The sequence below is a fragment of the Frieseomelitta varia genome, unplaced genomic scaffold (genome assembly GCF_011392965.1).
Source record: "Frieseomelitta varia isolate USP_RPSP 00005682 unplaced genomic scaffold, Fvar_1.2 scaffold_262, whole genome shotgun sequence".
In the NCBI taxonomy this organism is placed as follows: Eukaryota; Metazoa; Arthropoda; class Insecta; order Hymenoptera; family Apidae; genus Frieseomelitta; species Frieseomelitta varia.
The window spans coordinates 170,507-242,595 of NW_025109993.1; the positions used below are offsets into that span (position 1 = coordinate 170,507).

Genomic DNA, 72,089 nt, shown 5'->3' on the forward strand with positions numbered 1-72,089 from the left:
GTAGTATTTATAGAACATTCCAATTGTAACGAACGATATCCAAAAAGTATAATACGTTTGGATTCGTTAATGTTTCCATTAACATCAACGTCAGCTTTGTCGACTACGTTTATTTCCAGACACGCTGGAATAATTTACAAACGTTTAATCATTATACGGTCGAGTTAACGAAAATATTGTTAGTGAAATGATTATTGGCAACCTCTCGGTAATTTAATCGACACAATAAAGCCGATTAATCGAGATTGTTAATTATACTGTATAATCTTGCACTAGAAATTTTTTAGTAATTAGTCCAAATGCAGACGCATTTTCAATTTCGATCATTTTTGTGTCATCGGAAATGTGATTTTTATTTTCGACAATTATTTCCTATACATGTACATAATTGTCCAACTCGCGAAATATTTGTATAAATGTCACTGTCAATGTCTGTACGCTGTAACAGCGAATTTTATTTAATTTTATTATAGTGATAGTGCAGAAGATTTATTACCAGTTAAACGAAAAGAATTAGAAAATATTTCTTCATTAGCAGAAAAATAGTATTTTTGATGCCTACCGTACCACAAATAACGCTGCAGAAATGGAAAATATTCAAAAATAATACTACGGAAAGTAAACTAAAATTTACGATTATTATATTATATTAATAAGTATTATATTAATATGTGAGTATTATATTAATAATACGAATATATAATATTAAAAATAATAATAATACGATTATATTACGTATAAATACATAATATAATTGTAATACATTAAAATTTATATATATATAATTATATTATATTACATATATATATATTAAAATTTAATATATATTATTATAAATATATCAAAATAGGAGATTTACATTTGCCTAATTTTATTTTCAATATAAAAAGAGTAGTTTTGCTGAAGAGAAAAGAAATTTTCAAACTATTCCTATTATTATATAAAAATTTTTATAAAAATTTTCTATTATTATATAACAATATTACTATTATATAAAAATTGTATATTACCGACGCAATCTCGACACTTGGACGTTTCTTTATAAAATATTTCGCCTATACCGCAGAGTTTCCAATAACGGCGCTAATTGGTCTTTCAATTGTTCAAAATGTCAAATTTCTACACGTATATTTAAAATAAATGCTTCGCTTTCTAAATAATGACCAATTCTTTTCAACAAAGAAATAAATTTTTTTTTTTTTTGTCGCAAAGGAATAAGATCAGAGAATTCTTTTACTCGTACGTAATTCGCATCTCGACAATCGACAGCTTCATTTATCAAATACTTGGACGGACGGGGAGGAAAAACGAAAAAGATTCACGGGCTGAAAGAGCGGCGAGCACGCCGACGAGATTTTTGGGGAACACGGAAGCTCGTATTCAAGCTTCGTATTCGGTATCCGTTTCGTCATTTGGCCGCCGGTTTGTCGTGCACGTCCGAGTTGCTGCCAAGCTTCAGCCTGAACGCTTTGTGCGGGAATGTTTCCGCTGGAAAGGGCATTCAACATTTTGTATCCCCGGCTGGCGTAGAGACTTCGGTTTGAATTATTTTTTGGCCTTTCGCGCGCGCAAGTACGCGCTCAAAATGTGCTTTCACTTCTGACCGTGTAAAATGCAAAAAATAAACGTTCCTTTTTGACGAGCCAGCGTTCTCCTCTTTCCTCGCGTTTCCTTCTCTTTTTATCAAAGATTATTGCTCTGTCATTATTGTGATATTTTCGTCAGATCGTTGTCTACGCGCCGAGTTCCTCGAGTCTTTCTCTCGAATGACACTTGTTCTCAAAATGTGTCAGTTATATTTCTTTTATGTACGTACAGGTACCGAGAAGAAATTTTCTATTTTTCTATTAAATTACTCGTAAATTTAATTTAATTCGTAAGCTACTTTTTAAATCATTTTTGTTCGCGAATCAAAAGATGTTGATTTACACTCTGTACCTTCGATGTCGTCTTCAGAACATCAAAACATTAGAATTGAAAGATTGCACTTTGAAAGACTTTTATTTAAACTTTCGAAGAAGATCTTTCGTGAAATATATAAATAAAAGTTTGTGTCGATTTTATGCTTTAAATGTTGGGAGCGTTTTAATTATTCTCTTGTTGGGGACATGTTAAAATTTCATTCGAGTATTACTTCTATGCAACATTTGTTATTCCCATTTCGTTTTGTTTATTCGTTGACAAAGAGTAGATTTTTTTATCAGGGAAAATCAATAACGTTGTAATTAAATATTTTTTAACAGAAATATTCAAGTTCCGATATGTTTCATATTACGATTATTTTATTCATCGGCTTTGCAATCATCTACGTTGCATAAAGTGCGAATTTTTATTTATTGAAAACATGCAGAAATGTATGAAGCGTCCTGTTATAATATTTAGCGGTCCAAGTCCATTTCGTTTATGGAAATACGAAAAGATCACAGTATACTGTAATCTTTATACAGTATTATATTGTAAAATATATCGTTCAGTTAAAAAAAATTAAAGATAACCTTGAACATTTTAAAACCTCTCAACACACGAAACCTTACGAAAAAATTGATACGTTATACTTTGCCTCCCCTAAGTACTTTGTATTAAATATTTTTCATTAGACGTGTAATTTAAAAGTTATTTCAATTTACGTGAATCACCCTGTATAATATTGTGTAGTATTATTAATATTATTATATTATATTGTATATAATCTAGTAATATTAATAATTAATTAATATATAATATATTAATATTATTATTATATTAGATAGACTAATATATTAATATAATATACTATATTATATAATTTATATACAATATACAATACATTATTATACATGTGTATATTACTTTTATATTAACAGAGTTATATATTAATGGATTATTAATGGATTATTAATGAACAATAAATAATATTTGTTGTAACCAAAAAAATATTAATATAATATATATTATATAATTTACATACAATGTGCAATATACTATTATACATATGTATATTACTTTTATATTAACAAAGTTATATATTATTAATAGACAATAAATAATATTTACTGTAACCAAAAAAATAATGTTTTAATAATACATTAATAATATTTTATTAATATATTATTAATGGACAATAAATAATATCTGCTTTAACAAAAAAAAAAAAAATCAACGTTGTTTCATACAACTCGACGCATTGTAACATCACCATTCCCACAATTAAATTAACGTCGCTCATCAGCAACCATGCACTACTCTAACAACTTGTTCCCCCAAAATAAACTGCATTATCACCTTCGTTCGTATCCGCTTTAAAACTCCAAGGCATCCAGCGGGCTCCGAGCTCTATAAATCCCCAACGCGAGAGAAATCTGGATTAAGTTCGTATCAATTCGTTCGCTTAACTGTGCAGTTCTCACTCTTTCCTCGCTGAAAGGACAGAAATAACCTGGCGGCTCTATTCAGCGGCTCTCTTTTCTAAGGATGAATTACTACAGCCGGTTTCAACAGGTCCTGAACCGTTCCGAGGCAACTGGTTGCCTCGGCCAGAGAGAATGTAGAAAGGGACACTGCGTTGTCTGTGCAGCCCCGCCTTTATATTCGCGTAGCACTAGCGGGGGTGCGCTGATTATTTCAGAACTCAGAGCAGGGGAAATTAGGCCAGCCGCCTAGTCACGCTGGCCAAGGATGGGCCTGCTTCGAAATTCCATTTCGGCTTAATGTCGAATTAATTTTCGGAAAGTTTTGATTGGCCGCTTCAAAAGCGAGGGTTAATACTCTCTTCTGTGAAACTTCGTCACCGGACGACACTTTCACGACACGGTGTGTAATTTTAATGACAGAGAGTCGGTTCAGAGCCCAACGAATCCGAGGGCTTGCGGCCGACTGTTGAGCTTGCTGTCCTCGAGAGTAAGCAACTTCCGGTACGGCTATTAATTGTTCACGTGGCTGTCGTGCAGTCCATCGTGAACTATGAAGGAGCTCGCAAGTTTCACATTGGCGCTCTGAAGGATAGTGATTTGATCCCAAGTAAAAGATTTTACGATATCAGATTCTGTATTTATTATTACTTGTCTTTCGTGCACAGATTTTGTGAAATTGAAGTTAAAATATCTCTAAAATAAAACTAATATAAGTAGGCTGATTGTAAGGAATAAAAAGATGCATCGATTGTTATATAAAAGAAATATAGAATTATAGGGTTTAGAAAGATTAAACCGATTTCATCAAATCGCCTCCCCGTCGGAACGTAACAAGATTTGTCTGAAACATTTTTTGAAACAACGAAGATGGTTTAGAAGATAATTCCATTTACAGATTAAAACTGGACTAAATGAGTAAATTTTATTTTTAAAAAATAGAGATATATGTTGTTCATTACACACTCTTCTTTATCAGCCTTCTCAATTTAGCAAAATAATCTTTTAAACAATGTTAATCTACTTCACGATTAAATTAAATGAAAAAAGAAATCAAGTGACCAAAAAAGGGCAATTATTATCCGAAATGTAGCGAGTTGTACACTTAGGTTTGAATATCCTTCATTTCAAACTGTGTCAAACACTAATTACCAAAATTATTGCATTTCTATGGCAAAGATTAGAAGATCAATTTAGCGAAATAATCTTTCAAACAATGTTAATCTATTTCACGATTAAATCAAATGAAAAAGGAAATCAAGTGACCAAAAAAGGGCAATTATTATCCGAAATGTAGCGAGTTGTACACTTAGGTTTGAATATCCTTCATTTCAAACTGTGTCAAACACTAATTACCAAAATTATTGCATTTCTATGGCAAAGATTAGAAGATCAATTTAGCGAAATAATCTTTCAAACAATGTTAATCTATTTCACGATTAAATCAAATGAAAAAGGAAATCAAGTGACCAAAAAAGGGCAATTATTATCCGAAATGTAGCGAGTTGTACACTTAGGTTTGAATATCCTTCATTTCAAACTATGTCAAACACTAATTACCAAAATTATTGCATTTCTATGGCAAAGATTAGAAGATGAATTTAGCGAAATAATCTTTTAAACAATGTTAATCTATTTCACAATTAAACCAAATGAAAAAGAAAATCAAGTAACAAAAAAAGGGCAATTATTATCCGAAATGTAGCGAGTTGTACACTTAGGTTTGAATATCCTTCATTTCAAACTGTGTCAAACACTAATTACCAAAATTAATGCATTTCTATGGCAAAGATTAGAAGATGAATTTAGCGAAATAATCTTTTAAACAATGTTAATCTATTTCACAATTAAACCAAATAAAAAAGAAAATCAAGTGACAAAGAAAAGGGGCAATTATTAACCAAATTGTAGCGAGTCGTACACTTAGCTTTAAATATCCTACATTTCATTCAAACTGTGGCAAGCACTAATTACATTATAATAAAAATAATGAGAGCGAATTGGCAAAAATTATAAGGATTTAAAAATTCCACATGAATATTCAAATTCAATGCGAACTTCCGCGCAACGATGCACTCGAATAATTAAACACCTCGGAAAAATTACACTTTTAAAAACTAGAACGTAACACGGCTTCCGTTTTAAGCACCGTCCCAATCGTGTGAAAATCTCTCTTTAAATCCCTTTTATTTCTCACAGACATCTACTTACTTTCTTCCGCCTTCTGAACCGGATACGGATTGAATTATAAAACCGATGTTACAGAATGGAAGGGGCCAGACCTCTGGCAAAGAATCTGCAAGAAGATCCCCGAGGTAATTAATCTTACAAAAAGTGTTCGCTTCTTCTTTAACGGTCGATCGACAGTCGATATTTCCTCGAGAGGAAGCGATACCGGTGGCTCGTTGAAGATTTCAGCGTCGATTGCCGGGAACGAGCAACCAAACAAAAAGCAGATCAAAAAGAGTCCGGGCGCAATCGAATTCCACAGCTTGGTCCAAAGAGGGGGGAGAAAAGGGTGACGGAGGATCGTGAAGGAGGATAAAAGAGGATGTGGCGAATTGATGCGAGAGGATGCAGGAAATCTTTACCACCGTTGAGAATCAATCCTTCGAAAACAATGAAATAGGTATAAACCGAGAAACGGAATGATACCGACACGACGTAATTTAGGAAATTGATAGAAATGACGAAATGGCTAGAAGATGGTTTGCACTCGTAAATTAACATTAATTGTACGTTTAACCCTTGGAATCATCAAATTTATCCAGTAAATTTCGAAAAAATGTCGATCTTTGAATTGTTATAGTTTCGTGAAACAGAATCGTAAAAAGTAAAATTAACGACGGCTCGTTCTAAAGGATGAATCCTTCATTTATCACAGTGTACCATTCATGCTTTTCTGAGATGTTTTTAAATCATGTAATGAATAGGAATACGAAGAATATCATTTTTCTGGAAGATGCTACAAATTTTCATAGTGTGTGGAAACATTGAACAACTTTTCTCGTGATTGAACCTTTCTCTTTACAACAAATCTCTTTTTTTTTTCTCTCTTTTACTGAGCATAAATGTGATACGAGTCATGTAATTTTAGTTTAGTTTCTACCAGTTTTAATTACGCGATGAAAATAAAGAGTTTTTATTGTTATTTTGTATAAAATGTTTTGCGCTTCTGTTATAAAATTAATACAAAATATACTTTTTTTTATAAATTATTAATATCGGTATATTTATTTTTTAATAATATCTAATTAATTTGCAAGCGTTCCGAATTTGATATAGATATATTTTATGTGATTCCGAAAACGTTTACCAGAATTTGATTTAAATATATAACACGGTCAAAATCATTCTCTTTTTGTTAAAGCTATACTTATTCCTCTCATTGATTATCCACACGAGTTTTGAAAGCAGTTGAAATATTTTATAAAAATATTTGTTTGACGTAACTGTCCGGGAACAAAGATATTATTTTTAAATCCAAAGGAATCGAGTGTACCTTTTTTCTTTCGAAGGGACTTACGCGCTGTCAGTATAAATACTTACTTTGTCACCTCCTTTTAGATAAAAGGATTCAACGATCTATAAAAAAGGTGTTAAAATAGAAATTTGTCCACATAGTTTTCGAAGAGAATATATTTTTAGAGCTCACCCTTTGTGTTAAACATTATAAAATTTATCAAACGTTGCGCAAAAATTGCAAGTAATAAAGTGCGCAAAAAGATTGTATCATATTACATTTATAAAGATTTATACAAATCTTTTGTTTGTTTGAAACTCTTTTTTTAATATTACAAGACACAACTTTTTCTTACGTCATATATACTTTTATATTTATATTTCCAGTTATTTGACTAATTTAAAAAAGAAGCTTAAACAAAAAATTGTTTACAAAAAAAATAAAAAATAAAAATTAATATTATCCAAGTATAATTGTAATATATTGTATATTATTTTTTCTACAAGATACTTAATAATATGTTTCATTTAATAATATCCACTCTTGTTTTATTTTTGATATTTATATTTAACGACATTTATTTTTATTTGACTTAATACATATCAAATTGCTACGAATGCACAAAGATGCAGGATTCAGTGCTTCAAGATAGAAACGTAAAAGAAACTACTGAAACTTTTGGATGAATATGATTGAACGTTCTCTACAAGTGTATGCATATGCAATTGTATTTGCATAGTTTGTTTGAACTGGATGACAAAGCATACAACATGGAAGGAAAGAGAATACACATGTAGACGTCAGATGACCAAATATATTGGCAATTTTGTACAACAGATCCGAAATAAATTTTTGACCTATGTAATACGATTTCAAGCTTGGTGTTTGTCTTAATTTTTGGACTTTAATCAACTAGTAACTCAAAAATTTTTGGCCTATAATAATATGCTGCGAAATACAATATCTCTGTGCGTGAACAAGTTAGTTTTTGACTGATCATTATACGAAGCAGAAAATTTTGTATCACGTTATTAATAAACAGAAAAAAAAGAAAAGATGCATAATGAATATTTTATAACACTGAACGTAGAACACTATTTTAAAAAGTAGCAATGAACTGACTTATGTCATTACTTCTCAGTCGGCCAAATTGTGAATAGTTTTATTTCATTTTATACTTGAATCTTTTATAATAATAAACGTAAAACAATATTTTATGAAAATTAACAATTGATTGATTTGCATCAGTGATCCTCAGTTGATCAATTACGAATAATTTTATTTTGAACTTGAATAGTTTGTAGTAACACCGCGATAATTATTTACTACATCGTTAGAAGCTGATTTGTTCACTACCTTTCAAGTTTAATAACAAACGTGTCTCATTTATTTTCGAACTAAATGCTCATAATTTTTATCGCGTGTTACCAACAAAATAATATTAACGAATGCACAAAATCTCTGTACACATTGTTGTTTTCACTATTTTGTCCCTGACTAGACTAACTACTGTAAAACTATTTACACCACTGATTCTCAGCTAGTCAATTATAAATAATTTTATTTTTCATTTAAATAATAAAACGAAACGAACAGTAGATCTGATGAAACTGATATCACTGATTCTCAATTAATTACAAATAACTTCATTTCGTACCTGAAACTCCAAACGACACAACAAATACTTATCACGAGAATCTATCAAGAATTGTCACCAAATGCAAACGTCAATTCCAAAGGCAACTCCTCGCTACCTTCGTATCACTGCGCATTCGTCTTCCCATCACATAAACACGGGACGATTGTCTCGTGAAAGAGGTGACACGAAATTTATAGACTATGCGACTCCGCGAGAGAAAGACAGAGAGAGAGAGAGAGAGAGAGAGAGAGAGAGAGAGAGAGAGAGAGAGAGAGAGGACGACGCACAGAGTTATGAATAAATTCGCGTGTAGTTGTCGCGTGTCGCGCAAGAAAGCCGAAACGTCACTGGCACGCGGCCACCGTCCCCGGGCCTTTCGTTTCCATTTCTTTACTCGATGGCAGAGCAACGTCAGCAACCGTTGCCGGTGCTTTTCATCTCGATCTGCAGAGCCGTAGCTGCAGAAAGACGATGCACTCGTGCATCATTCCACTCACTCTCTCTCTCTCTCTCTCTCTCTCTCTTTCTCTCGATTCTCTCGAATCCTCTTTGCACACAGCCTGCTGCCTGTTCCCTTTTATCTTGCCTTTCATCCTCCCTCGTGGCCACCGAACGCCTCCTGTTTCCTACCCGACGTTCCCTTTCGCACCCCATGGGAAACGCGAAGCTGCCGCGCGGGAAAGGAAACGCGAAAAGGATGACTAGCGCCCGGTGAATCGACTGTGATGCATGCACCATCCTGTTTCCTCGATCAGGGCTGTTTCGCCGGCAACGCGAGGGATCAATTCTCACCGATCTTATTTGATAGATCATTGCCACTGAGTAAGATCGTTGAGGGATGGATCGACTTCCGTCCTCCTCCACGGGGGGTGTGTTGGAAATTTGTTGGTTCTGTCGAGATCTCGAACACAAACGTAGCTACGTTCTTCTTAAATCGATACGTCGATTTCCGACCGCTTTCACCTACTACGGTTTCGTGTATTATCGGAACCGGTGCATGATTGGTTCGTTAAATTATCGTTGCTACTGTTTAATTATGGTTAAATTATTAACTGAATTAATATTTTATATATAATTTATTTATATTAAATATATATTTATATTTATATTACATTATATATATAATAAAATTGATAAAATATAATAATTATTAATTATTATATATATAGTTATTATAATTATTATTATTATATATAATTATTATAACATATAATAACTATATGTTATTATATATATAATATATAATAATTATATAATTATTATATATATTATATAATATCTATATAATAATTCTATATAATTTAATTTCTTTTCATGACTTAGCACAAGAAAAAAAATAGAATTTAATAATATAAATTAATTGAAAAGGACTCCAAATGCAATTTTCATAAATAACAACGAAACTTGAAAATTGAAGCTAGAATAAAGGAATGCTGATGAATATTCTAATGTTCATAGGATGCTTTAATAGAACGACAATTAAATTGTTAATTATTAAATGTAATTATATTGGGTCATTATAAATGAAATAATGGAATTCCTACTAAAGGTTTCAACGGTTTGATATATTAATTAAGATATGATAATTAATTGCATTTTGACCGTGATTAAATGTGTGTAATAAATGAAATAAAATTATAATTTCCTCAACGAAAATCTTTGCTCGATCATTATAACAAAATAGAAATTCCTAGATAAATTCTTGATCTCCTAAATAAAATATTTTATACCAACAATGAGGTATTTGTTTTCTTAATGTAGAGCATTTACCGCATCATCATTATTCATTCAAACTTTCTAAAAACCATAATTTTGGTACTAAAGTAGCTAGCAAATTACATATAGTTTCATTCTGTATCTATTTGGATTTAGTTATTTATTAAAGTTAAAACTCTCTCATAATCTCAACTTCCTATTCTAGAAATAGTATAATAAAAATCATATTATTTTTTTTATCATGAGCAATTACACTGCTAGCAAGAAAAATTGGAACGATCAAATATAAAATGGTACAACAATATTTTAATTAATTGCTCATAGTGAAATGTCACAAAGATACAATACCAATCAAATTTGAATTCTGTAAAAATTATATTTGTAATTAGCGAAAACTTTCTTATTTTTTAACGAAATTTTAATCAATATATTTGATTTTCAGATTTGTGCAATCTCAATTTCTAGATATGTAGTTTTTTTTGACATGCAACGTATTATTAAAAATATCAAATGCAAATATCAATTGCTGCTGTGCAATTATTGAAGCTTTAAATAAGTATTTGATTTCACGAGTTTGTTTCAACACATAATTTACCTCTTTTTAATAAAAGAATTAACAAATTGCTAATGACCTTTAGTGTCAATTGAATTTTAATGTCTTTGATTTTCAAAGTGACTAATAGATTTAAGCACTGAACTCTGAATGATTCTGCGCGTTTGTGACATCTGCTGTTTCATGTGCGATAGCCTAATATTATATTAATATAAAGATGATTAATCGATTTTCTCGCGGCACAGAACGGCTCTACATTTAAACGATGTTTAATTATGTATAGCGCATAATATGTATTTCCTTTGTACTCTGCCATTTGACGTCAAATTTCATTTTTAAAGATGTGTATTATGAATTATATGTTATAATATTCATGAGTACCGCGCACATATATATTTGAAACCTCAAAACAAAAGATTATTTAATCAATTTCTTAAATAATTGGTCGGTTTATTTAAATAATTTATTTAAATAATTTTGAAAACTGAGCCTTTCCAATTGGCGATGTTTCACTAAATTTTACTGCTACTAAACTTTCAATATTTGATTATCTATTTCATTTATGTTAATCACAGTTATCACCACTCAAAAGCATATTCGTTTCAAAATTGAAAAAATTAAATAATACTTTACACCATAAATTAATGTGTCAACAGTTGTATGAAATCATTCAAATAATTTATCAATGAAATTTAATTTGCTTAATGTACCTATTGGTTGAAAAGTTTTTATTACCCGCCATGAATATTGAATATTAAAAATAAAGAAATACAGTTTGGAGCGGAAATTTACATTGAGATACTATTTAAAAATCATACAAAACCACTTTATCAAATATCGATCAAAGTTACACTGCCTTTTATTAAACAAACGTAATCTTAACAGGCGGGAACAATTTATTTAATTGCCATTTGCATTTCCGACGGAATTTGAGAACAAAGCTAGAAGAAACCGACTACACCTTTCGCCTTTCTCTCATTGTCGACTGATCAATGCATCAAGCGCACCTTGAGCAGAAAAACTGCAAGAAAATCTGCGGGCGAGCACTCGATGCGAAAAGAACTGACACTCTCAGTCCACAATCGTCGTTTCCGCTTCATAGGTGGCCTGCCTGACGAACGCAGCGTAAATGAAAAATCGATTCTATCAATCGACAACATTTTTTTTTTTTTCGCTATCTACTTGGAACGAGAACCTCCAAGCCGGTTCGATTAAAATGGAGATGATATTCCACGCGCGTTGCCCCGGCCCCCGGTGACGCGCTTTCATATTTTAACGGAATTGAAATTTCGATTCGACGTGACACCAGTCGTATGAAATTACACGTGATTGATCAGGATACGATCACCCGCACGTGGGACACACGTGGAAAATAAATTTCCTTGATTATCCCTGAACGTGGACGACGATGATTATTTATCGCTGGAAGCAGTTTTGCATTGTCTGAGAATCAGGACAGTATAAAATTGCGAGAGGATAAGTTCCGGAAGAAAGTAACCTTTTGGCAAAATTCTAAATGTTTTAAAATGGTAATTGAACTAGTTAAATTTGATATTAAACGGCAATTTTTGTCTATCAAATTTATATGTTGAAGTGGTACTAGAGAAAAGAGATTTCCTCTCCACTATCGACAATTACGAAACATTTACAAAAGAAATCGAACTGTAGGTAACTGCAAATTTCGAGTGCAGAATTTGGGAGCTGATAAGATATTATATAGATTTTTTTATAGATTTTTACATATACATTTTCATAGATTTTATAGACATTATAAGATATTTATATTAGGTATTTAAGTTTGGAATAATAAAATAGAGATAAAATAACTGAAAATATGAAATTTTTTCTGTACAGAAAATCATCGACGATTAAAATATATAATTTGTATCAAAGAGATTAGAATGCAACGAAAAGGAAAAAGTTTATAATAAAATAAAAAGCACGATTTTTTATTTGTACACTTTACAAAAAAAGGTCATTCAAATCTATGGAAATGCACCATCCTAAATATATAAAATTTTTATCAAAAATTTTTTAGTTCCATTTTGAACTAAAATTTAAATTATAATTATACGTACTTGTGATTCGTTAATATTAATAACTAAGTGATTATTTCATAATTCATTTATTCTAACATAAAGATAATAATTAATGATCGTTGATATTATCAATATTTTTAGTTCTATTAAGAAATGCAAAAAAAAGGACCACGAAAATATAATCTAGTACATTTTTAAGTCAAATAATTATCTGAGAGAAAAATGGGAAAAGTTTACAACTTACCTAGCCCCCATGTCATACTTGTACGAACTAATTTCCCTAACAACTATCCACATTTTAAACAAAAACGATTTCCGAACGAGCTATCAAGGAACTTCCGAAAACCTCATAAAATTTCACGAACTTTTCGAAGATGCTCTCTACTGGGCGAGCATAGATGATAAAAGTGCCAAGAGAGCGTACAAACGAGCACATCCGAGAGTAATTAGCCTAGCTAACCGTTTCATCGTTCTTTCTTTTCGTACTTTTGCACCCGTTCTTTAGACCATCTCGATGGAAATGAGAGAATAGCAACTGTGATAGGTGAGTGTTAGTTGCGAGTATACTGATTTTCTGTAAGTGAACGAGATAGCACGGCCTTTTTTTTCTTTTTACTACGAATCCCATTATGGGTGAGTGTCAAATTGTTTCTCTGGTAATATAATAACTTTAAGACAGTTGTTCGAGGCCCTTATCTTTGTGTTACATTAACACATTCAGACGACTGTCTCTAACCTTGAAGAAGCTTAAAGAAAGAGATTTCTCTCACATTTTTTTAATGTCGACGTCTTGTCAAAGAATTTTGAATTATTTACGCCTAATTTGAATGATTTGTGTCTAGTACGTGTATGAGATCATACATGGTGAAAAAGTATAAGACTGATTAATGTTTAAATATTTCCATTTTTATCGAATGTTGTAACTAACAGAAAACTTAAATGTTCCTAATATATATATTTTTTAGGCGTTAACTTCAAGCGTCAATAAAATTTTTACTAATCATTCCATATATTTATAACACGAGAAAATCAAGATAAATTTGATTTTCTGATGTTTGCATTGTATTAATCGTACAGAAAAAAATAAATAATAATAACTTATTCAATCTAAAACTTGATATGTCATAAAAAACACAATTTAGCTACACAAGTAGCTAATCAGTAATTTTAGAATGTTCAAAAAAATCATGAAAATCACACACGACCCAATTTTAAAGTCAAATAAAAGAGCTTTGATAAGTGAGGAATTATGACAATTGATATTATGAGATTAATAAAATACTTTGAATTTAAGAATTCATAAAGTGCTTTGCTAGTTAGCCTGCACACATTCGTACAAACATATGTTTAATCACTTACCAGTTTGAGCCACGCGTTCGTCGTCAATATTTGATTCTTCTCATCCTGGAAAATTAAAAAAAAAAAAACACTGAGTTAGCACTTGAACTGGAATGGTTTCATATAAATAAAAAGCATATTATTATTATTATTATTTTTCAAATTGCACAAGAGTTTCACAGTCGTTAAGCACATAGGTACATGTATAGTTTAGTTCAAAACAAAATTTTCGCTTTTACATCTCATTATTAATATGAAAAAGATAATTTTTATAGTAGAAACATCATACAGGTGTTATAATGTATTTCAACTACGTCGTACTATAGAAGAATAAATATCATTATTCGCTCGTCATGAGAAAATGCGGTTGATAAAATGTATGCGTACGACGAGCGTGAAAGAGAAAGCGAAAAGCTAAGGCCAGCTAAATCGTAAAATTCACGCCCAAAAACTACAGGGAGCCAATAACCACAAATTGCTGCTGCGAAATCGTTCGTTTTCCAAGTGCTCTGTAGGGAACCGCACTCGACCGCAAGCCCATCAAAACTTCAAAGTGATTTATAAAACGGCTGCACTTCAACGATACTGTCAACAGACAGACCACTTGGTAAACGATCGTGCCCGACAAATTAGTCGTTGATCAGTACTACTTGTCACGACGCTCTCGTCCCCACGATTTCAAGCTTTTGTAACGAAACCCGATATAGACCTTTGAATCTACTCTCTCTCGAATAATATTCAATTTTGTCGAATGCAGTGGCGATACTGTTCGTTCGATGGATCTGTTGGGCCGATTACGATCGCAATGAAGCAATGAATAGATCTCGAATCTGTCTGCGTTTAAAGACGCAGAAATTCGGAGGATGCAATGTGCAAAAAAAAAAAAATATATATATATATATAAAATATCAGAAATAAAATATTTGTTACAAGAAGAAACGAATTTCTTTTATCTTAAGTTCTATTTTTCTATTTCTGCTCATAGAAATATGAAACTGCATAAAAATCGACAGTCAAACGATGAGGTATCGACGCAATTTTCACAGAATTGATAATAAGCAAGTAATATTTATTACCAAAAAATAATTAAATTATCATTATTATTATATTATCATTATATATATTATATATCATTATTATTATATTATATATCAATATTATTAGATCATCATTATATTATATTATATTATTATCATTTACTGATTATGAAAAATATTTATGATAGGAATTACTAATAATTTTAAGATCGTTTGATGTACCAACATCTTGTATTTCAGAAAGTAATAATTAAAATTTATGTAATAATCTAAACTAATTCAGAATCTATAATTAAAAATATTATTTAATCGTATAAAAACGAAGGTATATAGGTAAATACATGTTTAACAATTAAAGAGAATAGAAAAGCTAAATTGATTGAATTAAATTCTGTAAAACAATAAACTTTCACATGAGGCATGAAATAGATATCTCTATATCACTTTATAATTGAAAATTTAAGAACCGAATTTCATTTGTCATTTTTCTCAAACAGTGTGCATTAGCAAATTATATATATATATATATATATTTTTTTTTATATATAAATACTTTCACAATTCATATAATATTTAGTCATAGCTCTGCCTTCCATTTAGATTTTACAACTTTATGGAAAAGAAATCCAAACGACGATAGTTTACAATGTTAAGGAAAATTCATCAGTTGGTCTTTAATTAAATCAGAATAACTCAGCAACTGCAAAAATATGATGAATGTCTTCCATGCATTTGCCATCTGGTAAATTCGCATACAGGGCACTGAGTAATAACTTCGATTCAAAGGAATGAAATACATATTTATGTTTTACTGCCTTGAGCTTCTACCGTTTTAATATCATTAAGTGACAAAAAAATTATGTCCGACGCCCCATTTTTAGAGAATCACTTTGTACAGAAGCTCTGCAGTTCGAAAATTATTTCCGCGAATGAAATAAATCTGTAAGGCGTGCCCGGTGAAAAGAAATTAGATTTGCATGTCAATGCGAGGGCGCAGCCCGGAAAGGTGGTGCACAGGATGCTTGCGACCGGCGCAACAAGTATGAAACGATTTAAGCTTAACGATTCGTGACGAGAATGGTCTGTTAATCTCGTAGAACTTGGCTAAAAGCGGGAAAGAATGTTATTAATGGACAGCGTGAGAGCTAAGGGAACATATTATTTCAATTTTAAGCACGGAACGACCGCGATCCGGCCACATAACTTCCATTATTATCTCAGAAGTTAAAAGTTCATTATTCATAGATAGGCACACGCCATTTAAAATTCAATTCAATTGATTTACAACTGCCAACAAAATTAATTTTTTCTTCGTATGTATTTCTTTACAATACGATGAAACGATACGAAACATCGATGGGTTATATTTACTATTTTTTTTATAAGAAAAGTAATTTCGTAGTAAAACAATCTCGTCATTTGCTCCTGACACTAATAGTGTATCGTTGAACATTTAAGAAACATTAACAACGCCAGTTATGCAGAATTATTTAAGTGAAAAAGTAGCAATTAATATTATTCGATATTATTCGATTGTATTTGTTATAAATTTTCAGAAAGTTTATACGCTTGAATCTGGGTTACTTTTTTTCTTCAACTATTCTTCACTGAAACGCATATTTTTTCAACATATACCTTTCTTTTCGTCGTGTTTTTCAATGTTTTTCGTTGTGTCATTCAATTCAGAATATTTTTTCAATACTTTTCTTTATTCTCTTTCTCTCTAACCAAACATTCGTTTATTGTTTCTCGCGATCAACGTATTGAAAAAGAAAAAAATTTATCTTGTTTTGTTCGAAATAACAGAATGAAGAAAATTTTTGTCGAAAAAAATATAAGAAAGAAATTCGAAATAAAATTATTTAATATTTCGTTTAATGAGTCATTTAATTATTAAGAATAAATGTTGAACTCGAAACTTCTTTTCAAAGTTTTCGTTTTACACCGTAATTAGCATGCGCGATGAGTTCCAGCATGCGTAGAACGCTAATATACATTCATTTTATTATGAAAATAATTCCGCGGTTGACGCGGCCATGATTAATCGTTGTTTAATATGTTTCGTAACCAGGAGAGACCGGTAGGGTTATCGGAAATCAATAAGCGATCAAATTATCGAATCAATCATCGTGGAAACAAACCGCGCTGGAGACGTTCGCGCTGACCGAACCGGTTAGTAGATTATTAGAAGTCTTTCCTAATCAAAAAATATCAACGACGTTAATTCGTGATATATGTATACCTTTTTAATTTACTTATTTCAAGTCGATTTACGCGAATGAAAGCCACTGTAATCGGCTTACTATATTTACCTTAAGCTTTGTTTTGTTCGCAGTTGTGAACATGAACTACATAGTTACGTAGTTACACATAATTACTATATCACAAATTATTTTATTTTATTTTATTATTATACATTTTATATTATATATTATTTATTATATTTATTTTATTATTGTACATTTTATTTTGTTACTATTCATATATATATATATATGTTTTATTTTATTTTGTTTCTTAGAATTATTTTTAATCTACAGTTTGTTAATTTACTTACAAATAATTATGTTCTTAATGAATTCGTTCAATTTATATCCTTAATGAGCTTGGTTCGTTTGAGGAAGCTAATTACGATTTTTACTCGTTTTTCCAGTCATTTAAATTACTTTCTATTGTTAATTAGGGAGAGTTTTTTAATTACTGTTACTTGGGAAGAATTTTCTCTTAAAATCGTTAAAATTGGCGAGTCGTTCCTCGATTATGTGATTCATTGATAACAGCAATTTGTTATCAAGTATTGTCGAGTCCGTTCAATGTATTCAATTCCTAATCTTGTTAATAAATTTAAAGACAGTCTCGTTGATAATTTGTTCCTTTCTTCGAGTCAATGGATTTTTATATCAATGGATTTTATATCAATTTGGAGTAATTATTGTTATCTAATCCCATTTATTCCAAATTATTTCTGAGAATTATTTTTTGCACATTTTTGCAACTACTTCTCTAGCACAATTTGTTACAATTACACTACTTGTTTAGAATAAGTGCTAATTATATTAGGACGTTGGAACAGTTCGTCGTTCGCATTATTTCTGTAACACGAATTTCGTTTTCACGTCTAATGTGTTTGCAGTTACGGGCAGGGAATTTACTTTACCATCAGTCTCGATTGTTTAAAAAAAAAGAATCGAAGCGTTTAAATTCAATGAATGCATGCATGTGTAGAAACAACTTTCGTAAAAGAAAAAAGGACAGAGTTGAAAAGCGTGAGAGTTGAAAATTAGTTTGCACAGAGCTTTACATTCAATCTCGCTAAATACACACGTTTAATTTTCCGTGAAACGATGCAGATACGTTGGAATTATAATCTAATTTGGTTATTTATTCTTTGTTATGTGCACATCGGATCAGATTTATTTAGTTACGTTGTTTCATACGCGATCTTATAATGCATATAATATAATTTACAGTACAAATTACAATGTGTTTACGATGTATTGTAACTCAGAATTTAGAACTCTACAAAATAATTTCGTGACGTTGCAAAATTTTCTGATGTACCTCGGAAAATTTGTCAATCGTTCTTTTCAGAATATCTGTAATTAAGCAACGACTCGCGCTGTACAAAATTTCATTATCCAAGACAAAGAACGTTATCAGAATTCTTTTCATATCGCTTTCACTATCTGCGAATCTATTTCTTTGGAGACGCAGCCATTCTACTAAAAGTTGATACACTATACTGTACTACCTACTTTAAAATGTAAATTCAAGAAAATGATATTAGAGAGGAAAATAGAATACTCTTTCATTTTGTCTACTTTGCGCGGCACTTTCCATTTTTGCGAGAAATGAATGCAAAGAGGGGGAAAATATCTGTATGGAAACAAAAATTCCGAGGCATGTATATCCCGTAATCCGAAGAAATCACAGATTCAGTTTGTTTTCAACACTTCGTATACTATGAAACTTCACACAATATAAAATACACGTTGACTATAAAATACATATTTCTCACGGAGATAATATCCAAATGTTTGACGCATGTTGGCTGAAAATTTACTATGAATATATCTTTGTTTATTTTTCGATGAAAATGGTCGTTAAGTATTTCCAGCTTTTTATATAGATAGATAGTCTAGAACACTACTATTATCTTTCAACTTAAAATGAAACATTGACAGTAACAAGGTATAAAAAGGAAAGTTTATAATGCAGTAATGAACATAAATCTTTCGCAAAAAGTTTCCAAAAATGTACCATTGTAAGTGTAAAAAATTTCTATGAACAATTGCGGATTGCTTATTTTAACTGCTTTGGTTTTCATTTAAAAATATTTTACAATTATTATAAATAAAATTTATATTCCTGCCAACGGGAGTAATTGTTTCAACACATTTAAAAAAAGCAACTGATTCTAAGATTATTAGAAACAAATATAAAAAGAAAGATAAAAATTTAAAAAACGATTAATTCAGTAAGAGTATTAGAAACAAATATAAATTTAGAAAAAATACAAATTTACAAACATAAATTTAGAGAATTAGAAACAAATGTAAGAAAATTAGAAAAATTAGAGATAAATAAGCAATAATCTTTCAGACACCGTGATATCCAAATATTAAGAGCCGTTATATTAAAATATTGTGAATATATAACAGAGTAACCAATTTATTTTTCTATGTTCAAAAATTTGAAGCGTTTGACTCTAATCAAATGTCTGTAGATCAATGTTAACAAATGTACAAAAAAAGAGCAATTAAATAAAATTCGAGAAACGCGACAGTTTGTGTGCAGGTAAGCTACTGATAAATAATGTTGTAAATTCGCGAAGTACGAGAAACGTTAGTATAGTTTGTTTACGGAACAATCCTGTCACTGTTTGACGGAAACGTGTGTACAACAGCCGGAGCGCAGGTGTCGAAACTAATCGAAATTGTTGACAACGCCTTTGGTCACGGTCTACGCACAACTCCCTCGTAATCTGCACCCCTATTCGCTTCAAAGCGGGCACAAATCGAAGGTCGATTCAAGCAGGTCAACTCTTCGCGTGAAAATTTCCCTTTTGAAACACATTACACACGAGACTTTTGTCGAAAATAACAATTAGCTCGACGTACATGTGTACGTAGATTCGAAATCAGTTGACCTTTAACCCTAAGCGCTTGATCCGTATTGTAATATGTGTACAGATAATCTTACGATCAATAATGAAATAACTGGTTTACTTCATTAGAGGTTCCAGAAGGATAATATGCTATAATTCGTTGAATAAATGTGTAATTTGTTATATTCTGGTCATTTTAACCACTCGAGGGTTGGAGATATATATAAATGTCGAATTCTTAAATTTAAATTTAAATTTGCTTTTGATTAAGTCATATATTTTTTGTGAATCGTATAAATTAAAAAATGTACGCGTATCGTCGGCTACTTTTATGAAAGTATAAATGTTTAACTAATATTATTATACTAAAAGAAAGACACTAATAATCTTTATACAAAATAATAACTTTCAGATAAAATTTGTTTCTGATATTACATGTCATCTTTTAAATAATATATCATGGACTATTTTTATAGTGAATTAAATAAATACTAAACTTTATTTCTTTAGAATTGCAAAGTTTGGACGATATTCTTTGTACAGTATAGTAGTAGGCGTACAATAGTATATTCTATGAAGAATTATAACAGTACATCACATTTTCAATACAGCAATGCAGTGACTGTGAATAATAAACGATCAGATCACTAAACTTTCATGAGTTCGGAATACACGTTCATAAATATACATAAATGTAAGATGGAATAACGCTTGCAAAGTCTCATTTAAATATTTAAAGTCACCTGTTCATAAATATAAATCGATAAAAAGTCACATTATACCAGGTTATTAGTATGACCAAATATACTTTGGACAATGAAGTGTGGTGATAAATGACAGTGCATGAACGACAACGATGTAAAGGCTGTAACTATATAGTTTACATAGTCTAGCTGTCAATCACTGGCCAATGAATATTGGATCTGGAGACTATTTGGATTCAGTCTTCTTTGTAACTGTTATCTCAAATTACCTGATGTAAATATAGACTGTAATTTTTCATACTGTGTTAGTAATTTTTATTTTGTATATTAAATCACGTGAATTTCTCAAATATATTATTGATAAATATGATATATAATACGTCTTTGAAAATAATTGTACAATCTACATAGTTTATTAATTCTTGGCCGATGAAGTTATCAATTAATTCTAGCCTACGCCAATTTGTTAATTCTCTGTAACTATAATTCTCAAAGTACAGACTGTATTTTCTTATACTGTTCGTTTCAATAATTTTTATTTTAATTTTCTATGTTTTATATTATTAGTGATAAAATAAAGGTTTTCTCAATGTTACGAAAATTGGACTTTATAACAAAATAAGAACAAAATTCAGCTTTTGATTGTAAAGAATTAAGGAGATGATATAATTTAAAAGAAAATTAATTCACCTACTATTTTTTTCAACAGTAAATTAATATCAAATAATAATCGAGTGTTATTATTTACCAACAATATAAAAATTGCTACAAATTGCTACAAGAAGCAAGTATAATTATAACTTGCTATTTTTATAATATACTCATTTCTCCTAATCTTGGATCATTCGTCTCAGTTGGAGGGCTCATTTACATTATTTCTAATTTTCGTTCCAACTTTTTAATGAAGCATTTAAGAGCCCTTATTTATATCACAATTTCTTCTTAAATTTGTTTATCGATAATTGAAAAAGAAATTCTGCAGCGTTGTTTCCTCCCGTGCTACAAATACGTATTATGGAAACGCGAGTTTTTATTCAAGAAAAAAAAAAAACTTGGCAAATTAACTTCGTAGGAAATTACACGTAGGAACATTCGTCAAAAATAAGACCGTAACTATTTTTCAGAAACGGGAAACCGAATACACATTTCCCACGATGATTAATTTTCACGCAGCGGCATAAAATGGGAGAACGTACACAAGGTGATATAAAAAGGAAAAAGAAACGCCGTGATACGATTCATCATATTCGCCTTTATGCATTCGTTTAGCAAGAATTGAGCTTGGAACTGTTGAATTTCGAACAATTTAACTCTTTCACGGACGATAACCTGTATGCGGTTCGGCGAGAGAGATAAAAATTACAGGAACACGGAAATGAGCTGCGAAGGGGAACTACGTGCGAGTAAAAAGAGATTAGATTGGAAAAATCCCCGTGATCGCGAGAATGTAACGAAGGAAACTTTAGAAGAAACTTGGGTGAAGAATTTCTTCGCAGCATGGACGATGACACTAATTTTATAATGGTAAGAGGTTTAAGTAAAAGAATATTGTATTTATACGTTTACACTGGTATTCAGAGGCTATCTTAACCGTACGAATTATTATAAATTTTAAGAAACTATATAAATCGTCGCAAATTAAATAAAAAAACACAATCAAATTAAGAATGAGAAAATAATCATCGCCATAAGAATAAATATCAATATTTCGATGGAATCGCACGATAGTGTATAATTATTCCTCGATTTGAGGCACTTGTTTTTTCACATTGCAACAAAGAACTTAAAACAGGACAACAGCAGGACCAGAAAAATGAGAGGACTGTTTCGAAGAGTAAGCCAGAGGATCGTTGGTTCTGCTAAATCGTTTTGGTATGCAGTGTGCACTTTCTCGCCTGAATACATGGGCTAAGAGCCAACCAGTAGTGTAACTCAGGATTTGGGCAAACGTGGAGAAGAAACGCGGAAACCACGGAAGTTTACGGACAAACGTGGTTCATGTTTACGTGAAAAATTATGATCACCAGTTCTTTTTCTCGTAAAAAATACATTATCTAACATCTACCTCCATGAACCTTTATTTTATTTGTTTTCTTCTTGTAACCAATTTCGGAAATTTTGTACAAAATAAAATATTGTCGTTATACATTGTTATTAAAACATTCTTATATCTTCGGAGTATGTCTGGAGTATCTTTGATAATTAATAAGAATGTTCATTAAATATTAATATCATAATATTTAATAATAATGAGAAATTTTTAATAAGATTTAATGAGATTTAGTAAAATTTAATACTGATAATTTTTGATATTTAATAATAACAAAAAGTTTTCAGTAAGATTGAATAGCGAGATTTAATACTGGAATATAATAATATTATTATATATTATAATAATAATAATATTAATTATATATTAATGTCTTAATATTTAGTGATAATGAAAAATTTTCAATCCAATGTTAATTACAATAGAACTTCTTATATTTATTTTTCTTATTGAACTGTTCTAAAAGTATGATTCTATAATTGGTAAGAAAACAATTATTTTCACAGCTAAACAAAAATTCGGTCGTGCAGAGATTAAGAATAGTTCAAGTGAATATAATAATCATCATATATAATAATTCGTTATAACAAATTACGCGACAAAATGCAATTAGAATTATTATCGTTATATCAAAACTTACAAGCAAAAAACATTAACGCGTTCAGATAAACGTTCAGTCAATAACCGAGAAACGAGGATACTCTCTCTTCCTCACCACTGAATATTTATTAATGTATAAAAAATTCGAAAATTTCTAATACTGACATTTGTATTTATCTACTGAAATAGACTAGAATTTCTAGTGAATTTCTAAAAAAAGTTATTCTTTTAAATTATTTGTAAATTATTATGAAAATTATTGTAAATTATTATGAAAAGTTACAATATACTTTCTTCTTAAATGTAAAAAAAATCGTTGAATAATCACTAAATTGCGAATTTTTATATAAATTCATATTTTTGAGAATATGAAAAAGATATCTACCATAGAAAATTGTTTTACCCGCGAAATTATTGAACCTATTATATCATCTATTACTTATTATAGATATTTCGATATTTTATATATTTTTTCGTATTATGAACATTAATCAATTTCGCGTTTTAAAATTTGCTATAAATGCATAAAAATCCATGATCCAGTCTAATAATCACACGATGATTTATTTCTTCCCCGCGTTTCAAGACAATGAGACAGCTTATCAGAATTTCCACCATTCCCAAGTCCTCCGTCATTTCAGTAACTAAATGTGCCTTCTCGTTTAAAATATGTTATCTCTGAACGTAGTTAAAGATAATTGGAAATGTCATCAAAATATAATCATTCCTGACAGGTCAGGAAATTGTCTTGAAAATAAAGGACAAAATGATTTTGAAAATGAACCTAGGTAAACTCTTGACCGATTTTTCTACGAAATAGTAACCAGCAACAATAATTTAATTTTATCAAACTTTAACTCATGATATATAGCATACATAAGTAACATCGTAGCAATTTACATTATGTTACAAAAATATTTTAATTACATAATTCTACTTTGTATCTTTCTGATGGAAATTAGTAATAAACAGTAATAAATTTAATATAATAAGTAATAAATATTATTCTACTATGTTACTCTATAATATTATATTTTAATATTACTAACTATAGTAATATTTAGAGTAATATTATAATTATATTTAATTACTGTAATTAATAATTAGTAATAAATAGTAATAAACTAAATTTCAAAATCGAGCAACATAAAGCACAAATTTTTACGTCCTCGAATATCCAATTATACGAATCAAAGATTAATTTTATCGCCTAATGTGTACCAATATCACTGTTTGGGAACTTTGAGTGGTGCCCTGATTTATGGCACGGTCTCACGCTATTTTCTAAGAGAAAACTCAGCCATTAAAACTGGGGAGTCGGGTTATCCGAAAGTTATATTCGTGCTCATTTCAACAGCGTGGCATGTGGCATGCTTTCAGACGAGCAAAAAATATTTAAACGAAACGCGTTCCATGAAGAATTGACAAATGATGTCAAAGAAAGGAAAACGAAAGAGTCTTCTCCAATTTTCTATCGACTCAAGGTAACAAAGAAATCATCTAACTTTGGCAAGATACAAATCGCGTATAGCAAAACAAGAGCGGCGAATTTCTTTCTCATCGTACGAGAGCTGCTTTCACTCAGTTTGCCCCAGTTTTCCCATCAAGGAAATTAATTTCTACTCTATACATTCTTTCCCGCCACAGCGAGTCGTACAAACTGCTATCCCGTTAACTTTAGCAACTAAAGCTGAAGTGGAGAGATCGATGCAGTAGAGGGGATTGCCCTACCCCACCCCTTGCCACCATTGAAAGAAAGTGGGGGCACAGACCGCCAGTTCGCCTCAGTTGAACATTCGCCTGACACGAGGAACAATTTCGCTGATCGATACAGATTGCCTCCTAAACAATCTCCGATAATCTGAGAATCTGAGTGTTCAAGCTGAAGAAATAGCCAACGCGTAGTAGCCAGTACAGTCTGCTAATATACTGTAATACATTAAATCACTATCTTCGTTCAATTTTATGTATCTTAATTCCTTGTTTTACGAGTGTCAATGAATTTTTAGTTTAGCGGTTTTTCTCAATTCTGGCTTGTAATGTTTCTTTTTTTTAATAGAAAGAAAGATCTCAATATAGAAGATCGGAAGAACATACAGAATTAAGCGATAAAAAAGGGAAAGCGAAATAGTCAAAATTGGAGAGAAACTAAATTATAAATTTACTCGATTCTCTTCTCAGTCTTTAGTGAACATTAGTTATCATTGCATCGTGTCAAATGTAAAGCATCGAAAGCACTGTATTTGTTATAATTTGTATTTATTAACCTTCATCTTGAAGGATTAATAAATTGAAAGTTCAAATTCACATTCCGTAGGACTATAATTTGCTTTTTGTTTCATAATTCCTACGATGCTGTCTAACTCGACATTATAATTCAAAGGATTGATAAAGCGCCCTGAACAAACACCCAATAAAGACAGAAAATCGTAAAAATTAAACTTATCGCATTATACTGTTACTTTCTTTGCATCTTCCCGTTAAAATGCAGCAGAAACAGAGGACGAGATCGGAGAACGTCGTCGAGAATAAACGAAGACGAGGTATGATTTTGAGAAGCGGACTTGACGAAAAGTGATTCGCAGAAGTGGTCGAACATGAAGACTTGGAAACGGGGAAATAGATTGAAGTTAAAAGGGTAGCGTTCGCATCGTGACTGAAAAATAATCAACGACCGAAAAAAAAAAAAAAAATCATTCAGCTCGCGGAAGCGAAAATATGAAGCGCGTTCCGGTTGGATAAATCAAAAATACGGGAACGCGAGCAGCACGCAATTCTCTTTGCTACGTTCAGAGGGTACAAGAGCTAAGAAGGAAAAAGGGAAGGAAGGAGGGAAGGAAGGAAGGAAGGAAGGAAGGAAGGGTAAAAACTCGAAGCAGCTTGAGCAATACGACTTAAGGAAACGGGCAAAGGAAGGGAACCGAGTTGAATAATGAAACATATGTATTTTGCTCCGTTTAAAAGTATCTTTTGCTTTAATACACGAAACTGTTCGCAGTATCGTACTTTTACGCGCGAAATGTCGGATTGAGTAAGCACGAGGGAAAGATGACGAGAAGCACCGGGTAATAGGTAACTTTAGTAGGCTTAGTCCTACTATTATTATTTAAAATTAAGTCTATTAATTATTATTATTAATAATATTAAACGTGTGAAAATGATGGTCTAAGCCAACATTATTCTGAAAAGTTAACTAAACAAGCTCTAGTTTCTTGAAAATAAAGTTTTAAATGGAAAAATATTTTATTTCTTCTTCTCGAATTTATTTTCGTGCCTGATCGTGTCACTGATAGTTATTTCAATACTTTTGTGAAACAAAAATAAACGTAGATATTAATTCTTTCATCTTCTGTTAATTACTGATAATTTGCAATATAATTGCATGTAATTAAGCAATTTATATGCGATGATGCTTATTACTTGACAGAGTTGTAGTAATAATAATAAAAATATCAGTGCTGGCACAGATATATTTTTCTCCTTTCATACGAAAATGAAATAAAGTAAAAAGAATAAATTCTGGTTGATACTTTTTCCATCACTGAATACAGTAATGAAATTTTACAATTTTCTATGTCCAGAATAAAGACACAACAGCAGTCTCGAATATTTTAAGTGAACACAAGTAAACACAGTTTAGTTTATCATTTAAACAGATAAATTTGAAGAAATACTTACATATACTTACATATCAATGTACCAAATATTTTTAATACTTCATGAGACATTTTATCTAGTAATTAATATATATTCCGTGATAGAAACTATAAGTCTCACATTTGTGTATCGTCACATGTGTTTCAGCTAATTTTATTTTGTTGAAAGACAGCCTTTCCAGCTTACATGTATGAGATACATCGCGTAACTGCATTATTCAGAATACAAAGTATACATTCCATCGAGGAAAAATGTTTTATGCATTTGCGCAGTTTCGAGGAAAATACAATGAAATGAAATGACGTGAAATCTAATTTGCTAAATAACTCATTCTACATAAATATTTCTCTACAAAAAAAATAAAAAAAACATTTCTTTTAGACAATACAATACTAACAAATAAGTGTCGTTCGTTACTTATATTATTCGTCAATGGTAAACAGACAATTTTAGTTTGAAACATTCGGTCCAAAAAAAATTGACAAAAATATAAAGTTCTTTTTGAAATTCTTAAATTCGTAATATCTGAAATTCGCTTTTAGAAATTTTATCAATACACCTCGTTTCTCCTGTCCCCCAACCTCCCCCATCGAACTTTTCGAATTGAATTTGCTAGAGGAATTAATCAGAAAAAGGAAAAAGAAGGAAAAGAAAGAAAAAGGATCGGGAAGAATAAGAAAGAGGCGAGGACAACAAAAGGAGGAAATAAGGTCGCGCCGGGGCGAAATTTCGCTGATCAGTGCCTTCATTCCGTTCCTACGTGCAACTTGCAACGTTGAAATGGCGAAAGGCCGGGTAATATGATGAGCTTGCTTTACCATTTTATAATTGCGACGCTGATGAAAAAGCATCTCGTCACTTTGCTCCGCTGTGGACGCGCCTTTTGAACAGGGCTGCGTGTACGGGTGCCCCGGGACGAAGGGAAGAACGCGAAGGGAAATCTGAAAATCGGCAGGAGGCCACGATAGATTGCGAAGGGAGCTGACAGCGCTCCGCCTGCTGGAGAACGAACGAGAGGCAAAATGCCGTCACGCAATTTCCATTATGCCGGCCATAAATACAGAGTTCACGGTCAAACGACATCGACGGCGAAATGGGATTCACCGTTTCCATTTATCGTTCGCGATATCCACCGGCAAACAATAATTTAGGAATTAGTTTTTTATTACTCGTCATCGAGTTATTATATTCTGTAGTTCTTTTTTATTCTTTTTCTTCTTTTTTTTTTTTATATAATGTTTGTAACACGATCGAAATATTCTGTTATTTTTTTAGATATACTGAACATTTGATTGACGTACATGCAATTGATGAGTATATTCAACTGAATAATTATTACTCGGCGGAATTTTGTAAACAGGAATATTTAGACTTCCAGTACCAATTACTGGTTTTACTCAGTCAATAAGAAATTTCGTGATAGAACAAATACGAAGCGAAAGTGAATTTTATAAATTACACGTCGATTGTTGCATTCGATTTATAAAATTTAACTATTCTATTTCACTTTTTATTTTATTATATAATACAGTTTTATTTCTATTTCATTAGTCTGTATTGTATTAAACTGTTTATTTTGTCATTTCATTAATTTACTAATAATAATAGTAAATTGCGGATTTTTATATTCTTTCACATGTAATAATGCGTGAAACATTCAAAAACAAGTATTCGTTATAATGTTTAATAGGCAAACCAAATTTAGATTCTATTTGATTCTTGTATTTATTTGGAGTCTCTAGATTTTTATGCATTTATAGAAAATAGATTCAGAGTGGAGAAATGGAAAAATGTATGAAATTCATCTACTTCTCATAACAGTCGGCATGTAAAACACTTTTCTACCGAGGTTCTGTCTTTTTTAATAATATTCTCGAAAATGTAAATTTGCATAAAAAACCGTGATCTAATAATAAGTTGAAGGAAATTAGAAACGTTCAGAATTTTAAAAAGTACAGCATAATGACTTTTACTATGACTATCTTAAAAAGTGACTAAAATACATACTACGCTCTATCGTGGAAAACATGTTCGAAAAAGCTACGAATCTTTCATCATTTAAAACATAGAACTTCGAAACGTAGAAACCGAAAACTAGGAATTTCTAAAAAAAGCCTACTTCAATTTTTAATATTTTTTGCTATCTTTTAATTTGTAATTTTAACAGTCTCATAATTTTCAATTGAATATCTCGATCCTCATAATAGGAATAGGAACTCTGATCTCTGAATGTAATTCGCTATTATTAAAATACAATATATTAACTAATTAGTTGTTTTCTGTCTGGCTGTATAACCTTAGAAATTGCCCGCGGGCAAATAGTTCCAAAGTTTAATCGCGTAATAATACGCCTCGCAAATTATGTCTCTGGCGATGAATCAACAGTAACGGGGCAATTTACGCATTGTATATATGTGTAAATTTACGATTCGCAATTAAGAATATTGCGAGATATCTTTCTTGTGAAGTTTAATATTCAGTTCGTCTTATTATTACTATTATACTATTTGCTTTATTTATTTTAGAGTAATCGCATAAACAAGAGAGTGATTGACGACGAAATTGATCAGACAATTACATAATTGTGTGGAAAACTACATGAGATGTTACGTCAACGATGCAATATAATTATAATTAATATAGATACAATACAACAATGGTTTGTCATATTGTTGTTTCATGAACTAGAGATTAATTGTTTAGATGCGAGATTATTACACTCTACTACTCTCTGCTCTTTACTTTGAAGCTATTATACAGAAATATCGGCGGAATGTATAAATAAACACAGAATGATTTCTTAATGAAAAAAATAAGAAAAAAATAGACTAATATTCCTTCATATAAGATTTCGTTCTGAAGAAAATCGCATTAGAGAATTTAGGATATAAGAATAATTAACAGAAGAATCAATAACAAATACATAATAAAATTGTTTTCTCGAAATTGAACTCAAGCTTGGAACACAAATTTAAGAATCCTCAGGTGATAACTTGGAGACAACGACTAATAGAAAGATTTTACTACAAATTGTACAATTTCTAACATATTCTAATAATAAAAAATTTAAAGGAATTGAATAAAAATATTGAATATATATATATATACGATAGCAAATGTTACATTTTTCTGTTCTGAAAACAATGATATCCATACATGTACCTGATTAATTAAGATAAAAATAATTATACATAAACTGATTAGTTATATAAAAATTGTCGATATATAGATTGAAAATTCATATTTTTACGAAGAGAGAAAATAATACACAGATTAATTTTTAAAGTTACATCATGTTTCATCTACTAAATGTTATCAACAGATGTTAATCTTTGTATATTTTATATAATTTTGCATGTTATTTCAGATCTGTTGGATTTTTGCATTCCTAAATTTTCCATAAAGTCATAATAATCCACGTTTAATAAAATAAAATGCATAATACAAGATTAATTATCAGTAGAATATCTTTATACTTCATAATCCAAATTCGTTCACCTTTTCAATTACAAGAGAATTCAAATTAAAGCACTGAGTCAAATTAATGAGAACGATAACAAGTTATTGAAAACAACGAATTAAAAGCTAACATTGTAGTCTACGGCGAAACTTGCTTCTTTTGTTTCCACATATATGAAAATTTCATTACTATCGACAAAGCGAAATCGACGAAAAATGTTGACAGAATCGACGAAAAAAAAGACCTATTTTAACGTGTTACATCTATCATGGTACATGTATCGTAAATGTCACGTAGAGCCGCCATTTTGCATCAGTATTATAGCGCAGAAATTCGTTCAGCCTGCTACGCTTTGTAAAACAAAATAACGTATAAACGTTTGTGAATATGTATTTGAATGGAAACTCTGTGTACAAGTTACACTAGCCTGCTCACAGTCATACGCCATCTATTTTGGTCACGAATTCCGTTTTGGTTCGACTGGGTTTCCGGTTGAAACGTACAGCTTGGTTGGTTACATCCAACTCTGTCCCGAAATGTTCAATTAAAATACTTCCGGATTATCGATATAAATATAGGTAGTTTTTACTGTCTCACGAATTTGTTTCTTCGATTAATCAGTTACAAATGTGTCTATTTATATTATGTATATTATATATCACATAAAATTTCCTCGATCAATCAATTACAGATGTTTGTAAGAATTTACATTGTTGATATTTCATAATTTTTTGAAAAATTCTTTGCGCCAATAAATTTAGAAACATGATTTTTAATCCCCACCTTTGAGCATTGTTTTCATCCCTTCGACACAGACGTTTATAAATAGAAAAATGTGTACCAACGTATGTCAAATATTTTTTCATAAAATATTTCCAATATACATCTTCTTTTTTTCAATCCATGTACGTAGACTGAACATAATTTTCTTGCTGATATTGAGGATATTGGGCTCCACGAAATTTATGACACGAATATAGTATCGGCAATTTTGGGCAACTGAAATATTTTACTTATGCACGTTATCAATTTCACAGTCGGGCAAAAAATGCTGAAAAATTCTTCACCACATATGAAGATAAAAATCAAAAATCACTTCATTAAAATCACTAAACGAAAAGATTTTTTGACGAATTTTAAAAGGAATTTAAACTTCATTTTCATAATTACAACATTTCGTACTACAATTCTCTCAAAATCGAAATTACTTTCTTCTGACTTTATTATTATCAGGCTATCACACATTTATATTTTACGACATAAGTCAATTAGGCATTTAATTATATTATAATTTAAAAATTGTAATAAAAAAAAAGTTATATTGGATATAAGTCAAAAAAAAAAAAAAAAACTTTAGACTCAACTGTAATTCTTAAATTTAATAAAAAACTGAATATATGTCCACACAAATCTGTTCACATTGAACTATTATTTTTATCGGTGCGTATCTTTTGTGTCAAAAGAATAAAGAATGTTTTTTAGTGCAATCTGAATTGAACATACTCTCATTATTGTGTTGTGTATTTTTAAACATATCAACATTGAATTCAACATCAAATATATTTTGCCTATATTCAATTAAATTAGATAGGTTACTAATTAGTTCGTATCTCTGTTGATTCATTAATTAGACAAATTCGTTTTATACGAATATGACGATTGAACGAATATATCTATAATATATTAGATGTATTAGAATATATCCAATTAGTGTGAAACTTAAATTTTAATATCGTCCGTCATAATTATTATATTTTAATAATAATTGCTAATTCTGAATAGAAATTTAAAAAATCTTAGTATTTATCCGTAACGTTCCGTAGAAATCGCGCGCAAAAGTTCACATTGATGCACCACCAATCATTCGCGTATTTTCATTCGAAAAAATCCATAGCTTTTTGCTGCTCCTATCCACTTTTCTCCATGTGACTCTATTTGAAAGGTAAATACAAACTTTTTCTGTCCCTCCGACAAAAATTCCCAACTTACGTTCTCCCCTTCGAAATATCTCGAATTTCTCTGACCATATATTACGTACACGCACGTATACACACACGCACACACAATCGTATGTACGATCGATTTATTTCACGTTCGATTTAACCCAATATCGCGAATAATAATACTTCCTCCGCGTTCGAGGTGAACGCCCTCTCGAAATGGGGGAGGGAAAACGAACTTCTACTTTCTTCTTTTTTTTTTTTTATCACACCGTTCTGCAAAAATAAAAGCGAACATCCGCGACGATTCGCGCGATGAAATCGAAATTGCAACTACGAATGCAGCAACGAACGTTTCTCGAAAAAGGAGAGACTTCAGGAAAAATTTACGGACCCACGCGATTGGGGCGAGGCTAAAGCCGAAGAATTCATGGGGCAACAACGGTTCAAAATTTAATGTACACGGTACACCGGGGCCGTAACAAGACAAATTGATTTCAGTGAACTTGAAACAGCGAGCTTCCGCGCGGAAGATACTGCGCTTTCCCTAAGAGTGGACGGAATTTTCGTGGCTCGCAGTTTTTCGTGCTTTCGCGGTCCGCTGTAACTTTCAGTTCAAATGTAGTTCGTTTCCACTTTTTTTGTCGCATCCCCATTTTATGTCAGGGTTTCGTTGTACTGCAGAAACTCCCCATCGATGCGAACGATTTGTCAGTGTGGTATAATTACGTTTCATGTATTTATTACGTAGCTGGTATTACATATAGATATCAGAATCCTACCAACAACGATGGAATATGGAATATGGAATTATTTCACGTGGAATTGCATGGATCGGAAAATATTTGTTTATCGGTGGTAAATTACGCCTTGTATAACCGCACGTGACACTGAAACATTGGACGGATTGAATATTACAAAGAGAGAAGGTAGAGCGAAGTATATTGAGTATTCTAGTGCGATGAATATCTTTTTTTCTTATAATTCTTTGTAAATTTCTTACAAAGATTTGGTTTAGATATAAGCTTCATTCCTAGGCACATATTTATTTGTCTTTGAACGATCATGAATTTACTTGTAATTATAAGTTACTATAATTATAACATTTTAAATGTTATCAAAATCTATTGAAGAACCTTCACGATTTGTATTTGAAAATCTGTTTGAAAATATATGTATATATTAATTATAGTAATTAATAATGCTACAATTATTAAACAAGGGAGATATAAATTAAATTATTAAGTTGAAATATTATACGCGTTTCGCGTAGAAAATTGTACACTGTTAATAAAAACTGATGTTTGCTCTCAAATAAAACGAGAAATGTTAGATTCAATCATGTTTTAAATATTTATAAAAAGAAGTAAGTTCATAACATTTTTAGTTTGTTATAAAAGCACTTTCTTATACAGGATTCTGAATGAAATAGTTACTCGGTAACAAATTATCCAACAAAATGTTTCCAGCTTTCCAACACAAACGTATCTGTATCAGTTTTACTTTATTCATGACTTGTTTAAAAACAATTGTTTAAAAATATTGTTTAAAAATAACCATGTTCTCGTTCCTTTTACAGCATACTTCCTCTGTTTACTCTCTATTTATGTCATTTGTGAAATTAATTATAACTAACCTATTTTATAATATATGTGATTTATCCTAAAATCATAAATTATTTATAAGGAACAACACTAAAGTAATAATAAAAGAAATATTTTTCAAAATAACAGTTTTTATTCACTAAATGAGTGAATCTTTGTTCTTTAATATATTTTTTTAGCTATCTGAACTGTTTGTAATTTAAGAAAAATAGAAGCAAGACATTTCATATATTGTAAAGTAATATGCAAGAAAGTATATGTACCGATTATCTCTTAAAGCTATATTTTAAACGTTATACAGACTGAACGGTACTTTAAAACATTTCCACTTTATCCATGAATTGCATAGAATTCACGTTACAGATCATCATACAAGTGACAAAATTAAGAAAGCTATTAAGTTGGTTATTCTGTCATAATTACGTAGTCGTTAATAATCGTAGCAGTATTATTAAAAATAACTTGTGCCGTGCAAACGCCATTTTACTACCAAAATTCTCAGTTAATGGAATAATTTAGCAAGTATTTATAAAACGATATTGTAACTAAATTGTTTCGTTAACTGAAAATTTTGACAGAAACTTTTGATATCGTTTATACGACTTTCAACTTCCTCAATTAATCATTTTCTTAATACGATTCCATCGAATGTCTCATAAGCACAAAGAAAAGTTATAATACAAATTCATTTCTTATCCTTGTTCTCTTACTTTCAGTAACAACGAAAATAATTTAGACGTGCATAAATAAAATGTTCTGTAGATAACCATCAGAATTAATATAAAAGGAACAACAAGAAGATACAAACCTAATCTGTTGGAGCTTCAAATATCCCATAATCCTTACGAACAACATCTGATAAGAGGAATAATAGGAAGAACAGCCGAGTAAACAACCGTTGTAATAGACAATGAGAATGCTTCGAACGCGAGGAAAACGTGAGACAATTATACTTTTTTCCTAGGAAATTTTCCGCAGTTTGCGCCCGCGTTTCCGATTACATAGCGGTTCGCTATACTCGCGTAACGACACAGTGATACGCGCGATGGCAATCGAAAGAGAAGCTGCGTAAAGTAAGTAAATGACCGTGGCAAGATGGAGGGCGTAATGCGATCTGCTGCCTTCTTCCTTCGTTCGTTTCATCCTTGTACCGCTACAGCCATCGTATCATCCAGCCCCCGGCTGCTGTTAGCCACCGTCTCATTTAGATAAGACCGATATTTTGACGTGCAAAAACTTGCGCAGGCTAATCTCGGCCCTTCTTATCTTTGCAATTCACGCAAAGATTGCGGAACGACCGCTTTTATAGGGTCGCATCCAGTCACGGAAATTACGTCGTGCCGCCACGATTCCCGCAATCTTCGGTCCAACTGATATACCCGGAAGTATTACGCGGCTATTGACACTGAACACTCGATGTGTCGTTATCGAATCCTCTTGGTTTTTGTTCGACTGTGCGACGAGTTATTTAATTCAGAGGATGAATCAATAAATGTGATGATTTTAATGATATTTTGTGGAGTACGGTGAAGATTCCAAGCGACGTTTTCTAAATTTCCGGGCGATAGTATAATAGACAAATTCACGTAGCTTGCACACCTGAGATAGCTGTCAAATTATGCGTCTAGTGAAAAATTGGTGTATCAATTTTTTGTGGATTGTCTTTTTTTTTTTTTTAATTGGACCTTATATTCTTTTCATTATGAATCGGAAGAATATTCCAATCAAAAAAGTATCAAGCCATATTTGTCCTAGACTTAATGGTTAAGAAGATATTTTACAAATAAATGACTGAAATAAATGTTTTAACATAATAAAAACTAATTAATTCAATAAACTCTAATAAAAACCACTCATTTACAAAATCAATTAACTTCGCAAAATAAAAAGTAAAGAAGCTACTAAATAAAAAAGAAATTGGTTAAAAAGCACACATTCTTTCTTAAAATTTCTTTCAAAACTTAAACTCAAATAAGCATAGTAAGATCTAACGACACAGAAAATGCTTTGAAATAGTCACTGGCTTCTGAAATAAAATATCAGTTATTCCAAGATGAAGAAAAAATTGGTCATACGATAATATTAAGCCTGATTATTAAGAAAATTCATTTCACATAAAAGCCGAACATCGACCAACAGTATACTACTTTGACACTGAGATTTAACCTCTTGCGCTGGAATGACGTGCCACGCACGTCAAGAATTTTTTGTCCCAAAATTGCAAAATTTTCTCAGTTTTAAGTATATTTAATATTTATAACCCAGGCGAAACAAATAATAAATTTATTACTTCTATCCAATAATTTCTATACAATGATATCATACCGACAAATTCAAAAGAAAAAGAACGCGACGAATTATTCTATACGATTTGGTCACTCGTTATGGTCCGCCGTCAGTTGCCAGCGCAAGCGATTAAAAAAATGAAACAAGCGGAATATCTCATAATATCCCATATACAATTAATTTCAAACGGTCCCGAAAATCTTCCTCGCTGGCAAGAGTCAGCTTTTATCACGCATTTTTGAGCCGTTATTTGCCGGGATGTCGGTGTTATTTCACTGTGGCAGCTCCTCCACGTCGCCGATATTTGCTTCCACGTGGAATAAACGGGTGGAGAGGATGGAATAAGCGAGCAATGAATGCGCGAGGAAAAGAAATCCGATCGGACGGTAACAGACGGTATTCATATACGATTCAGGTAACTTCTCATATACGGCGAAAGAAAGAAGAGAGGGTCATAATGGAAATCTTTCATAGGGGAGTTCCATCGATGGAGCGATATGTGTATATAGGTATACGGTATAGCGTGCGCGCATATGCGAACTGCTAACCATTGTGCAGTTTGCAGCCAGTAGAAGCGAAAATGCACCCGACGTAAATCCTCTCTAATGCGATTTCCTTAAGAAAGGAAGAAAACCTAGCGAAATGTGCTCGACTGGTAATTCCCTTAATATAAATGCGATTACACGCGGATCAAATTAGGACGTAGAATACCAAATCGGTTTTGAGAATGATGGATTTCGGCCGATCCGACTGTTAAAAGGGGTATTTGAACGGAAGCAGCCTATGTTGCCTCAAACCTGACGAAATTGCGACGATAAGTAGACAGTTTGTTTCCATTTTTTTAGTCTTTTCAGGGATTTATAGCAAATATTTGAGAAGTTACGAGTCATATAACTAGCAGTTACAAATTTAGGCATTAATTGAAAATTAATTAGTTAATCGATGCCTTTTTAAGTTATCTTTCAGATAATTTGTTTGTTGGTTTTACTTTGTAATCGTTGTAATAGAAAATTTGGATCATTCCGTGCCGTGAAAGAAGTTCTTGTATTTGAGAGGAGTTCTCATTTAATAATTGTTTCGGTTCTTTGAATTTTCAATATACAAATTTTTATATTAAAATGTTCTTGGTAAAATATATATCTAAATTACTGTTGAAAAATCTTTAGTTAAAAATCAGAAAGGACAATTTCATAAATCTGACGAATTTTTACTTTAAGATTGAATGCAAAAGAATTAATCTCTGCACCGTATAGACAATTCTGTAACTACCAAAATTGAAAAAATTTGTTTTTTCTTTGACGAGAAGTATTAATGACATTATTGTATATATAAAATGTACCAAAGTATGATTTCTCTTTGCAAATGGTCACCAATAATAAAATAGTGAAAATTGATCGATATAACTTGGATGTTATGTACTGATATAACTCTATTTTATTTATTTATTACTGCAATATAGCAATGACTGGAATATCAGTATTAAAGTTAATAAACTAGTTCTCAGATTCAGCTAAAATTAATGATGACTAAAATATAAATCTTGTATCAGAAAAATTCAAGTTCGAATAATAAAGAAATATCGTTTATATCAATATTTTACAGATATGAGACTTAAACGATTTTTCATAAAATACAAATAAAAGGTTCTTTTCATTTTCAACATTTCTGATACGAATTTTATGTTTTAATCAAAGCTGTTCAATTTGAATAAAACTCTGGAATTGAGACAAAAGTCAACTTTAAAATCGAAAATGAAATATGAACGGATAGACACTGGACACTGTCCATTGATCGCAAGGAAATATTAAACCCCGGCATTTTAGTTGCCGATCTTCGTAAATCGTTGACACGCAACAGCGAGCGATTAACGATATTTTAAAAAAAAGTCGTAGGGGATAAACTCACCACGTCTATGATCTGCTGCAACGTGATGCCAAATCTCACTTCGAGAGGCTCGCTCTCATTGGCAACGGGCCGCTCCAGAGTGTTGTACGTTGACAGCAGCTCGTTCAATAAACGTTTCTCGTGACGTCCGCACAGGCTCTCTGCAACAAAAACAACTTGTTTCAACCCGGAGCGAAACATTCCGCAGTAGCCGCTGTATAGGTTAGTTCACCAGCCGCCATGTTTGCACCATAAATTTAAATTTCGTACCGCGTAGCCATTCCATAGAGAGTGTCGTAATTTCGACAGGAGATGAAAATCATTGTTTGAACGTCCGTAGAGCACGCGACGCGAGGCAAAATATATATTTCCACGGGGGTGTAAAAGAAAAAAAATTCTATAACGCGCGCGAGGCTCCATTACGTTTCCGCGAAAAAAAAATATACGACGCGACGTGTTTAAGCCACAGTCGGTGTTGTCACTCCTGTGTTGTTGCCACAGCGGATGTTTTTATTACGTACGTGCGCCTCAAATTTTCTTTATAATGTAATTCCCAGTTCCGTGTGGCGGAACCTTTCTTTCTTTCTTTTCTTTCGTGTTCGTCGTGCGTGCTGACGCTGCTTTCTCGTCTTGTTATTTGAAAATGTAGGAAGATTTTTACGTGTTTCAAGACATGCGACACAGTTATTGGCACGTTCTCTATCCTGAACAATTTTTACATCACAGACTGTTGAAGGTTAGTTGGCAAGAAAACTCAGTTTTATAACGGACAAGTATATTCTTGAGAACAATGATACTGTGCATTCTTCAAATGCAACCAAACTAATGAGATTATGCAAACATCACGCGATGGCGTGACCAGCGCCCAAACTACAGAACTAAAAGCTTACATCGGTAACCTAATTATCGTCGGCAAAGATGCTCCCTTTTATCTTTTAAACGTAATGTGTTCTGTAATGAGAGTGATTCGATATATGTGACTCTGACGAAATAAAAATTGGTATCTAAAAGACTTAGCTCTAACTGAATCTTCGATCAGCGATGAAGTACGACAATGAACATGAATAATAAATAAATATAGAATAAATAAATAAATAAATAGTGTTTTATAAGCGTTTTATGCATGATGGTATACATTACAAAGTAACGAAGTAGGTACTTTATTACTTTGTTGAAATATTTATTTTCAACAGAATTCCACTCACACTAGAAGAATACACATTATACATTTTGTGATGAAAAAAGAGAAATATTTTGTGGACCAGTACGCACTACACGCACGTATGCACTTTGAGAATTAATAAAGATTGTTATTAAATCATCAAACCCCACAATTTTACTAAAAATTTGTAAAATGTTGAATATCGTGAATATTCGTTGCAACGTTTAATCAGAAGTATATATACATAAATATTATAAGTTATTTAGAAATATATTCATAATCGCGATATTAGTCACGCTATTAGATTTGATATTAACTTCTATTATTACATAAAATTCTGCCTTGCAGCAGAAATTCGTTCGAAAATTCGTTTCAGCCTGGTGAACATCGCAGATCGTGTTGCGAGTACGGATTCGATATATTACAGAGCAACGATTGCGAGTAAGCCACTGTAATCCCTAGGCAAACCTGCTAAGCTTCGTACACATTCGGTCCGGGACGAATTGAAACTACGCGAATTTTTAATCACTCGAATCTGTGCTTAGAATTCATGATTACAGTGTCTTGTTCCCTTTTTATTTATTCAACCGCTATTTAAAATACATTTACAAAATAGTAAAATGTATTTTAAGATACATTACATCATCATTTAAATAATATTTTGCATGAATTATCAAGAAGAGCAATTGTTATGCGATTAAATATCATACTGTACTTATATAAATATAAATACTAAGTATCACACTTAAGTTATTATTTATATTTAAGAATATGAAATAAAAATAGCTCTGTTTCATATTAGCACGTTGACTGCAGTAATGGTTGTCAGTGACTAGCGTGTATAATAATACTATAGAGTGCGCTTTCATTGTAAGTACATATATGCATACTGTAACATAATATTTTATGAAAATTAAATATTGCGTTCCGTAAGAGAAACATGTTAATATTTTCTAGTATTTCTGTGTTATCAAAAATTTAATGCACTATTCCAGAGAGCAACTGCCATATCTCACAATTAGATTATCCATCCGAATCCCTTGACTTTTTAATTGATGAATAGTATAAAAAAATTTGTATAGTATGTATAAAATAATAAAAGCATTACTATGTATATAATACGTAACAGCTAGTAACAATACACATTGAAATTACATAACAGATTAAATTTTCTAAAAATAGATTCAGAACAAAATATAGTGCTCGTAATATTTAATACAGTCGTGTATCTAGTTTCGATCTATTTAATTATATTCATAAAAATATCAATTTGCACAAAAATAAAAATATTTTCCTTTCCATGCAAATAGGTTACGTTAATATAATCTTTAAATTTTTAAATGACAATTTTTCAAATTCTTCTTTTCTTTTTAAATTCTAATTCTCTTTTCTTTTTATTATCTAATTTTAATTATCTAATTCTAATCAAAACCAAGGTGAACTTGTTCGTTGATTTTTTAAAACATAATTCTCGCAATATGAAATTTAACATGCATTTCTAGAATAAATCTAGAGACATATTTTACTCGAAACAAATCCTCGCGTGCCAAGCAGCCACTCCATATCGTGCATACCCACAAACATGTATAATTCATGGCTACCTACGACAAAGTTCATCCGGACTTAATAATTGAAAAGTAAATTTATAGTCTTGCGAAAGAAAGAATGTTATTAAGTTTTAATATTGTATTTTGAAATAAAAAATTTTCAGTGTAACTTTTGATTTCTTAATGTTTATTGTTACAAATTTAATGTTAACCATGAATCCAATCTCATTAAAAGTAAGAAACATTACAATACTATTACACTTTAATAACATTAAAGAAATATTAAAAGAATGGCAAAGTTATTTAAATAATCATCCAATATAAGATTTCAAGATTTTATTGTTTTATTTTAAAAATAGTCTGACTTATGATTATATTTTATCAGTTACGTATTAATAAAATTCAAACTTCTTCAATATTAAAACTACCTTTTTTTCAAATGTTATACAGATACTCAAGAAAGAATAAAAATTTATATTGGCCATTCAAGCAATTAACTTTAGTCTTTCAGTGTGTGTTTTCGTCATAGAAATTTAGAATATTTCACCCTACTTTATGTTTTACGTTCTTTGTTACGTAGAATTAAATAAAATTGAGAAGTCCAAAATTAACCCAACGACTGTTTAAAATTGCCAAAAGTCTAAATGTTTAATACCGAACGAAGAGATTCGTATATAAAAAATTAAGAATACATTCATCTTTAAACATTTGATGATCTCCTTCGAACCTTTGCCCAACTGTTTTATCATCGATCGTAAGATTATCTGCACAATACTCTAGTACGGACTAAACTAAACTAAAATAATTTCTCTTTAAATTGACATAATTCTCAATATATACCAATTGAAACTTAAAGATACAAGTCTCGCATTATACACTGAGCTACGAAAACGGACTATCCCTGGTGGAAACGAAAAACGAGTAATCCTCGTATAAAATGCTGTACGTCAATGGTTTGCGATCAAGCGAGCACGACCAGGCACAACAGAATGGCTCTGAATATGCCGGAGAAAACAAAAAGAAGACGCCGGACAAAGAGCAGGGAGGAGGAAATGGCGGTAGAGGTGAGGAAAGAAAGAAAGAAAGAAAGGTAAGAGGAACAAAAAGCGAGAGGGGTATTGAATCCTCCGGCGTTGTCGGACGTAGCAAGGGGGCGAGAGGGTGGTTCACGAGCAAGTGCATTTGTCGTAGCCCCGCAATATTTCGGTCTGTCTTTAATGGGCGCACGTGCGCCGAATTCGGGCTCCGGCTACGGCCATTATTCTCTCTGTAGACACAATCCTGTTGCATTTCGCATTCGGATTTCGGAGCCGGTTAAGACACGTGTGCGAGAACTCGATGCATCGAGTAGTACACGTGCTTGCCCGCGAGCTTGTAGAAGAATCGAGCATACTTCCATCAAGTCGCAACAAGTCGCAGATGGAAAAAGTTTTTTTTATTTTTATCGATTCTACCACGATGTTTAACCTAATTGAAACTGTGGTAAACGAAGTCAATATCTACGGTGAAAAAACAAATACACAGAAGAACCTTCTTTATCCGAACTACTATATTTCAATCATCGTAATATCCGAATGTTGAATTATCCATGAACATTGTCTGGTACTAACTGATTGTTAGTAGCAAAAGATTTAGACAACAAACATGTATGTACAAAAGTATGTAAAACATTCAGACTATAATGTTTCTTAATAATGTAAAGTAATTTTTTTATTTAGATTTCATTTCTTTTAATAATTTTCATAAAAACATGAAATTGCATCAATATTTGATCATAATACATACGTATTATCAATACACTTGTGAACACAAAGTGACTTGTTACGTGAATTAATTCTCTTTAAATATAAAACATGATAAAGGAAATGACGTTATTACGTTACATTTGCGAGCAGTGAAATTATCAGAAACATAAAGGAATACCAATATTAACATCTGAGGACAATTATGACTTTGAAAGATGCACGTAGTAACAGTATGATAATGCTGTCTGTAAACGAGAAGACTATCAGATAAAACGATAAAATTTCTACCTGTACAAGTAGATAACATTGATTATTCATAATTAATCAATAAAAGACGTTTATTTAAACGTAGAAAATTTTGAAGATTAAAAAAAGTTGATAATACATATAATTTTAGAATATTTTTCGAAATTAAACACCGATATATAAGTAATTGTTAAATATTAATATACGCAATAAATACTTCAGTAATAGTAATAAAATCTATTAACGATATAAAAATATATATTGTATAATCATGGCAGAAATAATGAATATAATACATTTCGTTTTGTAATCTTTCTATATAAATATTTCAATGTACTTTTTTTTTCTAGTTGAAGTGAAAGAAACTATACAAATAATATGGATAATTTCAACTAATCAATTTATTAATTACCTAATTTATTACTCAACTAATTCGTAACAAAACAAATGTTAAGTGTAAATTAAATTCCTTTTTAGTATACCCAGTTTTATTGCTTCAAATTAAGGAAGTATCATTCTTGTCGATATTTAATTCAAATAATGATCGTAAACATATACAAGTGTATTATGACAAAATGTATATTTAATACTGTATTTATTTAATACTGCTATATATTTAATACTGTTTGTTAGCTAAATGAAAACGGTATTGGTGAAGCTGATATTCATTCTATTCTTAAACAATAGATATCAGACCTATAAGAATTGTATCATAAACTTAAAAAAAAAAAAAGAATTTTAATCGGTCACCATCTAGTTACCGTCAGAAAACAAATATTCAAAAAGAACAAGGATTATAAAACCGAATCAGTCAAGAAACGGGCAAGAAGTCATCAGTTAAAATCAAGAAAAGATAATTCAATAACAGAAAATATTGAAATTTTTAAAAATAATGCTACGTTTCTTTCTGACAAAGAGAATATAAAATTAAATGTTCAAAACAATTTGTTATATCTGATATCATTATTTACTATGTTGAAGAGTTTCTCAATCGAAGAGACGATATTTTATCTAACTGGATACAGAGGATCGAAAATAGAAAGACTCGCAAGAAAGTAGAGCAAACAAAATCAGAAAAGCTGTTATATATCCACAGAAATTTAATTCTTCTATCTTGATTTACTTTTTCTTTCAGTCACATTTTTCTTGATTTTATTTTATCCTATCTAGTTTTCACGCCGATATATCGATTTCCGTGCTTCCACGTCGGCATTCTAGTGTTCTCGTAACCGAACTTTCCCGTAGAATTTAACTATGGAAATTTCCATTCCATCAGTCGTGCTACGAATTTTTTTCATTATTATATTTGTACAGTAGCCACTATTTCGTTCGTTCCTTCGTAGAATGCTCTCAGAATTCTAATATTTTTAATTATCAGACCAATATGTACTTGTATCGCAATTTTTGTAAAATTCTTTGAGATTTATATATCGAACAGTATCGAAAAGAGAAGAATTTTAATTAACGTTGCATAAGAAACCTTATACATATATTGAAATTCTTTCAATTTCGGAAATAATCATTGGACTGCTGATTTTTGTGCAAATTTGTATTTTTAAGGATAAAAAGATATGATTTCGGTAGAGAAACATTGTAGAGAGCACAATCATACCATAAGTTTGCATTATAGATGTATAAAAATCCGCATTTTAATAATCACACTGCTTTAATGTAATAAAAAAGTCGGCTTCACACCTAATAACGAAAGACAAAAATGAGGAAATATAATTCTTTGTGTAAATACGATACCAATAATCTTTACTCTCATATTTTTTAATTCTTGAGAGAAAATATCTAGTTAACTGACCATCGTTAATGTTTCTAAATTTTTATACAAAAGTGAAATTCAATTTACATACTAGTTCATTTTGTATAGTCATGCGCCTATTGTGGTAATGCAGGAATAGACTTGTCCACTTTGTTACTAATTATTAATTTGCCTTTTAGTCATCAATTATTAAAAGTAATTAAATTCGGTTTATGTGGTTGCGATTATTGATCGACTGCTGATTTAGATACAAGAATACGATAATTGAAAAGTGAAAAAACATGGCATGCAAAATGACTACAATTAAACGAAACGTTATATGTTGTAACAATTTATAACATCTTGATTTTCGTTTCTCATGAAATACTTGCATATTATTAATTTATACTACCAAAAATATGATGAAACAAAGATTAATTTTATTCAAAGTAAAGCAGAGTTTAATTCCATAACTGTATCATTTAAAATGCATAATAATTCGAATGGCACAGGAACATGAAAAAGATGCAACTATCACTTACGTAGAATAATTTATTCATTTATTTCGTTCATTGCGTAGAAATGAAACGCTTGAAATGGAACAACGCGTTACCTGTGAAAGAATTCATTGAACAGGAAAATGCTATTCTTTTTCGGTACCTCAGAATTCTGCGAATGAAAAGACGACTGTATATTTTATAACTGACATTGTATATCTTTTCTCTTTATTTAACCAGCCGCAGGTTATGACTGACATAAATCAATAGCTATTCAAATGTATGAAATAACTCTAAAAAATTATATAACAGAAAATTTTGTAATATCATTTGAAGTTCCATTTTATCAACTATTAATATGCAATATGAATCTTAAGCACATGACAATAAAATTGTATATATTTTATATATTTATAAATTACAATATTTTATAATATTTTATATATTTATAAATTAATATATAAAAAATATAAATTATATTATAATATTTTATATATTTATAAATTACAAATATTTTTAATTATGATAAAATTATTATAAATGCAAGAAATGATCCAATTGAATATTAAATCTTACCGACATAATGGACTATACTTGTTTAAATGCTTTTCTGATCTCTGCGAAATATATACCTGTTTATGTTAAATATCTTGTAATTTCTATGTATATCTTCAGATTCGTTCCAAACTTGATCATAAACTGTTCTCTCTTCAAAGACAACAAAATATTAAAATATTTCATACATTTGCAATATGTAATACATTCGTAATTAATTGAATGCTTTCGTGCGTATGCTTTTATCACGAAATAAATTAAAAATTTCCATTTTATTTTAAAACTTGTTTCAGGAGGGGGAGTTTACAGACTGCGTGCTTGAATAAAACTCCACTTCCACATCACGAATAAAGGGCAAATTTAGATAAACGTGCGCTTTTCATTATTTACGGCTACGTTCCTTCCGCTGAGAATAATTAGGCCGATGCGTTAAAGTGAATCTTCATCGTTTGAACGAAATCAATGTCATCGTTAATCAGATTAGGCAAATGTATCACGTGTTATTGATCCAGTGTTGAACTGGAGTTTATATAGTACCGACATATTGCATTGCGCTGATTAATCACCTTTGTAATACTACGAGCGGAACACATGCTACGATCTCAATACCCGTCGGTGGTAAACATCAAGAACTAGTTGTAAATAGTTCTATTTTTCTATCTGCGAACATGGTCGAGATTCTAGTTCTACATGAAGTTTGTTCGCATTCTTTTTTTTTCAGAAATGTAAATTTATTTTTCTGCAAAAGATATAATGGATTTTATATTATGATAGTATATTTGGGTAGAAAAATCTAGTCAACATTGCAATGTTTTGTAATAAATAGTTTGTAGTAATATTATAAATATATCAATTTCTTTCTTCATATAATTATCATATACCTATATTCATATCTTTTTCATACAACCTATGCAGAAGACATAACGATGAAAAGATATTAAGCGATTCCTTGGAATTTTTAACTTTAAGAAATAAAATTAAGTCATATAAATTGATTGAAAAAAAAACTGTAAATGAATTCAACTATTCAATATTTTGTTAGTCATGAATCTACAGTACTTTTTTCAGTACATCTAATATTGAAAACTTTTCTAGCTAACTGCTATTTTCAACCAGATCATATTGATTTACAATAATTTCATCACATTTCAATCTTTATGTTAATGTCTGAATTTTCGGATATATTTTATCTTTTCGACAATTAATTTTTATATCAAACCAGGCTGCCGTTATATTTGATATATTTTGTATTAATACCTACGTTGAATTTAATTTTGTGTTATTGGAGAATTATTGAGATCAAAAATTAACAGTGTAGTAATTTTGGCGCAGGAGTTTAATAACAAAAAATATTAATGAAAATGATGAGCGAGAATAAAACAAATAAACGGACATAACAATGACCAAACTTCCTGCGGAAGTTCGTTCCGCCTACTTCTCGTTGTCAAGTATAAGCAGAATGAAAAGACTCACGAACTACCCACTCATGAACTATCTTTAACATTAGAGCGATTAATCTATAATGTGTGTCTAAATACATTGTACGTATATAAATAATTGTCATTAAAATAATATGATGAAAATAATCTATACATGTATAACTATGTTTGGATCTCGATAAAATTTAATGTTAGTTTAATATATAATAGTTAGTACAAAATGTACTTCTACGACGCATATAATATAGAAAAATATGTAAAATATTGTGTATTTATAATTTATTCATTATATCATGATATTTTACATATTTTTGTATATTATATTTACTATATTATTATAGTATAGTATAATGTACTGTATTCTAATATATAACATCTTTTTAATTTCTAACATTTAACGACATCTATAAAAATTTTAAGGTTATACAGGATGGACCAAAAATAACATTTTACTGAAATAAAAATTTAATTTCATATTAATAAAATTAGTTTTTTTCTTATATTTTGATGTTTTATTAAAAAAAAAAAAAGAAGAAAAAGGTGGGAAGAAACTTTTGGCTCATTCTGTATAAATTCTAGTAATTTCTTAATTACATTACTATGTCATTACTATGCATCTTAAATTATTATTACGTTACAATTAAATATCTCTTGTACAATAGAAATCAGAAGCAAATAAAATAGTAAATTCGAATAATTCTTCACTACTTTCCTCAAAGGAAAACTTTCGTTCCCGGTATTAACGAAATACCGATACTAGTTGCATCGAACTAGGATTCAAGATCGTTCAAACATTCGAGATCGTTCGATCGCTTCCGAGAAACTGAACGAAGTGTCCCGTCGTTCGCTGAACGACATCCCTAAATGAACGCGACAATTGCACTTTGCAAGACCCGTGCACTCTGAATATGCACACGACGCTCATGCTAGTCTTATTTTCTGTCAAGGTAAAAGTGTAGCTATAAATAAAAGTGATACGATCGATTGATTCTAGGTCACTCTCTCTCTAAACGATCCTTCTCCCGAGATTAGTTCGATTCAAAGCACGCCCCAAACCGTAGACGAACCCTAGGCGAGGAGCAAGAACTCGCGCAACAACCATATTTCAGACGAGAACCGATAGTTATAATTGATGAGTTGCGAATAACATGGAAGCTGTTTTTTTTTTTTTTTTTTTTCGTTTAGAAAGTATCTTGATTTATGTGCATTGCCACATCAAACGGTAACAAATGACATGCGAATGAATGCCGATGCAACGGACGTCGTGCCGGCTGTTCTATTATTGATGAACGAAGAGTAGAGCTGTTCGAATATAGTGACCGAGACGAGGTTTCACCGATTATATCGGTTCATTGAAAAGCACGAATAGTTCAAAACAGGCATGTGAAATATTCCTAAACACTCTCATGGACATTAAAGCGCACATTTATGCAATTATGCTAATGTAATATTCAGAGCGCTTCACGCATACGTATGCACGGATCTAAATTATTTTAATTACTTTATACTTTACGCTTTTTTATTATGTTAAAAAAATTGGTGTACAGTACACAGGTGTCTTAAGATTTTGACACCTTGATTTAATATCATTATTACTCGTCGAGTGAAGAATGTCGCGAGGAGGAGCGTATTCTAGCGTTATGCTAGTTTCTGCGTAGACGTTTAAAGGTCATATGAAAGTCAACCTTGTTTTTTAAAATGGAATTACATATTTTAATATACTAATCAATGCAGCTCGATATTCTCTATAGAAAAAACATATAAAAACCCACATGTGACGAAAAATTATTAGCGTGGTAGATTTTATACTTCAATTTCAATTTTATACGAAGAAGGCAAAGAAATATGCAAAGTAGTGTTTAAACGCGTATATTACACTTATCTTTCACACGGTGTGATGTACAGTGTATTAAAAATTAAAGTTAAAATAATTAAGTTCAAAAGTAGCGATAAATTTCTTTCCTTGGATTCTCAAATACTAAGAAAGATAGTAACTGTAAAAACAGTATGAAACGAATTTCTTTGCCCCCTGTTTTGAATCTTCATTTAGTGGTAAGTTGCAATAAAATATAATAAATATAATATAACTAATATATTATATTATATTATATTATTAATATAATATTATTAAAATATAATGTATCAGTAGCTTCGAGTATAATATTTTCTATTATAGGCCATTAATAGGGAATTAATTATTACTTAAGGTGACAGTAGTTGAAAAACAGAATTTTTAAGAATTGTTCTCAATTTATCACGAATTTATTTTTAAACAGATACTTTGTAATTGAGCAGTGCAAATTACTGGTATTTGTAAATTTATAAATAAATTGCATGCTGTAATATTTATTCGTATTTTAAATTTTAATAGATATCGATCATGGATGACTCGGAATATCTCTTATTTATTCAATTGATGTTCAATTGCAAAGCAATTGATTTCAGTCCATATCTCTTTTACATGAAATATCCATAAATCCATCATGAGATAGGAATTAAAATTGTGGAAAAAGATAGGGTAGCTTTAAAAAAAAAAATGACATAATTCAATCTTTTATGATTACTAGTCTAGAACTAAATTAAATGATATTCAATTAGATTTAATTTCTTAGTAATATTTGATATCGTTCGTTGTGAACGAGAACTTGAATTTACATAATTCTTTTGAGAAAATATAAATACGACTGATATAGATAAATATTGTTATTTATGCGGAGCAATTATTTTATTCAGATACGAAACTGACTGATTGGGCAAGCATTGCATTTTATTTGGAAGGCTTTGCACCCATCAATTCACAGTATATGTCTTAAATATTATTTTTCTTTTCCATTTTAGACATCAAAACAGAAATATTACGTTATTGAAAATTCACTAATTTTGAGAATAGCTGATCATTACCATAAAATGTCGTTGTGTGTTATAGTAAAAAAAGAATACTGCTCGCAAGGATCGAGCATCCTTTACTTTTCGGACAAAACAAACCTCTTTATATATTTCTTTGAGGAACAGAATTACTATAACTATGACATTAAAAAAATCTTCAACAGACAGTATAAAAATATGATATTATGAACGGAATATTTACCCACCTTAAAAAACGAATACATCTATTAAAATTTTAACATACTCAACAAATTTCTATGATTTGAACGTAATTTGGAATTTTCCTGCAATCAAAATGTCTTGAGAATGAAGTCATTACTTGACTGTCATTTATTTAAAGAAACAATAATATATTCGAATAACAAATACAACCCATTCAAAAATAATACTAATAATGCGAAAATAAATTAGAAAAATAAACTAAACTGAGAATTACTCTGTGCTAATTAATTAATAATTGAAATGATTTTTCATTCGTTCAAATATGACATAACTCTTCATTTATTGACACAGAAGATCAGGCACAGAAGATGTTTGACTAACCAAGATTAAAAAGAGAGGACTACAATCGGAGAAAACCATCTCGATTCGAGTGTATCTCACATTTCAGATCCCAGATAGAATTCCACCTGTCTCAATCAGCGAGAATCTTGAACGGCTGAGTTTGCCAAAAGCTTGCTTCCTTTCTATTTGAACTTCCCGGTAAATGGATGTGATTGAATCGCTTTACCGTAAAAACTTGATTCTTACACACAAGACGAGTCACGAACAAATTAATACATTGATGCTAACTTATGAGAGCGATGTATACACAATTTAAAATAAATTATGTAAATAGAGTGCCTAGAATAAATATAGAATAATACAATAATACAAAATGATGCACCAGCTTGGTATGAAAAATATAAACTTCTGGCTTGTGCACTTCAATATGTTGTACAGTCGAACTCCGTTTACTTTTTTGAACGATATTTATATATATAATATAATATAATATAATATAATATAATATAATATAATATATATATAATATAATATAATATATCGTACGCAGTACGTGTATACAATATAATATGTTACGCTGTACGCAGTACGCGTATACGATATAATATGTTATGCTGTACGCAGTACGTATATACAATATATGTTATTCCGTACGCAGTACGTGTATACGTTATAATATGTTATGCAGTACGCAGTACGTGTATACGATATAATATGTTATTCCGTACGCAGTACGCGTATACGATATAATATGTTATGCCGTACGCAGGACGTATATACGATATACGATATAGTATGATATACTGCAACCGCACAGGGTTCGACGCTGTGAGACGAAAATAATCGTTCGTGACAATTCTGTCCGCGGCCAGACTGGGAAATGCCCGTGCAAAGCCCGCTAACCAGGCGGGCAGATGAGCCTTTTAATACTTAGCGACAAAAAGGCCGGCTGGAAAAAGGATCGAGCGACGGCTCTCCGTCAGACCGAACCTTGTCAATGTCGATTTAGATTAATGAGAATGACTTCGAGCGAGGGGTTGAAAAAGTCGCTGAGGGACGGAGGGCGACAAGACAGAGAAGGAAGGAGCCGTGCCATGAGAAAAGAAAGGGTGAACGCAAGCGTGACGAAATAAGAGGGACGGGGGAGGAAGTAGAGGAACAGGCGAATAGAAAAGGGAGAGGAACGTCGGTTAGAGACGCTGCTGCACCCCTTTGACGAGATATGTGTGTTAACGGGTGTCACGGTGAATGGTTGGTTGGTCTCTTTTTCGCAGCTTCGACGCCAACGTTCCCTCCCGTCGGCGAAACCTGCCTGCCTGCGGGAACTATCGGCATGAATGGCGCTCTCCGCGAATGAAAGCACGATCGCACCCTTCCGAATATTCGCACGCGCGACGTTTATGTACAGAGACCGACTGTAAATCGCGGCCTGGCTGAAAGGCCTGATAGTTCTTTGCATGAAAGTGAACCGAAACCGAGACCAGCGGCGGGAACAATGGCAGACACGCGTCCGGGATTTATGGATCGTTCGCGAAACGAGATTGTTCTCGGATGCGCGTACGTGGCTTGAAATTTTCGGGCCGATGCCGTTCTTCTTCGCCGCTTGGCGAGCAATGGACAGTTATGCGATAGCAGTGGTGCAAATGAAATTTCATCGCATCGTTGTTGTGTAATCGTTGTTCATCTTCTCATTTTTGTTTCCTTCTCGTTAAGAATTGCAGAGGAAAGAAGAGGAATGTTGATTGTGGAACATAAAGTGTAGAATTGTTAAATGAGAATAATAATTGTTCTCGTTGAAGGGGAAATATTTACTAGACTTTCTACATTTATATAGGATCGGTAGAAATATTTCTTGTGACAAAAATTTTCTAAAATAAATAAATGTGTAATTTACTAATATAATAGTATATTATATAATAGTATACTATTAATATAATAGTATATTTATTATATTATATTTACTAATATAATAGTATAAATGTGCGATTTACTAATATAATGGTATACTAATATTATGGTACCATCGGCTAGAAAAAAAAATAAGTCAGAAATATAAAGTTTTATTTTCAAAAAGAAAAAAAAATCGGTATTTAATGTCGAAACGATTTTTTAAAATAAATTTGTTACCGAAACATCGAGGTCAATTTTAAATGTACCGCGTGCGTTTTTGTATTAAAATTTAAAAGAGTAGTAAATTTTCACACGAAAAAATATTGCACTTGATTTTGCACAAACCCAACAATCACCGAGATATTTTTGTTCGTAGTTTCACTATTTACTTTACAGTTATTTACCTGAGCCCGTTAATGTCAACATTTCTATACGTTTTCGGCATTACAAAATTTTTTTCTTTTACAATATATCTTTCTGCACGACGCAAGTTGTCGCATCGAATATACAAAGCAGGCAAATGAAAATTAACGCAACACGAATTGTACCAGGATCTGAATAAACCATGCATGAGATCACCTGAGAAAGGATGGAATATTTTATTCAATGCCACTTAGGAAAAGACAGCGTAAAAGAGGGTAGCAAAGGAACCGACGACAATATTTTCCTTCCTTCGTGACACAATGAGGAAGGAATTCTTCACATTGCGCGATGCTGACAACAAGCTTGTCGTTGAGGCATCTTCTTTCTCAAGAGAGAAAAATCAGCGACACGTACGCTTATACACATATGTACGCCGTGTGTTTCTCTAAGCACGAGGACGTCACGTCGCCCACGTAATTTTCACGCGTGGGCATTACATACGCGCCTGCACGCGTGTACATGCTCGAGCGAGCGTAGAATCCAACGTGCGATCACGTGCACCTGGTTATCGTGGACAAACGCCTCGTAAACTTATCAGTTCCTGTACTCTATCGTCTATGCACGAGGACTAATAATACACGGTACTTTAAAAAAATATACGACGAGGCATCGCGTTTAATTGCCATAAACTCTGTCTCTAATAAAAGTTTCTTATACTTTATTATAGAAGCAAATTAAAACGAGAATCTTTTTCGTGTATCTTTCATTTCTGTTTCGTCTCTTTTGCTTTGGCAAGTTTCTCTTAACCCTTTTAGTGCACATTGTATTTTATGATGCGCGTACGTTTTTAATATTTTTCGTTTTCTTTTTTCAAAATGTAATTTACTAACCTTTGTTACCGGGTCTTCTAACATACGCGTGTAAAGAAAAATACGATGCACAATGCACAAGACAATTACGATGTACGTAAATCGATTAAATTGGAGAAAGGAGATTAAATTTTTCAATTGTAAACGAGATATAGTCGTAACTGGACTTTGGAATTTTATACAAGTTCGGTATTTGAGAATTTGCATGCCGAGAAATGATAGAGATACTTTGGTTACTAGATATACTTTTTCTGTGTTACGTGCATTCGGTAATTTTGCATTTGTAAGTGCCAGAAATGATAAAAAGAATCCTCAGTATAGTTATAATTTACATTTTTTCCTTTTGAAGAGATTTTCTCGCTTCGATGAACGTGTGTGCAATAATTTACGAGAGACTTTGTAATATATTATACCAAATAAAAGGTCTGCCTTTATTATTTATTAAGATAAATCTTTGCTTAATATCATATTTAATCAATAATTCATAAAGTGACGACAATAATTTTCCAGCTAACTTGAAAAAAATTATATTTCTGCATGATATTGAGGTCTAATTGTGAAATTATATTTATATTTAATATTAACTTGATATTACTTGAATCATACTTAAATACAGTTATAATTAACTTTATACCTATAGTTTAATTTATTAAAGAGACCATATAGTTACGGAATAATAATAAATGAAGTAATAACAACTATATCAAAATACGTTAGTTTAAGATAAAAAAAAAAAGAATTGTCGAATTGCAATTTAGGTTTAAATTAACAAAACTAAAAACTAACATGATACTATTAATAACTATTAATAATATAAGATAATGAATGATTTTAAGGATCAAACTATGACTATAAATTTACGTATTCTCAGAGGGAGTGTATTTAAATTGAAAAAAAAACAGCCTAATATTATCGCCTAGTGAGAAATATTCTAGTGAGAACGTAAATATATCTGAAGATCTCGCTGGAAGTATTATACGTCTCAATTAATCCACCCTCGACACCGATGAGAGAGACGCCATTAATACGCATGATTAGGGCGGAAGATCTTCATTATGAATGACGACCTTGGTAAATAGAAACCCTAATTGGTCCATCGGGCTGCATCGACGCAGACACGTGGTGGTTGACACCTGTGCTTGATGAAATTGCATTCATAAGCTGATGATCCACGAGTCATGCGGTTTCAGTAGCTTAACTCGAATATACTATTCCTGTTATCTTGTCTATCGGGCCAGTATAGTCAGTATAAACTATAGACTGCGGTAAATTGACTGTCGTGAGACCTAATTCTGAATCCTAGGGAAGTTCGCGTCAGGGTTTCAGTATGAAACTGTCTTCACCGCGAAATTTGGTTTAAAGTTTCGCACCTGTGTTGGTAGCGTGCTATTATCAGTCACGTTACATTGTAGATGCACTATTGACGGAAAGTTGGGTTACGGAAAGTAGAAAGAAGCACAAGTCTGTGTCATCGTGCTGTTGAATTTGATTGAATTTGCAAAGGATCTGTTATGTACTAATCTACTACTAAGGGATTTAGTTTGGTTTACAGATGGTTTTATAGTTCATAGTTCGTTCACTCACTTTCGTTAAATCATATCGGAGATTATTTGCATCAATATACCTATATAATATGTATAGATATATCCATGTGTGTAATATGTTCTTTTCAATCGTTGTGTCATTACATATTACTCTTGCAAAATGAAAGGCTGTTGTGTTCATCTAATTTTCTTCTTTTCATCTATACCTTCGCAAATACGATTCAGCAATTGTTTCGATTAAAATTTATCGTGATCAAACTGTAAAGTTCTTCGTACTAAACATGTAAAAAAATAAAGAACGCAAAAAAAAAAAAATGGACAAGAAAATTGTAATAATTATGTAATTCTAATTAATTAGTCATTTAGCCTTTATATTTCTTGTATTATTGTTTAGAATTTTGATACGATCATTTAACAATCAATTTAACTTGTAATTTATGATACAATAAAACTTTCCATATCTAAACTAATAAGAAAACAAAAGTGTCTAGTTAACTCTCTTTGTCTCATTCCATACATAATTTTGATTGTTTCAGTATAGGTGTAAAAAAGTTGAAATTACTTTTATATAACTGTGTTAATTTATAAATTATTTATTTTTTATTATTTATTTGGAAGATAAAAATACTGAATTTCATTTGCAAGCTGTAAACATTCAGGTAAATAAAACGATATTTGCATTATTATAGTAAATATTTCATTAGTAATTTTTCATTCAATTTGTCTCTCTATCAACCTTTATTAGCTTGGGAAAAAACGAAGGATACTATTATAAGCAGAGAGAAATTCGTGTGAATAAAAAACTCAAAAATGACATTTTCCAGATGTTATAATCAAGTTTTATATCTGACGCGTCAAGATGTCTCATAATATTTTGGTGATACAATTTCAAGTCAAGAGATGGAATTTTCAAGAAACAACCACTTTTCTGATATTAAACTGTACATACTCAAGTGAAGATTGAGAAGATGCTATTTACTTGAAATATTTAAATTTAAAATGTAATATAACATTAGATATCAAATTTTAGATGTAAAAATCTATTTAAAACCCCATTAAATTTTAGATATCTCGTCCCATTGTATTTCGAAATGTATGTCATTTTTTTCTGAAAATAATGACTCTTTGTTATCACAACTAGAATTTAACTGCGCTGTAATGACGTGCCACGCACGTCGAGAATCTTTTGTCCCAGAATTGCAACATTTTCTCGGTTTTAAGTATATTTAAATGTAACCCAGGCAAAACAAATGATAAGTTTATTACTTCTTAATAATTTCTATTCAGCGATATCATACCGACGAGTTCAAAAGGAAAAGAAAGCGACGAAATATTGTATACGATTTGGTCACTCGTTATGGTCCGCAATCCAGCGCATGTGGTTAATACACATTTTGTACATTGCCTGCCAAAAAACAATTGCAACGAAGTCGCAGAATGATCGCTCGTAAAAAAGAATAAAAATAAATTTCAAATAATCATTGTCTGATATTATCAGCGACAATCAAATTAATTCAATTATTTATTTTTCGTGATCTGCTCGCAGCTACAACTTCCCAAGCGTTTGCGATTCTTTCGACGAGCAGCGGGAGCAGGTTGTTGGTTCGTCGAATTTACGCTTCCAACGGACAATCATCCGTGATCGAATCGCGAAAATTGGATTATACACGTCATCGTAACAGTTGCTTGAAAACAATCTGGCCGCGCTGGCTGCTTCTCTGGGAACAAAAGCGGGCAATAAACTAGCCTACTCGTGGAACAGATGCCTCTATTGTTCGCTGTCACCGCCGACAAATTGGCCAAGTATATCTACGATACTTCTTCGCCGCTCTGGTTAACATTTCGCTCTGGGACGCGGAGCTTTGCTGAAAATTATCATCGCGGGAAACGCGGGCAAGGAACCGATATCAGGACACCAACGAGGATTACGACTGAACGTTGAGGATGGTTTCAAGGTACAATCTCCGGGGTCTGTTAACGAAGACGAGTCGAGAGACACGCGAAACTTGCTTGTACACCAACACACATTCGCGTAATTACGACCAGGTAAGAATATATGTCTGAAGTTGCTTCCGGTTCCGCTAGCTTTACAGCGTTATCGTTCGGTTCTATCGGGAGTGTTTCAAAGTCCGCGCCACCTCGTTTGTCTCTCTTACGCCACGAAATTTTGCGAATCCAAGCGATAAGCGAGGCTAATTTACATGGCGTGTTAGCAATTGCAAAGTGAAGATTCACGAAATCTGGGAAGGTGGAGCTGGGAAGAAGTTTCGCACGTTGTCTCGATAGCAGCCTGACTATTAACACATTCGAGACTCGGGCTCCGATAATCGACTTCTTGAAATAAATTCTTCTTTCTTTTTAGATTTTTGGTATGAATGTGTCATTAAAAATATAAAAGTATGTTATTCAATAATGATACATCGTTATAAGATTTTAAACACAAAATCTGTAGTTTCCATCCGTCTTGAAATGTGTCAACTGTGGTTTATAGAATAGTTTGTTTTGTATAATATTCTGGTTGGTTTATTTTAATTCATCATACTGAAATATTACTATTAAAGATACGATAGATGTGATATTACTATGAAAGATTCATGTATTTGATGTCGTTAGTTTTATACGAAACATTTTGAAATTTTGTTAATACTGTAAAGAGATATGACTGTTTTAATTACATTTGAAAAGTCTGAAAACGTACGTAGAAATTATGCAATGTTTATTGCAAAATCGACATAATCATCTCAAGTATATGATATATATTATAAATGTTAAAGATTGGGAATGACTGAACATATTATGAACATGATATTAAAGACGTAAATGGCTTGAAACTTATTGAGATAATGGATTATGGTTGTTTAAATACTTTTGTAATCACTGCACATATACATATACTTGTATTTAAATTTTCAGATATACTTAGAGTTAAAAGGTTAATTATGTAATGACAATTTGAGATTTTTAATTTACACTTACACTTTTCAAAGTCGTATTATATTACTGTACTGTTAAAATTAAAAAATCGTTAAAGTCCAAAGAATTAACTGATCGAAGTGATAAAGCAACGAGATAATGATTTAATGTACTACTTGATTTTGATGGGAAACGAAGATAGACGAGTGTGTACATGTTTTCGTCTTCCTCTTCATCTTCAATTCCCCATTAAAAGTTTTCCAATTTAACATAAGTCTCGAAATACAGATACAAGTGATTATAGAGAGACTCATCGAGATAAGAAATACGAAGACTTGAAGAAATAAGAGACAGTATAATTAACTTCATTTTATATCTCTTCTACTTTTATTTTCTATTTAATAAATATATTAATGTATTCAATGCATCAGTAAATTTTATTAATCAAGTAATAATAATAGAAGAATAATAGTAAAGAAAGTATAAATTAATTAAATAGTAACATACAATAGTAAATAAATAAATAATTTGAATAAATAGTAATTAATTTAATCAAAATAGTAATTAATTTAAAAATTCGATAGATATGTCTGATAGAGAATTTACAAGATGAATGTGATAGTATACTAAAAAAAACGACATTCGTGAAATGAAATGCAATAACTATTTATGTGTTCGAAATGTATCATCATCGTTTCTATTTACGAGTAATTATTTAAAATTCATAATTTGAAATAATTAAAAATATAACTGTTCTAGTAGAATTTAACTATGTCTTCTTTTTCAATGAGCCTGATCGCTAGCTTGTAAAACTAAATTCATTTTCATTGGCTATCGATATGACATTCTCCACTTCATAATAACAATACGTACAAAATAATATGAATTGTTATTACTAACTGTAATTTTCTAATCATCAAGATTATTATATACTTTTGTCTTTTGTTGCTTTTCTTAATTTTAATAGTTTTACTTGAGAGTAGATAATTTTCTTTGAAGTTTTTGAGATCGTTCGATAAAATCTATTTACAAATATTGACGCAATATAAATAACATTACAAAAGGTTCAATGATACTAATCGAATCGTTCGGTCAGAGAAGTCATCCAGCCGAAACCAGAAATCTTGTTTCGAGCATTCTCGCCGGATCACGTAGCCAGAAACTTGAATTACAAGCACTGTTGCCGAACTGCATAATTAAACGTACTTGCAATTCCTCCAGCGGTGTAACAGCGCTATTGTTTGAAAGCTCGCGAAACAAAATGTCAACGAAATTACAGTGAGAAAGTAGACAGGAGGAAACAACGATTCTAGCGTCGTTAAATTCGTCGAGCAAAATTTCTGGTACTCTGCCATCGACAACGCCATCGGCAAATATCAACACGTTCGTGCTTCCGAGCCCCCTAGAACTGAAAAGTTCACGAAAAGCTCGTTCAATTTACTCAGAATATATACTCTGTGCAAGGTGTTTATAAAAGTTGGTACCGAGCTTCGAGAGCTGTATGTAACTCGTATTTGTAAAAAACAAAGTAAAATGTCTCAATAAACATAGTTCTGCTCGTGAATAAACATTAATTTTCGAAGTTACAAGACTTTGTTACAATAGTAAGACATTTTCGTCTTTACAGTGTATAATAAATTTATTATAATTTATTATTAATATTATTATATATATTTACAGTGTATGTGATAATAATTTATAGTATATAATATTATACGTTCGTTGACGCGCATGTTCCTTCAGAAATTAGATTTTAAAATTTTTTAGAATTTGAATAGAACAACTATTAACTTGCAGAGTGAGTATTTCGACGAGATTTTTTATTTACGATCTTATAGAATTCCGTGGAAGATCATGATTGAGTCATGCACGTTCCTCTTTTACTATTTTATCATTTAGATTATTTTCCGATCTTTTTCAATCTTAAAAGATTCTTTTTCAAGGGATAATAAATAAATAGAAAATATTAAGTGATTATAGTAATAGTGTAATATAACTAATATCCTAAATGTAACATAACTGATTATTAATTGAAGGGTCCTTCGAAATAAGAGCGTTTCTGGCAAATTTGTTCTGGGATATTTAGTTTCAAAGTTTCATTTCATTAATAAAATCATAATTCTAGTAGAACATTTTACAAAACAATACTGAATAAAGTCTATTTGTTAATGAAAAATCTAAATAAGATATGTCACGTTAATAAATTCATTTACTTATGTAAATCAATATACATTTTTGTAGAAAGCAAAGTTTAATTATTATTTTCAAAGATTCGTAATATTAAATTTATATCTTTCACCTCCGTCTTTCTTAACAGAAGGAATTTTCGTTTTAACGAAACAACAAACTGCGGACAAGATTTCTTGTCTATTCATAAATGCTATAGCATATAATGATTGATGTCTGTAGAAATAATCATTCGATGTATATAGTAATAGTTTATACGACTTTTAGTTTAAATTTAATTTTGGAAACACAAACAAAATTAATCTACGCTTATCTAACTAAAAATAAATGGAAATGATAATAAAGAGGTAAAAATTCCGAAGAACTCTTCACAGACGTAGTCACGTAAAAACACGTAACGCTGCATTTCGAACGACATTTCCAGTTACGAGTGGCAAACGATTGTTGAAGCAGACACCCTGTGCATACGTGCGTAAATCGTTGCACGCGGAGAACTCGCGTCTATCGTCAGAGGATATGTGAATGCACGTAGGAACAGGTGAGAGAGAGAGAGAGAGAGAGACAAGATAAGCGGAAGCAGAAGGGCGAAGAGTGGCCGAGGCCAGAAATAGGAAGCGCGAGAAGGAAGCGACTCTCCATTGATCCAGGAGGAATATACCGCCTCTACATCGTAACTTTGATCACGCAGTAAACAGAGTGTCCTCAGGACCAGGCCTCTACCCTCTCTCACGTCCCTTGCTAAGGACTTTTGCCCGTATCGGTGACGGTTGGCAGCTTCGCACCGTTGGCAACTCGTCACCATAGTCAGCGTGTGTATCTCTCTCTCTCTCTCTCTCTCTCTCTCTCTCTAATATACGTACACACACGCGCCCACCACCCTTCTAAATATTGACTCTCTTAGAATTCTATTTGCAGGTTGCGAGTTGATACGATGGACGGAGGCGAGCGATGCACACAGGTTCCAGTGTGCCGCGTGTCACACGCCGGCTAAATCTCGTGTAAGTGATCGCCGGTGATGAATACCAAACAAGAAGCGACGGGGAAACTTTGACTGATGGCGCCGGGGAATTCGATAAGTGCATTTGTTGCCTCCGCCGGTCCACCGCTGTCCGTCGATTCGGTTTCTCGAGCGATTTCGTGTTCCCCCGTGCGAAAAGATCGATACGTCATCGTTAGACCCTCGTGTTAGAGTTTTCGCGTGTATTTGTGGACAAGTGGGAAATGAAGAACCACGTGACATGCAAATATATATGAAACGTCCAAAGTGGAGTATTTTATTATAATATTATAAAATAATGTAATAATAATATAATATAAAATAATACAATAATAATAAATAATAAAATATAATAATATTATATAATATTATATATGACTAATAAATAATATGATTATATATATATATATATATATATATATATATAATAGTTATATAATATAATATTTATATTATAATTTTATTATAATATAAGAAAGTGAACAATATCAGCGAAATAAAAACCTCAAAATGAGATCATTTGTCTCATTTGTAGTAAATTATAACTAAATTGCGGATTTTTATGCATTTGTAAGAAATTTAAAAATACGAAAAAAGCACACGATATGCAAAAACATATAAAATTGGACACGTAATTGGAGAAAATAGATTTGTAACGTTTGATAGTGAAAGTTTAGTCTGTTTCAGAAAATGTGAAATTGCATAGGTCAATTAGCATTGCGTAAAAAGAAATGTTGGGTTCAGTTGCACAATGTCAGAAGGATATTTATTTCCAGTATGTTCAAGAAAATGTCTTTGGACACATTTGTAGACTATCTAAATTAAATTACTATGATCGTTGTACCATGAATAGTTCAAATCCAATAAATAATCAATTCTATAAATTGCTAATTTATCACGTAATAAGTTTTTACGAGTAATCTGGAAATAGAAAAATTTAATTCTTTTGAAATTTTCCTTCTTTTTCAATTACACTATTTATTCACAGCCTCGATAAAATTACGTGTCTGTCACTATCAGCTTAACAACATTATAATTTTCTAACAAATGGTCCACTGCAACTACAAATTGAGCTCTTGTTAAGTAGTTTACACAAGAATACACAGGAGAACTCCATCGATTCACGGAACAAACACTTTATGTAGGTAACCATAGTTCATATAATAGGAGTTCACGATCAGATAAGCGAATTCAATTAGCAAGATTTCAGTTAGTTCGACCACTAAAATTTAATTCCCATAAATAGAGTTCTACCGCATCCTTCGTTTTCTCCCTTTCGGTAATATTTCATCGTAGTTTTGCTCACTCTCCCTCTCTCTGTCTTCGTTGTGAATTTAAGAAAATCTTCTCAAAGTATGCAACGCATGAATTCCTCATACTTGACTCAAAAATCGCGAAGTGAATAACGTTAATCTCTCTATACACGTGGAATAATCTTAACCACTCGCGCTGGCAACTGGTTCGCGGACCATAACGAGTGACCGAACCGTATGCAATAATTCCTCGCTTTCTTTTTCTTTTGAACTCGTCGGTAAGATATCACTGGATAGAAATTATTAAGAAGTAATAAACTTATCATTTGTTTTGCCTGGATTCCATTTAAATGTACTTAAAAACTGAGAAAAATGTTGCAATTTTGGACAAAAGATTCTCGACGTGCGTGGCACGTCATTCCAGCGCAAGAAGTTAATAGAGTAGATCCTAACTAGCACAACATGACGTTAATTCGAGATTCTTATATTGTGATAAATGAAAATACAACCAGAAAGTTTCCTAAGCTCCGAGGCTTAACCTGCAAACTGTAGTTTGGGTGATTTATTAAATGAACACTGCAAATTGGTGTTTCAAAGACTAAAATTACACGAGCTCTAAATTTTAATGCCCATTAATTTTAATTAGGTATAGAATCAAAGTAAAAAGTAAAGTACGCTAATATTTTACTGAGTTTGTGTCGAATAATTATTTTATAAAAACATTTATTTGACGAAGAAACAGAATGTCTTAAGAAGTTTATTTGAAGCATTGTTTTACGAAATTTTTTGTCAATGTTAACAAGATGCAACTCGTGTTGTTTTAAATAAATCTGTTCAAAGTAATCTGATTTGTATTATAGTAAATAATAATTATCAACTGCAAGGTATAGTTCAGATGTTAAAAAAAACGTGTTAAAAAAATTCATTTTAATCTAAAAAATAATTCTAAATCTAAAAAAAAATTGAGAAAATGATTTCACTCCTTCATTCTTTCATTTATCTCTCCGTTATCACAAGAAACTTCATAATAATTCTTCATAATAATTCATATAATCTTTGAAATATGTCAGTTACTTATGTACCTACAACATAATTTTATATTTTATCGCGTCTTATTGTTAAATTTTCATTTTAACATTTTATAATGAATATTGCCAATTTTTTTAGAAATAAATATTAATTATCAACTATTGTCATCATTAACTATCAACTATTAACTGTCATCGTCAATTGTTAACTATTGTAATCGTTATTTTATAGTTATTACAGAATAGTAAATGTTTGAAGATTATTAAAATTTCCTTTTCCTTTTATAATTATTGATTACGTACTTGCAACTAACCGTTATGTGATTTCAATTTTACTATTAAATAAAGTCAAAGAGAAAAAAGTGGAAGAGAACAAAATTGTCGATAACTTTAAATTAACAAGCTTCGAGGATTATTGCTAAGTAATTTATCGCAGAAGAAAAACCATTTGTTGCTTCGTACTATATTCGTTACTCACATATGATATATTGATTTCCGCTACCGCGATGACTGTATGGTAACCATGTAGATCAATAATACGAAGGTATTACCAATTCCATTATGTATATGGACGTGCAATAATATAATGTGTATTGACGTCGCTGTATTGAATAGTGTTCATCGTCGATAACGAGCGATTCGTGGTTCCCTGAATTTCGACGTACTATTTCGGCGCCAATGTCATTCACGCATCAACGTAACGCTATAATACTACTCGTTTCGTGAAAAATAACATCTTGCTAGGCAAATGATAATAATCACATGGACTTAACATCCAAAAACGTACACGTAAACGTAATATTTCCCAGCAATTGCGATCTTGCACATTTCTACTGTACGTAGCTGGTAAACAAGTTTCAATGAAGGAATCAATAAATCGACAATTTTTCTCTTAATAATTTCTTAGTAATTTGAAAGAAAATATTAATTTTCTTTCATCGAAAATGGAAATCATTTCGATTTTAAAATAAAACTTTCTTTAATGTCACGTTACTTTTTGGAATAAAAAGTATTAAAAATCAATCATCGATAAAAATTTTTCGACAAACGAATTTAAAAATATTCTATAGAGTTCTGAAAGTCAGGAATGAGAGAAACAATTTAAGATATTTCTGACGAATCGGGCACGGGCTGAAGTATATTGACATTCGTAAATAGTTTGTGTCAGTAGTAAGTCTGACATCTTCAGAGTGCGAGATTGTGGTACTCAAAGTAAAAATAACAAATCTCCGAGTGTACGATTAAACGGCAAGTCGATCGCAAAAGTAAATTCAAATAAAATATAGACGACAAATTTAAATTAACTACGATTCAAATAAAAGAATTTAATTTAATTTATATAGAATTTAATTTAGATTTAAAAGAAAAAAAAAAAAAAAGATTTAAATAAAAACCGAACTTAAATCTAAAACTTGCTTACCAGCTCGTTTATCAGCCGTACCATCGGTACCACGAGCAAATTCAAAACGAGAAGTCCTCTCGAAATTTGCGGAGCGCACACACGCCACCGTGCTGAAGGTTTCGCCAGATTGTAAACACGTAAGCAACGTTTCGCAGAGCGGAGCCGGCAGAAGTGACAAAACTTGGAGCTTGGCGGAGAAATTCGGCGAAACTAACAGCGACGAAACGTGTTCCTGCGCGCGGCATGTACTTACTGACCGCGTACAGTAGTTGTGCGGTCGTAGAACGGAAGTACGCCGCCGGAAGGCATCCGACGTACGCGGCGGAGAGGTTCGGCTTTTGGCTCGCGCTAATCAAAAGCCTTAATTGGGTCTCTGCCAGCGGCTCACTCCATTTCGTTCGCGCGCCCGTGGACGTGATTGCCGCGATTTCATCGAGGGATCTGATTATTCCTATTATCATTTCTCCAGCGCGGATAATTTCTCTCCCTCCCCCACCCCTGTTTTGTGTTCGTTCTTTTCGATATCCGCTTGATATCTCGTTCTCATCCAGCGAACTTCCGAATTTTACGCCAGCAACGAGTCTAACGTTAGATAATAAATTTTTTCTCTCTGTAATTAAGTATAAAAAAAATTGTGGATATAGGTATATTTGAGTTTCAGAGCTTCTCGCTGTTTATTAAAATTTGCCTATTCTTGGCAATAGTTTTGTGCATTATTGTGCGAACTTTTATTGAGAATTAATATAGTAAAAGTATAGTTAAATATGGCGTTATGCTAATGTCATGTAGTAAGTATAGAGTTATACTTGTTCAAAATTCTTCTAATTTCAATCTGTTTGAAGTAACTTCGTTTTATCGTGATTGAAAGGATTTGTCATTTAATACTATAAACAAATATATTCAAGTGTATTTTTGAAGGACCTACTTTTAAACTTTTATATTTAAATGATTATTAATTATTTGTTATAAATGAAATTGAATCTAATTTTTCAATTGTTCAATTTCCATCTAGATTCATTTATATTACTATAGAAACGACAACATTTTCAATAGATCATTAAGATAAAACAGACAAATGAAAATTATTTTTAAATGTTTATTAAATATTTATTATTTCTAAATGTTTATGAAATAATGAGCAACAAAATTGTTTCCATATTACTGTATTCTAAAGTTAAAAAGTTACAGAGTAGAATTGTAAACGAAAAATTATTAAGTTGTCATCATAATTAAAAAATAGTACAACAATGTAAAAAAATAATATAGTAACGAACATACAAAATACAAATGTACTAATTTCTTATAGCGTATAAAAGTGCTAAATGAACGTTTAAAACGTTATCATGATTAATATTCAGAATTAGACATCTGAGTTAAAGAAATTTATTATATAAATATTCATCCATTATTATTATTATTGTTCTTTTATTATTTATTTTTTAACAAACACTGTTCCAGTTACAATTTATTGAACAATTTTAACGCAATTAAACTCAATTTATATAATATAATAATAAAAATATTATAATATTATTAATATTTTTATTAAATAATATTAAATTAAAATTAAATAACATTATATTATTTATTCATTTATTTATTATTTATAATATTATTATAAACAATAATATTATTATATGTAATATTATTTCTGTAATTTGTTGTGATAATTTTTAAAATGTTAATTTAACGACTGCGCGAGTAACCTAATCGCATTCAAATTTTCTGCAGCGCATTTATTGGGGTGTCAGTTCACGTTTGAGAGAGGCGTTCGATATTCGAATAAATCAGTTCTATAGCGATACACAAAGCAGTAGCCTACTCTGTTATACAATTGTTATTGTAATTTGCTACCACTATGTCACATAGTGCGATGCGACTAGATAGCCGGAAGAGAACCATCAACCGTGAATTCAAGTTTCGGCTTAGAGTAATCAAAAGATTTAATTGGGTTTCTGTAAACAGAAGCTTTCTATCGATCAGTACATTTCCTGATCCACGCAGATTCACTGCAATTTACCTGCAATTCTAGCAATAAGTATATTTCATATTATCAGTCCATCATCATATCGATATATGCATATGTCTACTCAAATTTCGATTATCGAGAAGAGAAAGGAAAAGAGAACTTGATGTCTATATAATATTTTGTATTTTATATAATTCAGTAAAAATATTTTATTGAACGACGTGATGAATAAAATGTTCATTTCGTGTTTAATTAACATTTATCATTCGTTAACATTGCTTGTAAATTTGTATTACACGCTTGTAAATTTTTCTTCCAGTGTTTATAATTTTTATTATATATATATTTATATAATTATATTATCTCGTTAATGACTCGTTTTTAATAGCGATTCATGCATTGATTGGATATACTTTAATACGTAAATTGAATAAATAAATGAATTAAAATATTTTTGAACGATACAAACTAAAATCATTATTAATAGACGTTGAATGATAGAGTACAACTGGTAATAAAACGGTATTTAGGTATTGAAATTTCGAAGAGACACGTAATTTTTCTTGAATTTAATAAATACAGTATTTTCTACAGTATTCTAAATTTAACAAATACAGTATTTTTATGAAATTGAATTGCATACAGGTACGTATTATACATCTTTATTAACATAAACTTTTAAATTTTACTCGGAAACATATTTTCCTTAAGGATGATTTTCTCGCACGTTCAAACTTCGCATAAATTAACTTGTTGCTAAAGAGAGAAAAAAGATGAGATATGTAATAAAACAACAAGCAGTCGTTTCGTGAAATTTATATACGTTATGTGGGGAATAAATCTGATCCAGGAAACATGGGCAACGAGATTATTTTGGATGACCAGGAATTAATCCTTCACGTCCTGAAGGTATTCAAACGCTTCTTTTTTCGTATAATGTTCAAACGTTACTATCATGAAGATATCTCCTTGAAAATACTTTCATCAAAATGCTACTATCAGTAAAATATACAGTGACTATTACCTCTATGCATCTCTATCTTTTGAATAAATTGCATAATCTTGATGTAATTGATAAATGTGTGTGCGTATGTGTATTACAATATATCATAATATAATATTAATATTATTAATAATATATTAAAATATATATTAAACGTATTAAAATATAATATTAATATTATTAAATAAAATTTAATAAATTTTACTAATGTAAATTAGAATGAAACTAATCATTGTACATTGCTATATTTATGAGGAAACTATATAACAAATAGACTACGGATTTTTATGCATTTTTTTCATGAGCATCAATTTAAATAGAAAACTGTTTCTTCCATATATAGAATTACAATTAATTCTTTTTTTTTTTTTGAATACTTTTATACATTGCGTGCATTTTTGCAGCTTCACGTATCCCACAAGTATGCAGTCTAACAATAAAAACACACCAATAAGAGGAACCGTCAGAAATACATTTACGTGCAAAAACTGTTTAGAAATTAAAGAGTTCCAAGAACGATACATGGCCAGTAGAGGGTTAAAATCGGCTCTCGTACGCCAATTGAGAATTAATTTTTGTCGCGTTAACTGCGTCGCTCGGACTCGCCAGCGCGAGCGAGAAATCCATGTCGAAATTAGAAAAAAAATTTGTTGCACTCCGCGAGGAAGTTCGAGGATCCACGGGATTCGTTTGAACGAACCTAAATGGATTACCAATGACGGGCCACCATTGTTCCGGAGGATTTTGTGACGAGCGGGAAATCGAAAGTGACGCGAGCGAACTTAAATTAAATTTTCCCTGCGTGGGCCGCGAACAGAAACGGGAAAGACCGGTGCTACGTGCAGGCTAGGGGCTGAAAGGGGGTTGGAGAGGAGAACACTCGCGAAGAAGAGAGAGGGAGAAAGAGAGAGCTGTCGCGGATATCGCAATGAAATTGAATATTCATCGGTTTCAAAGGAAATCAAAACTGGCTTGAAAGAAGAACGTCGGATTGTACCGCGCTTTCTTTCAGTCCCAGTTCACGTCGCACATTTTAAATCGCGACGACGGCTACGGACTTGTAACAGACTTTCGAAACGCACTCGAAACTTCTCGAAGGTTTGTGTGCCCTTCCCTCGCCTAATTTGAACGGCCATTTCCATTCACGCGGTTCATTTACGAGATTTCTGAACCGCCGTCTGAAGTTTCCGACGAGTGACACACATTTTCACAAGCAGTTTCGCAACGATTGAAATATTTATTTGCTTACCAGTGGTATTTGTTATTACTTCTTATTCGCGTTTCTCGTTTTCAATCGCTGATACAGAGTTGGGAATGTAGATATTGTATTCTTATAACAAAAACTTTCCAGTAGTGTTGAAAGTTGGTTAAAACGTACTTTTAAAATTCATTTTATTTGTTTATTGCTGGACTAATCAATAGTTTTCAAATGCAAAAGAAAAAACAGACGTGTAACTAATTATAATTCTCTTTAGCTGGGAAACTAGATTTTAATTGTACGGAGTTTAATTGTTGTTAGAATTTTCTTTACAACTTTTGTATTTAAATCTATAATTTTGTCATAAAAGTTCCAAGTAAGTGGATGAATAATTGATATTGAAGAATCAACAATTTATAAATATCCTCTTTAAATCACAAACTACATAAGGAAATTTTTTAAAATTCGCTCAAAAGTCGTAAAAATATTTTTATGCATGTTCCACGCACACTAATTTTATCAGAATTACAGTAAATTATATTTTTATATTTCCTGACAATAATTCTGTCATCTTCGAGTTTTTGAAAACATCAGAAAATACAGTATCGTGTATATATTTAATTTCAACAATAATATTATTATTATTATTATTAATTGCATTGTCCGACAAATTTCAACTCCTTTTTGTTTTTCTACTTAAATTAGTTATTTGCTACGAGAACAATTTTCTTGTGTCGAACAGTGTTATCAAATTGTTTAATCTCAAAGTAAAGTAAATGTCGCGAGTGTAATCGCGTTGAATAAACTTTACATTCGTCACTGAGGTTTTATAGCAACTGAACTCAATCCTGTAATATAGCTATTTTATAGACTAACCACTTGAATTGTGATGGTCTGTACAATCAATTTCGAAATACGTGGAAACCCAAATAAAATTACTTTGTTAAACGAACAGAAATTTCTTGGGTATATATTTTAATGGAATTTTTTTACGTATTTCTTATTTCCAATCTTAGCGAGAAGTTTTTGAAGGTTTTCCTTTTCAAATTATCATATTGAACTAAAAACACGAATATAGTTGTCCTTTTTTATATATTTTAAATAGAATATAATTTTTAAGCTGATTATTTTATGGACAGAACGATATTATGTAATATAATCATTCGTCCAGTAGTGCTAGTCAATAATAAGTCAAACCTAAGTGAGACGTCAGGTTATCATACGTATGTACATATGATGTGTTACTGTGCTTTTTTTATAATTATTTATTACTTTATATATATATATATTGAGACACTTTTTTAATTTCAATATGCTATGCATAAAGATATGAATTATTTATAATAGTTTTTCAAACATCAAATTTACACGTTTTAATTTGAAATTATGTTGCATGTATAAATTGTAATATTATAATTACTGCATTAATTATTAATAACAAACTTGACATCATGCAATATTGATATTAGCATTTACAAATTAAATTAGCTTTTCGTAAACTTCCAATCACTATAAAAGTTTAATCCAATCAATGTTTCATATAAATGAACGAATTATAAGATACAAATTCTAAATTATTTTCCTTGTCTTTCTTTATAGGATATAACTTATGATTTACTTTATAATATAATAACATGATTATAACATATAACAATTATATTTTATATTATTATATTATTGTTATTTATATAGATACAGTAAGATATACTAAATACGTGACCAATTTTTAATATTTCATTTATATTTCTCTCACTATGGTACCTAATTTACAATAGGACTTATCTTCTTATGCATTAATTATCTTACAATGTTATTGTAAATTTTACTCACTGAATACAGAAGACATTCAATAATTCTCTAACAATGCAATACTTTCCAGTTATTTTATGTTACACAAAAATTCCAATACAGCAAATGTACTCTATATATACATATTTTTTGAAGAAATTTTATATATACTCCATGTATACTACGCGTACAAAAAGACCGCACCGAAATGGAGAAAACTCGCTATTAAAAGGTAGCTGAATGTATACCTAATTTTGAGAAAGACCCGAACGAAGCAACGGAAATCTGTGGTAAGATCAGTCGAGTTCCTTCGTTACGAAGACCTCGAAGATTTCCAGGTTTCTTCATTCCATGCCAATAATTCGTTACATCCTCAAGTATCAAAGGCAACATCAAGTACAAAATTACAAACGATTCCGTGTCATTCGCTTTAAGCGGTAGTCGCTCGCGGCATCTCATAAATATTAACGGGACTACACTGAGGTTAGAGTTGCCTTCTGCAATTTATGTCGCCTAAGCGCGTTTGCGACGCACCGGACACATGCGATTGGATACTCAATATCGTCGGAAATGTAAAACGCAACGAACGGTTTGACAAGCGATATTGGCAGCAATTTCGTTGGCAATCCCTTTTCCGATGAACAATTCGAATTCGATCTCGATTTACGTAGATAGGAGTGTATAGAGATACTATAATATTTGACTATACTATGGTGTTTCACTGCTGGATTCAGTACACTAAAATAAATATTAAAGTTACTGACTACACTATAAATAAGTGTCAAATGAAGAAGAACATTTTAACCTATCCCAAATTGCAACATTTTCTCAGTTTTAAGTATAGTTAAACGTAACCCAGGCAAAATAAATGATAAGTTTATTGCTTCTTGATAA

At 31.2% G+C, this 72,089-nt stretch overlaps 1 protein-coding gene across 1 annotated transcript; it reads right to left on the minus strand.

Annotated features, from left to right (window-relative positions):
• Window positions 1-14,143: 14,143 nt before the first annotated feature.
• Window positions 14,144-38,705, minus strand: LOC122528816 (neuronal acetylcholine receptor subunit alpha-7-like). The gene is made up of 3 exons (XM_043654339.1): window positions 38,696-38,705; window positions 38,485-38,624; window positions 14,144-14,200 (listed from the first exon to the last, which is right to left on the minus strand). The coding sequence occupies exons 1-3, from the start codon at window positions 38,703-38,705 to the stop codon at window positions 14,144-14,146; spliced, it is 207 nt and encodes a 68-aa protein (XP_043510274.1).
• Between the last annotated feature and the right edge of the window lie 33,384 nt (window positions 38,706-72,089).

Coding starts and splice junctions, on each gene's coding strand:
- LOC122528816 (XM_043654339.1), bottom strand. Junction 14,201..38,484: donor TGCAGCAGATCATAGACGTG/GTGAGTTTATCC, acceptor TTAATTTTCCAG/GATGAGAAGAATCAAATATT.